The sequence below is a fragment of the Ruditapes philippinarum genome, unplaced genomic scaffold (genome assembly GCF_026571515.1).
Source record: "Ruditapes philippinarum isolate M1 unplaced genomic scaffold, ASM2657151v2 ctg10414_1_1_1_1, whole genome shotgun sequence".
Taxonomy (NCBI): Eukaryota; Metazoa; Mollusca; class Bivalvia; order Venerida; family Veneridae; genus Ruditapes; species Ruditapes philippinarum.
Window position 1 is genome coordinate 1 of NW_026864403.1, and position 65,088 is coordinate 65,088.

At 33.8% G+C, this 65,088-nt stretch overlaps 3 protein-coding genes across 3 annotated transcripts; 1 reads left to right on the forward strand and 2 right to left on the reverse strand.

Annotated features, from left to right (window-relative positions):
- Nucleotides 1-1,538: 1,538 nt before the first annotated feature.
- On the reverse strand, nt 1,539-20,052 carry LOC132725459 (mitochondrial intermediate peptidase-like; the record flags this gene model as incomplete). Its single annotated transcript, XM_060710593.1, is given in 6 exon segments — nt 1,539-1,591; nt 3,283-3,361; nt 5,097-5,145; nt 10,426-10,582; nt 12,883-12,945; nt 19,979-20,052. Coding segments are annotated over 4 exon segments (272 nt in total), but the record flags the coding sequence as incomplete, so codon positions are not given.
- Nucleotides 20,053-35,025: 14,973 nt separating this feature from the next.
- On the forward strand, nt 35,026-49,901 carry LOC132725460 (F-box/SPRY domain-containing protein 1-like). The gene is made up of 3 exons (XM_060710594.1): nt 35,026-35,608; nt 36,987-37,062; nt 39,905-49,901. The coding sequence occupies exons 1-3, from the start codon at nt 35,036-35,038 to the stop codon at nt 40,015-40,017; spliced, it is 762 nt and encodes a 253-aa protein (XP_060566577.1). The 5' UTR covers nt 35,026-35,035; the 3' UTR covers nt 40,018-49,901.
- Nucleotides 49,902-63,630: 13,729 nt separating this feature from the next.
- Nucleotides 63,631-64,974, reverse strand: LOC132725458 (putative per-hexamer repeat protein 5). Its single transcript, XM_060710591.1, has 4 exons — nt 64,516-64,974; nt 64,277-64,482; nt 63,913-64,151; nt 63,631-63,863 (listed from the first exon to the last, which is right to left on the reverse strand). The coding sequence occupies exons 1-4, from the start codon at nt 64,972-64,974 to the stop codon at nt 63,631-63,633; spliced, it is 1,137 nt and encodes a 378-aa protein (XP_060566574.1).
- Nucleotides 64,975-65,088: the final 114 nt, after the last annotated feature.

Sequence of the window (65,088 nt, forward strand, 5' to 3'; positions counted from 1 at the left end):
ATCATATCTGAAACAACATAACATATTCACACTGTACTGTCTTGTTTATAATTTTAATTAGTGTTCCGCTTTTGTTTAAAGGAACTTCACTAAAGTCAAAATCCAAAAAAATAATATAATTTTGAAATTCTAACAAAGATTAACTAAGTCACTTGCAATAATATAATGCAATAGATAATAGAGCAATAAGTGAATTTGAAAATCCATTTTTAGCTCTAATCTTACCCGAAAGATTTGAGTTATAAGTGACTGTTAACTGTTATTCTGGAAAAACAGAGTGAGCCAATGATTGAAATTTTGCACACAAATTATTGGTATAGACCAATTAATTGTTATTTCTTTTGTTATTTCTTTTGTTATTTTCTTTTGTTTAATATAGTGCCATTGGCCCCATCTTCTATTGTTATAAAATTAACACTTTTGTTATATTTACTAGGGCCGGGAATTATATTCGAATATTCGAAACACTACCGAATATTCGAACATTGAAAAACGAATACGAATATTCAAAAAAAAAAGAGTGTTTTTTGTAATACTTTCAAATTTCAATTAAGATAGCAATCAAACCATTGACCTTTACGTGACCAGTTGTTCACACGTTTGTATGACACGTGTCAACGATTATCGCCAATTAACTGTGAAAACTTTGGGGTCTATAGTTGATCAAAAGGGCACCCGTTTTACAGTTTGCAATTTATCTGTTGAACAGAATATAATGTAAATTTCCGATTTGAATTATCTTATTTATTGTTTTCTGTGCAATATCTGTCCGATTAATCAGTCATTGTCTTAAATTTTGTGAAGACGAAAAAATCGACACGTATTAATGGGTGCTTTATGTAAGCATGGTCAGTGTCTATATTCCGTCAAAATATATTTATTCCGTAGAAACTAAGACTCCGTGCGATATTTACTGCGTTAAAGCTAAATGTATCTGAAGAATATTTTAAACCTTATCTGAAATTATAAATAAATAATATATTTAATTCAAGTTAGGTTTCAATGTAAATTATGTGTTTTGGGGGCTATGAAGCAACAGTGATTCATATTACTGTCAATCAAGTCACGTGATTAACCTATCGTTAATAAGACCATGAAGACAAATGATCAGCAGTCGGATTAACTGAACAAAAGGCAATCAAATTATGAATTTATTTCAAAAGTAAACATTTATGTCGATTTACAATATATACAATAAAAAACTTTAACGTAGCTATATAGGTATTTTTAATCGTCGATTATTTCAAACATATTAAAATTGTACAGTATTCGACGCAATCAATTTCGGATACGTATATGTCAAAGAGAAATATTGGAACAAACGTTGTAAAAACGAATATTCGAATATATTCGAATATGGAAAACGAATATTCGAACATCAAATTCCTTATTCGTTCCCAGCCCTACTATTTACAGTAACTGTAACTGTTCGATGACCCCTATTCTAATTAGGTTATGCAGACAGACTGACAATGGAGAAGTGATCCCTATATGTTACTGCTTTTCTGTAGTTGGCGGCACAAAAAAATGATACTTACAGTTTTTTGCGACAATAATTTGCAAAATATGGTGGGTCCCATGGCATTATTTCCTGAAAAAGTAATTTACAAAAACAAACATTATTATTCAAGCCTGATAGCTATTAGGGTGCATCAATAAATTCGTAAACTAATTCAATAGTGTCAAAACTACTGGTCCATTTAAAATGAAACTTTAAATGCTGTGAAAACAGAAAATTTCAAATTGAATCATACTACAAACACAACTTTTTAGACGTCATCACTTATGATGTCATAAACCATAACTGATGTCACATTTCGGCCGGCAGTTTGAAAATGGCGTCACACAGCATCAACAATCAGCACATCGTTACACAAAATTCGGAAAGTCTTTTTCCGACATTTGTGAAGATTTGCAAAAAGTTACAGAGAAGCTGCTCTGTCAAAAGGTGCTATTTCAAAGTGGATAAAGCGGTTTAAAGACGGCAGAGAGGCAACTGAAAGGGAAAGTCGCGCAGGTAGACCAGTGACTGTAACAGATGAAGAAACAGTGGCTGCCATTCAGGAGTACATACTCCGAGAGAAATGAGTAAGTGTGGAGCATGTAGCAGATGAGTTTGCTATTTCATATGGTACAGCTCAGGGCATTATGACTGACAGATAAGGAATGTGCCGCATTTCAGCAAGATGGGTGCCTTGTTTCCTTGACGTCAATGCAGATGGGGGTAAGGATGACAGGAGGTATCATGAAGAAGGCTATTACTTTCTAAATCAAGTGATAACATGTGATGAAATGTGGATTCACTTTTTGAACCGGAAAGCAAATGTCTGGAAGCATCCTTCCTCGCCTTCCCCTACAAAAGCGATAATTTCCAAGTCAGCCGGAACAGTTATGGGCATTATATTCTGTGATACATATGGTGTAGTGTAAAACCACTTTGCTCCTCTGAAAACGACAGTCGCTGGGAATTATTATGCAACATTACTAAGAACGGAACTCATGGTGGCAATAAGGAGAAAGGGCCCACAACTACTTAGGTCCGCATATAACATGATGGCGCCGAGCCATTCCATCCACTTTGTCATGGATACGCTTGAAAAACTCCTTGTCAAACCCTTCCAACAGCCCAGACCTAGCAATTTGTGACTTCTGGCTGTTTCCAACTTTGAAAACAGTCTTCGTGGTACAAAATTTGAGTCAAGAGAGGAACTGAGGTGTGCCGTGGACAGACAGCAGCGGGAGATGTCATGTGACATGCTACAACACATGTTCGAGTCATGGGTCGAGAGACAGTACAAGTGCAAATCATGCATGGGACGTAACTTTGAGAAAGACTAATCATTTCAAGTACTTGAATTAAATCATTTCCGCTCTATTGAATAAGTTTACGAATTTATTGATGCACCCCCTATGTACAGCATCTTCAATTTTCATTGGAGAATTATTATGTTTTAATCATTTATATACACAGTTGCTTGAATTAAAGATAAACTATAAATAATCATCTTTTGTAAAATAAATTTTCTTAGTGCAGAATTTTCTTTTAATTAGGAAAGTCATAGTTAAAATGTCTAAGTTGAATAAGAGAATGCATAAACTATGTTTAATAAGCTGCATTCTCTATTTCTGGTCTAGTTAATTTGGTCCGTTCTAAATTAAAGAAAAGATGCCATTTTTTTAAGGATACCAGGTCCTTATTGAGCAGTTGAAATTACTATGTGTACATTTATAATATCAAATTGAACCAATCAACATGGATAATGCATTCATGAAAATACCTACGTCATGTCTAACACTTATGCTATCAGTCTCTTTCTTTTCCATTTTAATGCTGCGCATAATTTCATACTCCTTCCGAGCTCTAAAAATAGCAACAAAATATGAGCATATTTAAGTTATTTGTATCAGAATATCTAAAGACAACATTCATAAAATATTGTGTTGCCAAATAAAATCAAAATCATATATAAACTAGAAATGTTTTCACAGTACACAGGAGCCCAAAATTTCCACTGTTTTATCACAAAGTCCTGAAAAATTACTGGTGCATCTAAACAAATATCATACTTTAAAATTTACATATGACACAAGTCTAAAAGTGCTATTACTTACTCTTTGCAAGATTAGGTGTCAACTTTAATGATCTTCAAAAAATGTGAGTAAATTTACACAGATGCATATGTTTACATGCTAACAACTATTCTTAGAACGTTCCATGGCTCAAGCAATGATATTTTTTTGATTTAATACAATACAAGTCTAAAAATGTTATTTTTTGCTTCATCATAGGGCATACCTATATCAATGATAAAAATATGAATAAAATTCATGACTCTATTATTTTGCCAAATATTCTTTTTTAAGTGAACAGTGACCTAAGTCGTACAGCCAAGAGCCACAGCCACAGCCAAGCGAATGCAAAACTTTTTTTTTCTACCGTCAAACACATTGAAGGAAGAATATTGTAGTACAGAATGCAATACATACTCATAGAAAACATATTTTTTCTAAACAAAGTATATTTTAAAATTAAAATTTGACTTTGACAGGTAAAGTCATTCAAAGGCCAACATCGCAACTGAAGTATCACCATCATGTCATTTAATTAAAGTGATTTTTTTGGCCAAGAATGAATGAAATCCATAAATAAATAACAAAATCATGACAATTTAAGCAAATTTCAACAATTTGACCTTCAGGGTGCAGGTCAATTAAAGGTCAAGGTCAAGTTAGTTAAATCTTCTTTAATGTCTTATCCCAAGGATTGTTGTACCCAAGTATGAAGACAATTACTTGAAACTTGAAACTAGCCAATTACTGCACACAAAAAATTGAATTTGATCTTCTTAAAAACATTGTCCTTCAGGTAGTTGTGTTCAAGTTTGAAAGTATGAAAATTTTTGTTTGTTTTGGGATTTAACATCATATCGACACAGTATAGGTCATATCGTGACGTTCCAGCTTTAATGGTGGAGGAAGACCTCAGGTGCCCTTCCATGCATTATTTCAGGCACGAACGGGCACCTGAGTAGAACCACAGACGTTCCATAAGCTAGCTGGATAGCTTCCACACATGAAAGAATCCAAAGTCCCTGTCGGGATTCGAACCCACAGCGGTGAGGGGCAAGTGGTTTGAAGTCAACAACCTTAACATCTCGGCCACGGACGCCCCCCAAGTATGAAAATAATCAATTCATAAAAAACAAAGTTATTATGGCCAATTATAACAAAAATCAAGCAAAATTCAAACATGTGACCTCGGAGGTCAATGCCATTTATGAGTGATGTTCAAGTTCAGTCTAGTCAACTTAAAGGTCTTGTGCCAAGGGTTGTTGGTGGGTAGTATAAAGACAAAACACCAAAAACTTAAAAAGTTGTGATCAATGTTAAAGTTTGAAGAAGGCAACAGCAACACTGCCATGACTGTAACAATACCTCTTTTTTTTTCTTTGAAGAAAAGTCTAGCAAGAAATTGTGACCAATGTGTTTTCAGATGGCAAAGGCAACAGAAACAGCAATGCCAATAACAATAGCTACTTTTTTCATCTTGAGAGCCAAGCTAAAAATTTTGTATTTATTCAGGAACACAAGCTTACCCATCTCTGATTTTTTCTGCTATGTTCTCCAAAAAATTCCAAACATTTTCTGAAATTAAAATAAAAAAAAACACATTTTTTCACAATTTTTTTTTAATTAAAAAAGAGTACCAAAATATTTGTTTCTTCACACTGATTTGTAAAGGTATGCATTTATTTGTTTAGAGTGTAATCATCTCCTCTAATGGATCATTCGGACCCTGAAACTCAAAAATCACCCACCTATGCTAACTAAATTTAAATCCCATCACAGATATTAAACTATTTCGTTATATAAAGTAAGTTAGCTGGATTGCGGTCTGATGTTCTGCCAAGGTACAGACCATGCAAGAAATAATGCAAGGCACAGACATAGTTGTCTTCTTCCACATGTAGAAGCTTGGAAGTCATTGAAAGTCTTATTTGACCCACTCTCAAGTTTGGTAACAAGTTTCCTTACCAAAGTAGGACACAAAGCAACAAACCTTTGTTTGAGAGAAAATATCCATTTTTTGAATGCCATGTTTGTTTTGGGTTTAATGGTGATGGAATAAGTTGATTATTAAAAAGAGTCAAGTGAATTAAGCAATTTTTAGAATACAAGTCTACTTTCGAGCCACTGTGAAGTCCCTGCTGATCAGTCGGTTATTTCTGTCATTGAAGCTAAAATTATGTAATACTAGAAATGTGTCATCATGCCACGGATGCCCCCGCATGCAGCCAAAATTTCAGATGGTGCATTAATTTTTTTTTTTCATTTTAAGTTCAAAGCCCTTAAAACTTTTCAATGTTAACACAAACCATTTCCATACAACGTTCAAGGCACTGAAATTATTCAGTCTTAACCTTTAGAAAAAGCATATTGCATATTTGTAGCCAAAATAATGGCTAAAAGAATGAGTGCTGAAACTGAAAGTTCAAAATTTTTCCAACATTCAGGAAAGATAAGTTTGTCTAAAATCATTGAACCATGACCAAATTCAAACTTAAACTGCTTATTCTTAAGATGTATCTATATTATTTTCAAAGTGAAAGAGACATTACTCTGCCAAAAAATCATCAAACCATGACCAAATTCCAACTTGACCTGCCCATTCCTTTGACATGTCCATATGTCAAATTTGAGTTGAATATGTAACACTGTTGGTTAGATAATGAACAGAAACTGTAAATTTCATATTATTTTCAAAGTGAAAGGGGCATTACTCTGCCAAAAAATCATCAAACCATGACCAAACTCGAACTTGGCCTGGGCATTCCAGAAACATATCCATATGTCAAATTTGAGTTGAATGTGTTGTACCATTGGGGAGATAATAAACGGAAACTGAAAATTTCATATTACTTTCAAAGTGAAAGGGGCATAACTCTGCCAAAAATCATTGAACCATGACCAAATTTGAACTTGACCTGCGCATTCCATTGACGCATCCATATGTCACGTTTGAGTTGAATGTGTTGTACCTTGAGGGAGATAATGAACGGAAACTGAAAATTTCATATTATTTTCAAAGTAAAAGGGGCATAACTCTGCCAAAAATCATCGAACCACGACCAAATTTGAACTTGACCTGCGCATTCCTTTGACGCATCAATATGTCAAGTTTGAGTTGATTGTGTTGTAACCGTTGGGGAGATAATGAACGGAAAACTGAAAATTTCATATTATTTTCAAAGTAAAAGGGGCATAACTCTGCCAAAAATCATCGAACCATAACAAATTCGAACTTGACCTGTATTTTCTCATAACATATCCATATGTCAAGTTTGAGTTGAATGTGTCCAACCGTTCTTGAGATAATGAACGGAAACTGAAATTTCAGATTATTTTCAAAGTAAAAGGGGCATAACTCTGCCAAAAATCATCGAACCATGACCAAATTCGAACTTGACCTGTATTTTCTCATGACATATCCATATGTCAAATTTGAGTTGAATGTGCCCAACCGTTCTTAAGATAATGAACGGAAACTGATGATGACGGAATGACAGAATGATGGAATGACGGAAGGATGGAAGGACGGAAGGACGGAATGACGGAACAGGGTAACACTATATGCCCCGGCCATTACATGGCGGGGGCATAAAAAACCTAACTAACCTAATTCAACCATCATTATCATTAAAATGCCTTTAGGTTTTCTTGATATATTGGTGTGATTTTAAAGAAAACAATTTTTATCACAAAACTTTCAACTTTATAAATTATTTTTATACGTGAGACAGGTATGATCTCATATTGATATACATTGTAATATCGAAAACTATACATGTAGTATATGTACTAGGCAGATTTGTTAAGCGATCTGAAAAATGACTTATCACACAAAGTGGGGACGAAGATCTACTAGTACATAAATGCTATCTCATAATCTGATCATGATCTTCACTGTTCACCTTCAGTCAGTACATATTTTAAATTTTCTCAAAAATTAAATGGATGGTTTTGTCGAGTTGGACAAATGAACAAGTCCATTTAAAACATTTAGGATGTTAAGAGTTAGATTTTTTGTATGCTGGTACTATCATTAAAGCAGCATGTCTCCAGATTCATGCTTATTTTCATAAAATTTTTGAAAATGTATAAAAAAAAGAAAAAAAGAACGTGTTTGTTAAACACAAATGCCCCCGGCTCAGATTCTTGTCAGTAGCAATATTTCAAAAAATGTTAACCCATTCACTCAGTTATGGACAGAAAAATTACCAAAAAATTGTAAACACAAGTTTTGACTTTGTAATTGTGAAAAATATAAGTTGCCAAGTCATTGCTCTGACTTGTGATGCTCTGACTTGTGAAGTTGAAAAATATTCAACTTCATGCAAGTTATCTTCCTACCAAATATGAAATACATCTGTCAATAATTAAAAGCTGTATGGGTAAAAGTGTAAAAATCTATTTTTAGCACAAGTGACCTTGACCCACTGATCCCTACCCTTACCAAAAGGATGGATACCATGCAAGTTATCTTCCTACCAAATATAAAACATATCTGTCACTTAATAGAGGCTGTATGAGCAAATGTGTAAAAATCTATTTTTAGCACTGGTGAGCTTGACCCAACTGACCACTGACTCTGTCAAAGTTTATGTTTCTATCAATTATAAATAACATCTGTCTATAGAATAAGGTCAATATACCTGATACCTGTAAAAATGTAAAAATCTATTTTTAACATTGGTGACTTTGACATTGACGTTGGAAACATTGACCTTGACCCAAATGACCCCTTACTACACCCAAAGAAGGAGGACCTCCCTTGGCATATTTGTATTAAACTAAGACATCAACTAAAAAATAAAGGCTGTATGAGCAAAAATGTTTTTATTTATTTTTCAAAACATTGACCTTGACCCTAGAGACGGCTTACTCCACAAAAAATTAGAGGACCATCAAAGGTATCCACATACTAAATATGAAAGATATCAATGAAGAAATTAAGCAATCAGGAGAAATTTAAGATAATCCAACTTGCCAAAATAAGTTAACCAGACAAGGCCCTATTTTCAAAGTGAACTATAACTGCCACTGTCATGGTGCTAATAACCCCCACATACCACTTTGTCAGAATCAACAATTAAGAGCTCAAGGACAACCTCCCTGCCAAATCTGAGGTTACTAAGCCAGTGCATTGCTTAGTTATGTATTCTCCATGGTCAAAGGAATCTCAAATTATTGGGTGGACAAGCTTTTTTCAATCAAAGCCCCTGTGACCTTGATCTTTGACCTGGTGACCTCAAAATCACCAGGGGTCATCTGCTAATCATGACTAACCTCCTCCATGGCAAATATGAAGACCTAGGGTCAAAGGAATCTCAAGTTATTGGGCGGACAAGTTTTTTCCAATCAAGGCCCCTGTGACCTTGACTTTTGACCTGGTGACCTCAAAATCAATAAGGGTTATCTACTAATCATGACTAACCTCCATGCCAAATACCAAGACTGTGGGTCAAAGGAATCTCATGTTATTGGGCGGACAATCTATTTTCAATCAAGGCCCCTGTGACCTTGACCTTTGACCCAGTGACATCAAAATCAATAGGGGTCATTTGCTCATCAGGACTAACCCCCATGTCAAATATGAAGACTGTGGGTCAAAGGAATCTCAAGTTATTTACAAGGAAAAACCGACAGACGCCCAGACATCCGGACGAACAAGCTGATTCCAGTATACCCCCCTTACAACTTTGTTGTGCTGGGGTATAAAAAAGGGAAATAATTGGGAAATATGGATGTCTTAGTTATATAACTTGGCAATATCATGTACTTTGTATTAATAAGTAAGTGTGGAAATTTTAAAGCCATTAGTATAGAATAGAACTTTTAAGATATTTTAAATTTTTCCCAACTTGCCCCGTTTTAGGTTTTAACCATTATTTGATTTTCTAAGTGGCGAAAGGGCAATAACTTGGTAAATATGAAAGCCAGAGTTATGTTACCCTTGCCCAGATTCATGTAAATTTTGTAATTTAATTAGTAAGTGGTTTGTAAACTTGAAGCCATTGGGAAACAGGGTTTGAAACTTAAGAAAAATAGCCAACTTTGCCCGTTCTAGTTAAACCTCGTTATGGACGTTCAACATTTGGCTTTAGGGGCTATAAAGGCTAACTATATGTTTATATAGCCCCCAAAAAATCAAAATGTTTTGCTCACACAGACCCGGACATCCGTTCTTACTTTGTATTCTTGTATTCTATTTACTGTGTAAAAAAAAGTATCCAAAAATCAAAGAAAATACCCAACAATAATGCAGAGTGAGTAGGATTTGGGATTTGGTTTTGGGGAATTTTTGTAACCAAAATATTTCCCTTTGGGGCCTCGGGGCAGAAAGGACCGAAAGGGTTTAAATTTTATATTGGCCCCGGGCATAAAAAACCTTTTCAAATGAACAAAAAGTAAATAACCCAATGCAAAATAGCATAAATTAAAACCACAGACGCTGAACACAGAAAGAAAATACAATATAAACATTTTTAAAAATTTTAAATTTTTGATAGTGTGTGTAGTCACGGGTTTTCCAAACCCTTTTTGTTACGGGGCAGGGGAAAATATGGTATAAAATAAAATAAAAAATCACCCCATACATTGCATAAAACATAAAAATAAATTTCAAAATTTTGGGAAAACTATCTTTTCTTAAACTATGCATTTTTTCAAAGTTGATTTTTTTGAATTTTTTTTTATTCATCTGGAGGCATGTAGCTAAGTTATAGGAATAATTCACAGTTAATAAGTAATCAAATTTGAGCATAGGCATATCTTTAACAACCGTCTGTTTCTGATTCAAAGACGAGAAAGTTAATAGCTCCAAATCATTGAGTTTTGATTTTTCTATACAAATTATCAAAGTACCGGGAGTCTCAGCAAGTGTTCCTTTAAGAGCTCTCTCTGCAAATGTTTTAAACCCGGTCATACTGGCAATGATCTGTCGACCTTCTAACATGTTACTTAGCAACAACTCTGTTCTTTCATTTGGGTACAAGTAAATCCTATATGACAATTCTCTAATCTGAAATTAAACAATTATGTCTATTTGTATAAAAATATTTATGTCTTTGCATATAACTGTTTATGTCTATTTATTTATGTCTTTGCATATGACTGTTTATGTCTATTTTTATAAAAATGTTTATTTCTATTGGCATTTAAATGTTCATGTTTATGGGTTTACAAATATCTTTGTCTATTTGTATGCAAATGTTAAGTCTATTTGTATAAAAAATGTTTATGTCTAACTGCATTAAAATGTTAATGTTTATGTGTATACAAATATCTATGTCTATTTGTATTCAAATGTTAATGTCTATTTGTATTCAAATGAAAATGCATATTTGTATAAAATGATGTTTATTTATAAACAAATATTTATATCTATTTGTATTCAAAATGTAGTTTATTTGTATTCAAATATTTTGTCTATTTGTATATAAATATTTTGTCAGTTTGTATGCAAATGACAATATGTTATGTCTGTTTGTATTTAAATTGCTGTTTGTATTTAAATTGTTATGTCTCTTTATAATCAAATATTATGTCTATTTGCATTCAAATGTGTAAGTCTCTTTGTATTCAAATGTCTTTTTCTATTTGCATACAAATTTCTTTTCAACCTGCCACCAAAAATTATTGCACTCAACGTTCATGTTCCCTTACAAAAATTTCCCTAAACATAATGAATGTACCTTTAGACAATGTACCTATATTTTAAGTTTTTTGTTGTTGTTATTTTCAAAGTTATTTCAATAACATGTTTGCACATCAACACAAAAAAAAGTTATTTACAGATCAATGCGTTAAAGATGAAAACGTCACAAGTTATGTAACATATATTGACGTAAACAGAGTTTTTTTTATTTCAAAGAAACACTTTTTTCAATAAATAATGAATTTGCAAACATCAAAGGTCTCTAGCCAAGAATAGGCATGGTTTTTCTGTTTTTAATTAGATATTTATATATAGATTAAATAATTAAAATGAAAAACAAGAACCCGTTGAACCAGGAGATACTCACGCAAGAATAAAGTTTTTTTCGAACACAGAAAAAGTATAGCTCGTTGTAGTTTCTAAGTTATGTCTGGAGAAGTTCAAAGTGCAATAATTTCTGAACTTAGGAAAAGACAGAGTTACTGTTCTTTGCACTGCTCATCTACCCAATGATATCTATCTACCTACAAAGTGTCTTGTTCATATCTATTATACTTTCAGAATTATGTCCCTGGACAAATGTTTAAAGTGTAAAAATAGACAAAGGGCATAATAACTCTCCAAAAATTAACGCAAGATAGAGTTATGGTTCTTTTGCAATGCACTTCTTACCCTATGAGATCTATCTATCTACCTATTTTTTAAAAGTTATATGTTAATATCTCTTCTAGTTTCATAGTTGTGTCCCGGACAAAGTGTTAAAATGAACAAATGGGTAATAACTCCAAAATTAAGCAAGGCAGAGTTGTATTTATTTACAAAATTAATGAATGTACTTGAATATACAATGTTTATGTTAATTTATAAACAGTCAATCATAAAACTTGGCCATGAACATGTAAAATGTTTATGCCAATAAACTATTTGACTTGCAATACCAGACCATTAAATGATAAATTTAAAGATGGTCTTTCTCACTGCAAAATAATACAATTATCTAATGGTTATTTAAGGGTATTAAACTAAATTAATCCCTGTGAACAAAAGGATATAACCTGATGCATAATGGTGTTAGTAATTTATGACCTGTGATGATTATGTTTTTCATAAGTCCAAGTGGTGTCCACATACTTTAGGCGGCCACTTAGACCTGCCATTCATTTATTTTGCAATCAATCAATTTATTAAACAAAAGGTAATTCCTTTATTCACCAGTAATTAGAAAATTAAATCTGCATTAACCAGCCCATCCAACTTTATTGCATAATGATTCTGATACAGTCAATGAAATTATAGGTAATCATATTATTTTCACATCTTTTCTCATGTTTATTCAATAATGTACCAACATTCTGTTTTGTACACGAGCATGAAATTCATACACACAAACTATTCAAATGTTTGGCCTATGAACCAATGCATGAAACAACATTGGTATTTTGTAAGTGAAAAATACAGACTGTCGACATATTCCTGCAGGCAAACAATGATATACTCATACAAGGTGACTGTGAAAATGATACATTCATAACAAGCTGGCAATTCAAATATATTCATACAAGCTGGCAATTCAATATATTCATACAAGCAACTGAACATATTTTCATACAATCAGATAACATTATATATTTATAAAAAGCAGAAAAAGCAATGGGAAGACTTACTGGCTCACCGAAATGCTCTGATTGCAAACTGTTCACAAATGTAGTATACCTTCCACATGAAGCCTGTAATAAAAGATTGTACATAAATCATATTCAACTACAAGACAAGCATATATTGTCATGAATGTAACTATGGTATCTATTTGCCTGCAAAATGAGTATACCACTTATTGAAGAAATATTAAATACATTGTAATTTATATGGTATCTGATCTATCTTTTATTGACATGTGATTTTTGTAAAATAATTATTTTCGAGTCAGATTAAAAAACAAGAGGGTCATGATGGCCCTGAAGTCGCTCACCTGTAAATGCCCCCCCGCGCCCCCCCCCGCCCACCTTCCCCCCCACCCCCGAGCAGGGCCAGTTTAAACCCCAGGGCTTTTTAATTTGAACAAACTTGGTAGAACCCATTAGAAGATGTTTTATGCTAAACATCTAAGGTCTAACTCGTTGGGTTTTTAAAAGAAGATTTTTTTTAAGTTTTTTCTTTACACATATATTAAAAAACAATGACATCCCTGGGGCAGGGCCAGTTTTGACCCCAGGGCTTTTATTTGAACAATCTTTGTAGACACTTACTAGAAGATGTTTCATGCTTAATAACTAAACTCTAGCTATTCAGGTTTTTTCTAAGGATTTTTAAGTTTTTGCTTTACACATATAAGGAAAATCAATGTCCTCAGGGGCGGGGCCAATTTTGACCCCAGGGCTCTTATCTAACAAACTTGGTAGACATCCACTAGAACATGTTTCATGCTAAATATCTTAGCTCTAGCTGTTTGGGTTCTTAAAAAGAAGATTTTTAAGTTTTTACTATATTCATATAGGGAAAATCAATGACCCCCTGGGGCGGGGCCAATTTTGACTCCAAGGCTCTTATTTGAACAAACTTGGTAGACATCCACTAGAACATGTTTCATGCTAAATATCTTAGCTCTAGCTCTTTGGGTTCTTTAAAAGAAGATTTTTTAAGTTTTTACTATACACATATAGTTAAAATCAATGTCCCCCGGGGCGGGGCCAATTTTGACCCCAGGGCTTTTATTTGAACAAACTTGGTAGCCACTCACTAGAAGATGTTTCATGCCAAATATCTAAGCTCTAGCTCTTTGGGTTTTTTAGTAGAAGGTATATTAAGTTTTTTCTTTTGGTTGCCATGGCAACCAGAGATCTGCGTGGAATTAAATTCTTTGAACAATTTTCAAGGGTGACCACCAAAGGTACATTCCTGTGAAGTTTGGATGAAATTGGCTTAGTGGTTTATAAGATGTCATTTAAAATAAAAGTTTACGGACGACGGACGAAAAGCGATCACAAAAGCTCACCCTGTCACAAAGTGACAGATGGGCTAAAAACAATGATTTTATCATATCTTCATTCTTGACTCATTTTCACTCATGAAAGTACATGTATAGCTTAAATATTTTCTAAGCTGAAGAGTTTTAAATCTAGTTTCCCATACAAGTAAATGTAACAAATGTTACTCAAGTCAGAGCAATTTTTGACCCAAGAGCCATGGTTTATCAAACTAATGATGATATCCATCAGGCAATGCTATATGTCAAATATCTAAGCTTTGAGAATCGTATTACACTTGATAATTGTGGATTACACTTGAAGGTATCTATAAGTACTTTGTGCTCAGATGAGCGATAAAGTGTACGGTTATATTAATTAAGTTTAAAATAAATTAAACATCAAGATCTATTAAGATAGGCAGAAGTAGCATTCATAAGATTTCACATGAAAGGACAGGACTGGCCAACCAACGAACTGACAAGCTGTCCCTAATTCCCTTTGTTTGCAGGAGCATAATAATGTATAAATATTGATTCCCCAGATGCAAATTTAACACAGCTATGAAATGGTTTGAGAGACTTTGAGGAAATGTAAAACTAGAATTTATCACCTGTAAACTTTTTCACATGAAAGAACTAAATCTCTCTGGAAGGATTCAAACCCTCAGTAGTGGGGAAAGTAGCTCAAAGTAACTTTATCAACCAGTCTGTAAACAGTGATATCCCAAAGTGTTCAGACCATAAATTTTATACCAAGGGAGGCAACACCTAAATTGTATACATGAATTCTTCCTCACATTGCACTCCCTTGATGTGTTAATAATTCTTGACAAGCATGATAACTTTAGATTAATTTACTAACCCGACCAAAATTATAAGGATCTTACATTGGCTGTCAATACAGACTGGAACATCTAGCCCAAGGATAACTGTTTAGAGCGGAAACAAGGCTATGCCGAGTTTCCACTTAACAGTTACCCTAGAGATAGATATTCAAACGAGAACTGTCGGAGGACAGTAACGCTCGACTATTCGAAAATTTGTCTCAAGGGTGTTTCATTGAGTATAATAATGCTTACCTATATGAATACATAAAATTGTACGAAAAGGTACAAACCCTTCAAGTTTCAATACAATCACAGAGAACAAGTGTGTGAAGTTTCAATCCATTCCCTTCAGTAGTTATGGAGATACCAGCTTACACACAAAAACTTAACCAAGAATTTATGAATCAAAAAAGGGGAATAATTATGCAAAAAAGCAAATCAGAGTTATGGGACTTGTGCCAATCATCTTAGATAATCACAGAGACCAAGTGTGTGAAGTTTCAATCCATTCCCTTCAGTAGTTATGGAGATATCAGCTTACACGCAAAAACTTAACCAAGAATTTCTAAGTCGAACAAGGGGCATAATTATGTAAAAAAATAAATAGGAGTTATGGGACTTGTGCCAATCATCTTAGATAATCACAGAGAACAAGTGTGTGAAGTTTCAATCCATTCCCTTCAGTAGTTATGGAGATACCAGCTTACATACAAAAAAAAGGTATTAACTTTATGCACTTAAATATCCATTATCTTTATCCAAAAATAGATGAAGTAAAACACCTGGTAGACAAATATCAAGATATAGACATTCTGGGACTACAAGAAACTTTTCTTAGTGATGTTTTTTCTGATTCAGAGATATGTTTAAAAAATTATCAACTGTTTAGACGCGATAGGATATCAAATGGTGGTGGAGTTGTGTTATATGTTAAGTCTACAATACCATGTGAATTAAGATCTGACTTAGAATCAGAGGATATTGAGTCAATATGGCTTGAAATAAAACTTGACAAACAGAAACCATTTCTGGGTGGGTTACATCTATAGGCCACCTTCATCACTGGCATCATGGAATGATAAAATTGAAGAAATCCTTGATAAAATATTTATTGAAAACAAAGAATTAATTCTTTTTGGAGATTTCAACTATAATTTTGTTACAAATTGCTCAAATAATACAAGGTGGAATAATATTATTAACACATTTAACCTTTCTCAACTTATAACACATCCTACAAGAGTCACACCATTGACTTCAACCACTATTGACCACATTTACAGTAACCAGCCACATAATGTATCCCACACTGCAGTCCCTATACTCTCTATAAGCGACCATTATCCTATATTTTTCACACGACGAACAATTAAAACTGTTATCAAGGTCCAATGCATGCCACTATAAAAATATAGGTACTTAAAGAACTTTAATGCAGAAAATTTCGTACATGAATTGTCAGAGCAGCCATGGTCTCTCATTGACATGTTTAGTGATCCAGATGATGCTTTAGATACATTTAACAAATTATTTTTTACAAACTTTAGATAAGCATGCTCCATACAAGCAGAAACGAGTAAAACATAGAAACCAAGCTGATTGGTTTAATGATGATATAGCTGATGCAATACAAAAAAGGAACTATGCAAAAAGAAAAATAATATTCATGACTTCAAATACTGGAAATCACAAGTAAAAACATTAACACATAAAGCAAAAACAGATTTCTTTGAACAAGAGATAAACTCAAACAAGAAAAACCCTAGAAAATTATGGAAAAACTTAAAAAATTCAATCTGGCAAAACAGAAAATCATCAAACAAACTACATAAATGATGAGAATGGTTCACCAATAACTGACCCAAAATCAACAGCAGAAACTTTTAACAACTTTTTTGCAAATATATTTAAAAAGGCTGAAAACATTAATGAATTATCAGATTCTATGAAAACCGCTTTAAATGATTCTCTGAAATCTGACACTCCAAATCATTCTTATAAATTCAAAATACCCTTTGTTGAAATAAGTTATGTCAAACAAAAGTTGGACAGTCTTGATATTACAAAAGCAACTGGTTTAGATGGCATAAGTGCAAAATTCCTAAAAACAGCTTCAGACGTCATTTGTAAACCTCTCTGTTCTGTAATAAATCTAAGTATAGAACATGGAAAATTCCCAACACAGCTTAAACAATCAAAGGTAATACCCGTCTACAAAAAAGGGTCAAAATCAGACAAAAATAACTATAGACCAATATCAATACTTCCACTTATTTCTAAAATATTTGAAAAGCATGTATCAGACCATTTGAAATGCTTTCTAGAAAATAATAATTTACTTTTCACTACACAGTCCGGTTTCAGAACAAGCCACTCCTGTGAAACAGCACTTACAAATATAGTTGATAACTGGATCAATACACTAAACAATGGCAAACTTGTTGGTACACTTTTTCTGGACCTATCAAAGGCATTTGACTTAGTAAACCATAACCTACTACTTGAAAAACTACCTTTTTATCATCTCTCTTCACAAGCTATAAATTGGATTAAATCTTATCTGTCAGACAGGTATCAAAAAGTAAATATTTCTGGTGTATTATCTGAACCAGCTGAAGTTGTCTCAGGTGTACCCCAAGGCTCAGTCCTTGGGCCCCTTCTATTCATTATATTCATCAATGATCTACCATTTCATATCAAACAATCATTTACTGACATGTTTGCAGATGACACTTCTCTTACAACTACTGGCAATACTTTACAAGAAGTAAACAGCAACCTTCAAAAAAGATCTTGATAATGTTAACACATGGTGCATGCAAAAATGCAATGGTTCTGAATGCTCAGAAATCTAAAGCTATGCATTTATCAATAAAAAGCACAAAAACAGATAATATGCAACCCCCTACTTTGTTTCTTAATAATCAAGAAATAGAATATACAAACACTGAAAAACTACTTGGAATGTATGTAGACAACAATCTTAAATGGAAAACACAGGTCCAGTCAACTATAAAAAAATGCAACTCACAGCTGTATTTACTTCTTAGACTTAAACAGTATCTTAATCTTCATTCAAGAAACTTTTCTTTAATGCATACATACTGCCTCACTTGGACTACTGTTGTAGTATTTGGGAAACTGCAATAACGAATTACTATCTGATGTCATTAAATTTCAAAAAGGGCAGCAAGAATACTCCTTGACAAAAATTTTGATACACCATCAAGTGAATTATTCAAAGAATTAAACTGGATGTCTTTTGACCAAAGAATCATATACAAAAAGTCAATTCTTATGTATAAATCAATTAATGAACCTGACTTTCCAACATATATGAAAAATAAATTCCAGACAGTAAATGAAAAGCACAACTTAAATCTCAGATCAGCACAAAATGCAAAGCTAATTATACCAAAACCTAAAACAGAATTCTTCAGAAAATCATTTGCATACTCTGGACCAAAAATATGGAATGACATACAGTACATATAAGAAATTCGACACTCTTCGGAAAATTTCAATCAGCTTATATCAAATGGCAGTTTTCACCTTAAACTAGCTGTTGATTTATTCCTGTTGTATAAATTACTTATATGTATTTTTATTATTACTATATTACTATTGTTATGGTTTCTTTTACTTTTGTCCCATATTTTCCAATAGGAAAGTTTATGATTCAATGATGCCAAATGATGATTTCCTACTCCAATTGAACTTAAATTTATGTATATATATAGATATATTATTTAGTAACATTTTAAAATAACTCATGATCGAGCCAATGTGTATTAGATAATAATATCACTTACATTATCATTGAATTTCCATGGTGTATTTTTAAGTATAAATATTGTTTTAAAAAGGAACTGAATATTGTTTTAAACAGGTACTATGTTAGTTTTACCTATCTGTACATATTGCTCTTTTTCTCTGTATTGTTGTACAATCATACCATTTTTTGCTTTATCAATCTTTACTTCAATTTAATTGATCTATTTTAATAATATTTGTGTATATATGTTGTGTATATGTTGTGTACATGTAAACTAATTGTAATTATGTTATGCTGAGGCCCACATGGAAGATCGGGAAACCGAATGTGTAAGCCTCGTTAAATAAAGTCGTTACTTACTTACTTACTTACTTACTTACTATACAAAAACTTAACCAAGAATTTCTAAGTCAAAAAAGGGGCATTTTTATGTAAAAAAGCAAATCAGAGTTATGGGACTTGTGCCAATCATCTAAGATAATCGCAGACAACAAATTTTTGAAGTTTCAATCCATTCCCTTCAGTAGTTATGGAGATATCAGCTTACACGCAAAAACTTAACCAAGAATTTCTAAGTCGAAAAAGGGGCATAATTATGTAAAAAAGCAAATCAGAGTTATGGGACTTGTGCAAATCATCTAAGATAATCACAGAGAACAAGTGTGTGAAGTTTCAATCCATTCCCTTCAGTAGTTATGGAGATACCAGCTTACATACAAAAACTTAACCAAGAATTTCTAAGTCAAACAAGGGGCATAATTATGTAAAAAAGCAAATCAAAGTTATGGGACTTGTGCCAATCATCTAAGATAATCACAGATAACAAGTGTGTGAAGTTTCAATCCATTCCCTTCAGTAGTTATGGAGATACCAGCTTACATACAAAAACTTAACCAAGAATTTCTAAGTCGAAAAAGGGGCATAATTATGTAAAAAAGCAAATCAGAGTTATGGGACTTGTGCCAATCATCTTAGATAGAGTTATGGGACTTGTGCCAATCATCTTAGATAATCACAGAGAACAAGTGTGTGAAGTTTCAATCCATTCCCTTCAGTAGTTATGGAGATACCAGCTTACATACAAAAACTTAACCACAGGGACGCCGACAAATGGGTGACTGCATTAGCTCGATTATTCTACGAATAGTCGAGCTAAAAATGCTTTAAAAATCATATCAGTCAAATGTACAAACCCTTTTAAGAGCTCAGGCTCTAGGTTGAAGTCCATCTTTGGGGTAGGTTGTTGGACTACATGCATAAAGTTATTACATATCCTCAGTAATAAATTATTCACTTGAACAAATTTCTTGCGCTGAAAAAAAAGAAGTATTTCATGAAATACATACTAAAAGAGAACAAGTTATAAATTAAAATAATATTGAAAAAATATGCCTGCTCTATCCCACAAATCATAATACTAAGCATGGTTGAGTGGTAAACATGTCAGACTAGATGTCAAATCGTTGCTCACTGGGGGTTTCCAGATCCCATCAGGGGCAAGCCGCCATTGCCATGAGCAAGAAATTTCACACCTATTGCTCATAATATACTACTCAACTTTTGCTAAGCACCATAACTTAATTTTCATATTATCCCAAGTATAAAACAGAATTCTTTCCAATTTTTGAAACTTCTGATTCAGCAATGTTTTGAAATAGTCCTTTGACATAAATCCATTTGACTTATCCTTAACAACATGTCTAGGTAGCATAGAAAGCATGCACCCCAAAATTTTCATGTTTTGATGGATGGTACATCACAATGTCTTTTGTTATACGGCGAAATTACTGGCATGTTGTAATTCAGTGACTTACATTTCTTACATCTGTCACTTCAATATGGCAAATGCTAACATTAGGCGGCATTTGAGAGAAGCAAAGTTATGTAGGACTGTAGGGATGGTGCAGCAGGGGGCAACCTTTCGCCAGGTTTGTGCGGCGCTTAGTGTACACCATATTGTCATCACCAGAGCCTGGGCGAGATACAGGCTGCATTTATTGCTGAGTATGAGTCTGGGAGAGATACTGGCTACATGGTACACCGCCAGGAGGCATGCTGGAGGTCGACAAAGAGTCACAACACCAGCTCAGGATCCATTTTTGGCCATTCAGGCATGTCGTGATAGGTTTTCGACAGCAACTTCTCTTTGAAATGACCTTGCTAATGCTGCTGGGGTCTGTGTTTCCACACAGAGGTACTTACAAGGCTGCACGAAGGTAATTTGCAGTGGAGAAGACCTTGCATACGTATCCCCTTGTAGCGTCAACATCGCCAGGCCCATTTGGAATAGACCATGGGGCATACACCATAGACCATGCAACACTGGAGACTTGTTCTGTTCACTGATGAGTCAAGGTTCTGCCTAGACTTCACAGATAGGTGTGCTACAGTCTGGGAGAAGACAAGAAGAATGGTTTCAGGCTGCATTTATTGCCGAGTATGACCGAAACGGAGGTGGGTCATTTATGGCGTGGGAAGCCATTAGCTTGAATGGACGAACTGACCTTGTTTTGCAAACTAGAGGCACATGGACAGGTAAGCCATACATAGACATTTTAGACAACCAGGTAAGGTTGTATGCTGGAGCAGTCGGTGATCAGTTCATTCTAATGAACGATAAAGCTTGCCCCTATAGGGCCAGGGTGGTCCAGAACTACCTGGAGAGGGGGTCTATTGAGCGCAGGGACTGACTGGCCAGCTCGCTCAACTGACATAAATCCAATAGAATACTTGTGGAATGAACTGCATGTTAGAATTTCAGCTCGTCAGCTGCAACCAAGAACCATCCAGGAGCTTGGAGTCATGTTGGTCCAAGAATGGGCAGACATTACCATAAGAATGATTAGAAATCTAACAGGGATTATGAGTAGGTGCTGCCAAGCTGTCATTGATAGACAAGGGTCACACATACAGTACTTAATCTAAAACTGAGAACAAACCAAAAAAAATTAACAAAATTGAAAAACACGCTGCATATTCTGATATCTTCAAAGAGGAAGGTGATCTTCTTCTGTAGCCCAAAATCAGTGTAAAACTCTTTTATAGGGTAAAATTCAACCTTCAGCTAAATTGATAAAACAGTAAATCAACACTTTAAATCTTTCTCACAGTGTCAATAAAATTATCCCAAAAAATATTCACATTCATACATATGGTGCTTAACAAAAGTTGAGTAGTATATATTATAATTATTTCTAAAGTATATATCATAAATAATTCTTTAGGCTTATAGCTTCCAACACTATAAAACAAATTCTGTATAAACTTAAACATAACTTAAAGATTTATGCTAAATATTTTAAAGCAATAAGTAATGAAATATTTTTATAAATCAATAAATAGTTAAATGTTTCCATAATCTTATGGTGAACTCTCAAATGTCTCCAGATTTAAGGATATATTAAATACCTTGCAGGTATTTTCGCATTATTATTTTGTCAAATTAAAACAATTTTTTTTTTATAAATACAGACAGCACATTTATAGCTTGATCCAGTAATTTTCATGTATTTTTCATGTAACTTAATACCTGGCCTTCCTCTAAATGTATACCACTTTGTTCAAAATCAAACAGGAACAATTTGGATACTCTCTTGTCAACCTCAGTCAATTCCTGAACATCTCCATGTTCTACCACAGACTTTAATGTTCTATACATAGAGATATTTGTGTTGAGTCTAAAAATAAACATAAAAACAACACTGTAACCATATAACTGATGTTATATCATTTTTTCAATCTAAAAAGAAACTTAATATTAACACTGTAACCATATAAACGATGTTATATCATTTTTTTCAGTCTAAAAAGAAACATTATATGTTATTTTGGTTTTGGAGTGATCTATGTGGATATATTACCTGTTAAGATTTTATATCACCCGAGCCGTTAGGTGTGGGTGATATTTTATCTTGGCAGGTAATATATGGATCCACATATATCACTCCAAAACCAAAATAATAATTTTATTACCCTTCCCCTGCCAAGTTTAGACAATTTTAAAAAAATCATTGCTGTTTCAAATTAAAAGTCGAAATAAGATTCCCTTTAGGGTACCTCTTCGTCACAACATGATGTCACATAAATACATGACGTATTTTTCCCATACCTAACGAATGAAAACAAGAGAAAAGAAGTACTCTATTGAACGCACTTTTTTGTAATTAATATCAAGATTTCACAAGGTCATACTTGTTTTCAATACTGATGGTAATATGCATCATTACTCTATTTTGGTAAATATTTATCATTTGACAGTTCAAAAGTGCTTGTAAATAGGAATTTACACTGTGCAAAATCGAACCGTGCATCACCTCAGCGCGTTGGGTACCCAAAGGGGAAATTTATTGTGTATATTACCCGTCTGGCTCAGTTATATCAATTTCTTTCAGGTGATCAATATCCAATCACAAGAGCAATCAGTAATCACATGTGTCGCCTCATGATGGCCAATTTCATGTTTGGACAAATTTTGAGACAGACAGACAGACAAACGGACAGTGCACAACTAGACTTGGTACTGATCATTCCTGTAAAGTTTGGATGAAATTGCACCAGTAGTTTATGAGGAGTAGTCCGGACAAGCTTTTGTGTATCTGGCAACACACAGAAAAAGAAACCTTTACATGTATATCAAAGGGCCATAACTCGGCCAAAAATCATTCAACCGGAAAACCCGTGCATTATGCTTAAGGACTTGAGCTACAGATCAATCCTGTAAAGTTTCATTGAAATTGCATTAGTGGTATAAGAGAAGTAGTCCGGACAAACTTTAAAATTAAAAATTATTAAATGGCCATAACTCTGACAAAAATCATTGAACCAGAAAATGCTGACAATATGCACAACTAGACTTGGTACTGATCATTCCTGTAAAGTTTGGATGAAATTGCACCAGTAGTTTATGAGGAGTAGTCCGGACAAGTTTTGTGACTGACGGACGGACATTCAGAGAGACAGACAGACGGACAGACAGACGACGGAGAAGTGATCCCTATATTTCGCCACTACTCCGTAGAGGCGACACAAAAAAGGCGGAAACAATCTGGAAGGGTAATAATATATTATATTAACACTGTAGCCATATAACAATGTTCAAACCTGTGAACAAAGGCCACCCAAAGGAGAGACAAATAATTGTCGTTATAGATAAGTGGTCTTTATTTGGAGGTTACTTTATGCCATTTTATCAAAAAAGTGGCTTTTATTTTCAGGGTTATATATACAGAATTTATTGTCATCTTGTGTTATGAAAATTATCATATTTCACTTGTGGCTACCACCACTAATGGCATACTTATTTTCATACCACTCAATGTAAATGAATCCTGTATAATATAGAACAAAACAAGAATATCCTCTATGTATCATTGTATGAATTAAAATAAAAAACATTTTTTAAATAGACAATTGATCTTAGTAACTTCAATAACACCCTGAGAAAGAAAAGACTTACTGTTCCACTAGGTCAGACATTTTTAGGAATGTCTTTTCAGCAGCATTTCTGTATTCCTCTGAAGGATGTGAAATTCTTAAAAACTCCATCTGTATAAAAAATATCAGCTTCAAAATTTAAATCTAAATATCAGCTAAAATACTCTGTTCATATAAAATATCTACTTAATAAAATTTCTACTTAAAGCTCCATCTCTAAGTACATATAATCATATCAACTAAAATAAAGGATAAATGGGCTGCGTCACGACAAAACCAACATAGTGCTTTTGCAACCAGAAGAATCCAGTTCAGCCTGCGCATCTGCGCAGTCTGATCAGATTCCAAGCTGTTCGCTATCAGTTTCTCTACTTGTGATAGAGTTGGTAAGAGAACAACATGGATCCTGGTCTGGATCCATGCTGGTCACAAACACACTATGTAGGTTTTGTCATGACGCGGTTCAAATGTAATTATATACATGTAATCTTACAGATGTATTGATGGCTTAATTTTGAAGTCAACGGCTTTAGTTAACCATCATCCTGCTGTTTTTGTTTAAACAAGTTTCCAGTTTTCCAGCTTTGTATTTGAAACAATCTGTTTACAGCAGTATCCTAGATTCAGTGTAACAAGAGCTGTTGGTAAGACAGCACCCAAAAATTTAACCAAAGTGTCAAGGAGACACCTGAGTACAATATTTCTCCCTATTCTTCAAATAGTCTACCTAAAAATACTGAAACAGTCTGTTTATAGTACATCTAGTATCTAGGATTCAATTTAACAGGAGCTGTCACTATTCTCAGTGCTTAAATGTGAGCTGATACCAATAAAAAATAAAAACGAAATTAAAGTAAAACAAGAGCCTGGATAAGTTATACAAGGGCAATAATTCTGTCAAAATCCATGTAAGAGTTGTGGGCCTTGGGAAGTAACTTCCTATTGTGCTCTCAAATACACATTAGTGAGTGAAGTTTCAACTCATTCCCTTCAGTAGTTTTAGAGATACCAACCAGCAAGAAATAACTTAAACAAAGTTTGACGCCGATGTCTTGGTGAGTACAATAACTCTCTCACCATTCTCCAGCTAGTCGAGCTAAATATACTGAAATAGTAGTACATGTATCTAGGATTCAGTATAAAAATACTGAAAAGTCTGTTACTAGGATTTAGTACAAATAAAAAGTTTAATTGATCTGCCAATAGTATAAAATTTAGTCTTACTTCACAGAAAGATGTGGCGGCTGAACTATGCTCTAGTAAATTCAATGTGGCTTACTGCTGTGATCAAAATATTAAATTACCAACACCACAAACCACCAGAAAGGGCAAGTTGGCCTTACTTTACAGTACAGGTATAGGTCATTTACTATTTTATAATATTTATTATTTAGCCATTCAACCAGGCACAGGGTTCACTGTGTTGTAAAATACCACATAGCTTACCATGTCAGCCACTCTACATATACTGTCGGAGAGCTCATCAAAGATGATCACTATTTTCCTCTTTCTGGCGGGGTCACTCACTTCCTGTACTAGACTGTTTACTTCCTGTATACATTTCTCTTCTAGAATTTGAAATCCTTCTGTACTTGTCAGTTGCGGGATCTTGAAAAGTCCCTTTTAATGAAAAAAAAATCATGAAGAATTCATCTGTACAACAAAATACTACATATATCAATTTGTATAGGCTTTTAAATAAAGTACAGTCGACTCTCATAATCTCGAAGTCATCACTCATCAGGACAATAAAAAATTTCGGAGATAATGAAATGTCAAGATAAATATATTAGGATTTGAACCAGTCAGAAAAAAAAATTCATGAAAAATTTAATTGTACAAAAAAAAACAATATTAGGCTTTTGAATAAAAATAGTATATCTACAACACAGATAAATATAATTATACACTGAATCACCAATTCATAACAATTGACACTGAATTTTATTGTAGTTTAAACTTACAACATTCGCCTGTCTAAATCCTATAAGGTTGAATTTCTTGCTTGGTTTTAAATTGAAGTCAGATGTCAATGTTGAGACAGAGTTGTTTAAACATCTGCAGTTGGCAACTTGCAAATACAACATACGCTTCAATAACATCCGTGAAACTGGCAACTTCATCTTGCAATATTTTGAAGAGCTGAAACTGTTATAAGTCAAAATATTAAATTCCAAGAGCTGTAAGTAAGACAGCAGTCTTGACTATTCTCAGTTCTTGGCAGTAAAACGGGAGCCTGGATAATGTATAATTTTGTAAGTTCCAAAAGGGCTATAATTCTTCCAATGTCTATGTTCCATGAGTTATGGGCCTTGGAAAGTAACCTCCTGTTATGCTCTCAAATAAGTGTGTGAAGTTTCAATCAGTCCCCTTTAGTTGTTTTGGGGATACCAACTTGCATGCAAAAACATAACTGTATTGTGACTAATACAGGGGTGTGTACAATACAATAGCTCTTCCTTTCTTTGAATAGTCAAGCTAGCCTCCCTACCTTTCAGTTTCTCCCCAAACTTCTTCCTCCCCTGATAGTTCCCCCCCACCCAATTTGAAATATGCAGACAACTAGATTGCCAGACAATTTTTTTTTATATTATTTAACTTTTTATTTATTTTTGTGAACAATATGATTATTAAGAAAATTGTCAAATTTTGTGTACTGGGCAGGAACCAGTTTCCAGACAGAATTCGAGTTTTTTTTTAACAGAATGGGCACATAATGATCTCAAAAAAAAAAAAAAAATCCTCGAAGGTGTAAAAAACTTTTAGAGTCGGGGCCATTTTCATGGGTCGGTCGGAGCACTACAAACAAACAATTTTTTATGGATGGCCTTACATGCCCCAAAGGGATATAAGGCTGTTTTTAAAACACAGGTAAGATATCCTCACGAAATTTTAATGATGTATCAACTTGGAAGGAAGTTTATTTTCTCAAACAATCAAACCAAGCATCTTCATGACATATAATACCGATCGTCATCGATAAAGCCAACATTAAGCCGTTATAATACTTGTCCGGAAACTGGTATTGTCCGGAAACTGGTTCCTGCCAAGTAAGGCTCCCACGTTTACAATTTTTTGTAAACGTTTACACGATTGCTAAGAACCGAAACGATACCGTTTAAACGGTGGTACCTCTATGTACTATACACACCATGTATTTGAGTCGCCAAATGATGTCTTTCTTTCTATTTTTTACACATGTACAAATAAAGAATGCACAGTGCTCATCACGATTGAGTCAGCACACATTATTTGCATTGTAACCCAATTTTTTTACCAAAAATGTATTTTGTCACGAGCAATTTTGCACCGTAATGCTGTGTGGAGGGTTGTAAACACCTATTTTCAGTTTGTATACTTTGGAATAAACCACTAGAATTGATAAAATCCATGATTGCAGGCAATGATTAAGAAATTTTGTAAGACAATATGGTCATTTCGATTAAACGGTAAACAATATCCTGAACGTTTATGAATGAAAATCGAAACGAATCCGTTTAAACGTGTAATCGTGGGGGCCTTACTGCCCAGTAGATACAATATACCATCAAATTTCTGTATGTTTGCTATTCACTACCACAAGATATTTTTGTTTTGTTAGACTAGAAAAGTCAAGCTGTAGATCTACTGAATAAGATTAAATTTGTTGTACTGTTTTTAAATGTATAAATCATGGTTTTTGTCTACAAATATCAGTATTGCATTCGGCCGTGACATTCTTTTCAACTTAATTCAATTTATCTTCATCCTATCTTGGATGCTTCTGCCATGTTTGTATTCACTCACGGTAATGACTAAAAGCAGTGGGACTGGGTCATCTAATGATCTCAGGGCTCATCCTGGGGGGAAATTTTAGGGAGAAGTGACTTCCTCGCGAAAATTAGGGAGTACGGAAACAACCCAATGTGTATGCATTAACATGCATGGCTATACATCCTTTAATTATAATATAAACACAATTAACATCACATATAATATTTCTCCAGTTTATTAATTAATAGTAGTATTAATCAATAGCAGTATTAATTAATAGTAGATTAATTAATAGTAGATCTGGCAATGAAATCTAAATGTTTTTGAGCAGCAAATATGAATAAAAAAAATTAATCTATTGATCAGCTATTTATAAGCTTTCTCTAAATATGTGTTTATATACTTTCATGTAGATTTGTTGATAATAATGTGTAAGAAAAGATATGATGATAAGTCAATTTTATATTTTTTACTTTCCTCACTTTTTATAGAAGATGAGGTCACATTGGATATTGATTAATAATATCTCTTCTATTCTGTTCTGGTGACAGAAATTCCTTTTATAAACACCTGAATGTTGTAATGTCACATTTATATGCATATAATTATGCTTATAAAACAATTTTCAAACATCAAAGAATATGTAAAATATGTACTGCAAACATTTGTGCACATTATATTTGATCACTAAAATTACATACATTCATTTCTTATTGAAAAATTTGACTGAGAAATTGTAGAAAATTAATTTCTAATTACCTCCCTTTATTTTCATGAAATGTTAATTTCGGTAATATCTTTATAAATAATTCTTAATCTGAGCGTCATATTTACGACATTAAAACAAATATATATATTGAAACAAAAAGAACACTTCTTTCCTGACAAATTTTGTGGGTATATACGTTACATGATATACGACCGTTATGTAGTTTAGCCGGGATGTCGTGCCACATGCGTAAACTGTGTCAAATTTGGCATTTCTACAAAGAGAACAATGCCAAACACCCCCACTGTCTACAGCATACCAATAGCAAGATTTTTGCGAATTGGCTTTCTTAATTTTCGCGTAGGTGTAACTATCAGAATCAGTAACTTTCTTAAGTTGCTCGGTTTCGGCATTTCGCCTTGTAGCCATGACGTGAGCGACATAGCAATTTTACAGTAAAAATTGATGTTAACAGACTGAAATCATTCAAAACTATGATTAATTTTTTAATCCGGTCGCTGATCATTAATGAAATTGATTATTTTTAATTGACTAACAGTTTTGTGATAGCCGTGAAAAATCCATGCACATCGCCTTTCCTCGGGTTAAAAACCCACCATCGAAGTGCATCGTGTATATCAATTAGGGAAGATTGCACGTGTTTAGATAATCGGGAAAAAACAATCTATAATTATCGCCAAATCCCGTATTAAACTCGCAAAACTATCACACAATTATACCGTTTCGGGCCGATGCTCTCATTATTTACTGTTTAGAGTAGGCGGTCTATCGCTTTGCTTACAGGTAGAAGGGTAGTATAAAGCGACGCTGTGATTGGATAATGATAATTAGCGGTCGTCATATGGGCGGATACAATCTCTGCTCTTTACATCGCTAAGTAATTACTATTTGGGAATTAAGATTTTATCGGCGATGTTGACTTCTCTTTGATCAATCGGGAGAGCGAAATTGGAATATACACGGCGAAGTTATCGCCTGAATCGCCCTTCCGGATGAGCCCTGGATCTTGCATGAGTATTGACGGTTTGATTTGCCTTTTACTAGTATTCGTCAAAATTTAATTATTCTTTTTATTTCCGTTGTTGAGTGGACAATAGCTGTCAAAAATGCCTTAACGTAAAATAAATTATTTCTTTTTGGTACTTCATATTGTTTGATAAATGCATGTCACTCTCATTTTTTTCACCCCCCCCCCTCATTTTTCAGTTGAGTGGGGAACAATCCCCCATGATTTTGAATTTCTAGATGCAATACTGCTTTTATGTGTGTTTGGGATATTGGATACAAATGACGGATAAAAATTGATGTTAAAATTGCGAATGATAAATTTTTTTACAAAAAAAAGAACAAGGTCAAAGGTTTTAAAACTTCTTTCTATTATATTCTACGATATGATATTCAGTCATGAATTAAATTAACTGTAACTTTATTTTTTTTGCTTCAAAACAAACTGACGTTCGGGCATATAAGTATATTTAAAAGAGATAAGAACCTCTTAAATTTATAAACCAAATGTGACCATGGAGGCTGACATCTTGGATCGTTTTCTCGTCCAAGACGTGATTTCAGGAAAATCATAGACTGTGTGCGATATAGATAAATACCAAAAAGATCATCTTTCTACCAGCAAGAACCCAAGTCCACCAAATCCTATAATTACTATATATAAAGGAGGTTGAATGAGTGACAATACTGAATTTATTGAACGAGTTGAATAAACTAAGTGGCGCACTGTGTTCGAGCACTTTTAATACAATGAAACGAAACATCTTAAATACTGCACTTGACTTTCACGCTATTTCATCGCAGCTTTACAGTACAGCACTATAATGTTTCTCAAAATTCAGCACTGGTAAAATAGATGTGACTTTTTGCTGATCCATATACATGTGCACTATAACTCTTGTGAAAGCAAAAGAAAATCAGTTTCAAGGTCAGTCTTCAAAGTTTTAAACATTTTTTTTACATTAAAAGTTATAAACAAGAGGGTCATGATGCCCTGAGGTCGCTCACCTGTATATAGCCCCCCCCCCAACGTTGCAGGGCCAATTTAACCCAAGGGCTTTTATTTGCACAAACTTGGTAGACACCCATAAGAAGATGTTTCGTGCTAAACATCTAAGCTTTAGCTCATTGGGCTTTTTAAAAGAAGATTTTTTTAAGTTTTTACTATACACATACATTTAAAAACAATGACACCTCTGGGGCCGGGTCAGTTTTGACCCAAGGGCTTTTATTTGAACAAACTTTGTAGACACTTACTAGAAGATGTTTCATGCTTAATATCTAAACTCTAGCTATTTGGGTTTTTTCAAAGAAGATTTTTAAGTTTTTGCTATATATACACATATAAAGAAAATCAATGACCCCCGGGGCAGGGCCAATTTTGACCCCAGATCTTTTATTTGAACAAACTTTGTAGACACTCTCTAAAAGATGTTTCATGCTTAATATCTTACCTTTAGCTATTTGGGTTTTTTCAAAGAAGATTTTTTAAGTTTTTGCTATACACATATAAGGAAAATCAATGAACCCCGGGGCGGTGCCAATTTTGACCCCAGGGCTTTTATTTGAACAAACTTGGTAGACACCTATTAGAACATGTTTGATGCTAAATATCTTAGCCATAGCTCTTTGAGTTCTTTAAAAGAAGATTTTTTAAGTTTTTACTATATGCATATAGGGAAAATCAATGACCCACTGGGGCGGGGCCAATTTTGACCCCAGGGCTTTTATTTGTACAAACTTGGTAGACACTTATTAGAACATGTTTCATGCTAAATATCTTAGCTCTAACTCTTTTGGTTCTTTAAAAGAAGATTTTTTAAGTTTTTACTATATGCATATAGGGAAAATCAATGACCCCCTGGGGCGGGGCCAATTTTGACCCCAGGGCTTTTATTTGAACAAACTTGGTAGACACCTATTAAAACATGTTTGATGCTCAATATCTTAGCCATAGCTCTTTGAGTTCTTTAAAAGAAGATTTTTTAAGTTTTTACTATATGCATATAGGGAAAATCAATGACCCCCCGGGGCGGGGTCAATTTTGACCCCAGGGCTTTTATTTGAACAAACTTGGTAGACACCCATTAGAACATGTTTCATGCTAAATATCTTAGCTCTAGCTCTTTGGATTCTTTAAAAGAAGATTTTTTAAGTTTTTACTATATGCATATAGGGAAAATCAATGACCCCCTGGGACAGGGCCAATTTTGACCCCAGGGCTTTTATTTGAACAAACTTGGTAGACACTCACTAGAAGATGTTTCATGCCAAATATCTAAGCTCTAGCTCTTATGGTTTTTTAAAAGAAGATATTTAAAGTTTTTTCTTTCAGTTGCCATGGCAACCAGAGTTCTGCATGGAATTAAATTCTTTGAACAATTTTTAAAGGTGACCACCAAAGGAACATTCCTGTGAAGTTTGGATGAAATTGGCTTAGTGGTTTATGAGGAGATGTCATTTAAAGTAAAAGTTTAAGGACGGACGGACGGACGACGGACGGACGGACGCCGGACGAAAAGCGATCACAAAAGCTCACCCTGTCACTTTGTGACAGGTGAGCTAAAAATGTAGATTCTAATTTAAAGATTTTGGAAAATGTTATTCTGGCATTCTACCCTACTAACTTTCCTTCATATTGACCCAGTTTTTATGGAAAATTTATGCAGTCTATGTAGAGATATTTGTAGTCTTTTTTCCATCATGGGTTCTGGACTTCTGTCGTGCCCAAAATTTGCAATGCGTATGAAGAAAATGTCACAAAATGGACCTATAACATGTTTTTTGCGAATCTCACCACAGAACGATGCTTAACACTCAAGCAGAACATTATACATACATTTAATGACATTTGGCGCCAAATGAAGGAATTATCGCCAACATTTCATTTGAGATTCATATGTGGTGAAGAGATCCATAGGTGACACGAAAACATTTACAAAGCGACGGATCACATCCATAAAAAAATTAAATGCTAGTCTAATTTAAAGCAATAACTAAGGTATCGTAGATTTGGTTGGAAGTCTGTCGGTATAGAAATGATATGTTTAACAATTAAAGCTCACTTTATCAATAGGTATATAGTATATTGTCTGATGCAAGCACTAACAATGCTAAAAATATTGAATATACATCAAATGGTGGCGCTATATACTAAAATGCATGTAAATAGTTTACCCTGATGATACTAACATTGACAAGACAACTGTAATCTATTTATTGACGCATGTAAGTGACTAAATTCGTATAATGTTATTATTTCATACAAGTGTATTTCATATATTTTCATTCCGTACAAAACTAGTATTTCAATATAAAATGTCATACATGTGAAATGCAAGGAAGCCTCTTAATTAAAACGGTCCGCACAATAAATGTTCTACTTAATCATTCGTTTTTGAGTAAACAACACAAAGTCAAATGAATATTTGCATGAAAACAAATGTGAATTATTTATTTTTGTAAGAAATACAAATGTAGTCTCTTTTTTTGCCATTTAAAAAATCTTAAGATTCTTTTGATATGAGTGCATTCATGATCTAATTACCGCTAGCACTTCAGAAACCAATGTTCAGTGTTATTTTAAATTGCATAATCCGGACAAAATAATAATAATAATAATAATAATAATAATAATAATAATAATAAATAAATAAATAATAATAATAATAACTGGGGCATTCTTGAGTTTTGGATTGAGTGATGAACTGATCATTTAAAACACATGGAAACTTTATAGGTGGAAACGAAAATAGGATTGAAGACAGTTTCCTCTTTTCACGACACATGCGGCATTTCAATTAGCACAATTATGACAATGTTATGTCTTTGTTGGTTTTTTTTTTTTTTTTTTTTTCGTTTAGAACCATTTTTCCCGATCAGATATGTTGGGTCATCCACCAACACAGGTATAGTATATGGCCTTTATAGAACATTAAATTTTGACACAACCATATTACAAAATTGTTGTATGTATACAAAATGCATGTAGTTTGGGTCGGAGGTAACACAAATAAAGTTATTTATTTCTTTCATGTTTAAAAAAAGATGATTATTTATTGAAAATTCGTTTAAAAATTGTTTTGTGACAAATTACAAATAAAGCATTTAGGTTTGAAAAAAAAAACTCTCCAAATGATGCTATTCTATGTGAAAGCGTAAGATATCCTTTGTACATATATTATAGTTGTTTTGCTTTTTCCATACAATTAAACAGTTACTCTTCTTATCGGCATAGATGCATATAAATGTAAATATTATTATGCAGACAACAAAAAATACTTTATAGGCTTTTAAATACCAAGCCAATTTCATTGATATATCCTGCAATTCAAGAAAGCTAAAACCTTTACACATTAACAATAAAAAAGCTGGGTTACAAACTTACAAGTATGATATTTATTTGTCTTTGACAAATTAAAATTATTCAAGCATCAGCATCACACCAAGAATTTATCGAATTTTTTTTTTATGTGCTGTGAATTTAGATCCAAATGGTTATTTATTAGATAAATGCTACAAAGAAGGAAGTGGTAAATAGTCAACTTATTCAATTAAAAAAAAACTTATTTGAATTTTATTAGTGATCAAAGCATTATATCGTCTCTCACTAAATTTAGAATAAGTGCTCATAAATTAGAAATAGAAATCGGATGATATCGAATTTATATACTTGCTAAATTAATGATAAAATTTGCATGCTGTCTATTGATTGAAAAGAATCAGGCCGGTGCTGGGGGCGTGGGGTGTTGCATTTATTCATTGTCCCTCGTTCGCAGACTTAAGCCGAGTCTGCAGTTTTCACCTAATTTTGTTGTGATTAATGCTTCTGAGGGATCACTTTGTTTCCAGATTTTTTAGGAACTTTTTTGAGATATCATTTATATCATTCTGAAAGATGTGAGGTGAGATTACGGGTAAAATTGATATGATAAAGTGTACAAGGCATTGTTAATAAAAACACTCCTGTTTTTTTTGTCTCTTTTCGTTTGACTTGTACCGTACATATCAATGCTGGATTTTGTTGGAGGTTGCGTTCTAATTAATTAATTAATGCCATTGTTTTCATATATCGTTAGATACTGCCTATCTGACTGTCCAAACAAAGCTCAGGGATCTTTGGCCCTTAGCTTGTATAATCGTGTAAACGTTTACAAAAAATTGTAAACGTTGGAGCCTTAGTTACTTGTAACCACGGCGATATTAAAATACACGTGTTATTTGTTCACATTGTTTTTATTTTCATTAAAAAAAATCGTCTGCAATTTTTGTGATTCGGGCGAATCTTGCAAAAAGCATCGTAGACCAGTCTAAAGGTGAAATTATCAAAATGGCCGCCGAAAGCCTTCCGTGTTATGTCTTAGAAAATTTATTTTCTTATTTAGACATTAATGACCTACGAAATTGTTCTTTAGTCTGTAAATCATGGTACAAGTTTCTAAATGACGAAAATAATGACGTTTGGAGACTTCATTGTGTACGAAAACTAGCAGAAGAGGCGTTGAAATCTGATATTTTGTCAAATTGTCCGACTTATAAAGCGAAACTGCGTGCATTTTATCATGCATGGAATCCGAATGATTGCTCTAGAAACATATATATTAAACCAAATGGATTTACACTTCATCGGAACCCAGTTGCTCAAAGCACTGATGGGTGCCGAGGAAAATTAGGCTTTAAACAGGGTCGACATTGCTGGGAGGTTGTGTGGGAGGGGCCACTTGGTACTATAGCAGTTATTGGACTAGCAACTAAAACTGCGAACATGCAGATTCATGGATATTCAGCATTGCTTGGAACAGATGATCAGTCATGGGGATGGAATTTAGTTGATAATCATTTATTACACAATGGAGATTCACAAGGAAATTTTCCATTGTTGAACAATGCTCCCAAGTATCAGGTACCTACAAGTGAATTGTGTGAATACTTTTATACTTTATTTTTCCAATGAACAACGTGTGAATTATAATACATTTAAGTTATGGAGCTGACAAACTATGTAATTATTTGATGAACTTTTAATTTCATTATATGTACATGTTTGTTGTATTAAGTAGTAGAATGAGGAACGGTAACCCAGATCCAAGCTTTTTTTAAAGCTGTCCTGCAATTTTCTTCTACCTGAACTGACCCTCTTGGTTTTGTTTTAGCTTTCATTTTATTATATAAATGATTCTAACATAAAATGTACAATCACCATGGTAATGATATCTGATTAAGGACTAAGAAAAATAATTCACCTCTTTCAATAGGTAGAGTAGTTGGACCAATGCTCGGTGCATACCAATGCTCGACGTAAAAGATATTTCTTTAGAATATCTGAAAATGTTTCAAGTTATCTCCAATTTAGGTCACTGGTGCTTTTATTAACGTCTTTCACCATTTTATCCTGGTGCGGTTCATTGCTGGTGAAGTGGTGTGACAATGCTAATAGCAGACAAACAACCATATATGTAATCCTCAACATGTAATTATTAAAAAAATTTAACATAAAAGCTGTAAAATTTAAACTAAAAGTTTGGTACTTGTAAATGTATGAACCTAATTTGGTTGTTACAATTTATGCAGTATATGTTTCTTCATAAGATAAAAAAATTGATTTTATTCGAAAAACAAACCTGCATCATGTAGAACTGTACGCCAAGCTATGGTACAATTTCACCCAAACTGCACTTGTTTATCCAGACTATCTATAGTTCCCGCCATGTACATCATTATGTGATTAGCAAATTTTACACAATGGCTATTTAAAACAATATCATCGGTTCTGAAAATGAACATAAAACATTTAGGTTTGTTGATGTTGAATTTGTCATATCAAATATTATATAGTATTTTTACGCCGAGCATTGGTCCACCCACTCTTATGATATCTGCACATTTCACTTCCTGGACATTCCAGCTTTGGTCTTTTCACCTCCTAAACGTTTCAGCCCTGGTCTTTTTGTTGTTATATTGTATACTGTACAGTAGGGATATATCAATATACATGTTTGACATGACCTATGTTGTTACAGCTTGATTGGTCAATTGTCTTTATTTTATATCTTTATCAAATTTACAAAAGATGCCGAAAAGACCAGGATTTTGAGGCCAAACATCCAGGAGGCGAAAATCAATTGAAATCTTTTGACAGTTTGTTTTTTTAAGACTATAATAAGAGCAATATCATGTAATCAAATAATACCAATTTCACAAATATATGTAGTATAATGTATAATGTACTACATGTATATTAGCAAGCTCAGTTATATAACAATGTGATTAATTTCTTACAGGTTGGTGAAAGAATACGTGTGATATTAGACTGTGATGACAATACGTTAGCATTTGAGAAAAATTATGAATTTCTAGGTAAAGTTTCAATGTATATTATACTATATTATTATGTAAGTTTAACTATGCAAAAGTTGACTGATTGCAGTTGAAATTTCAAAAGCTAATTAAAGAGTAAATAGTAATATTTTAATAGCTAATTGATTTTATGATTTATCATGAAATAAACTAAACATCATTTTTTTTAGATAAAACATGGACTTCATCAAAACAGGGGAGCATATCAGATAATAGCATCTTCATCAACTCTAAAGATTGAATAATGTCCTTATAAAAGGCCACAATAGATGTTGTAGAATGTGCTAACTTCCTAGGTCTTAAATGATGGCCTACATTATATCAAAGTTTATTATGTAGCTAATGCATGATTGAGATCTGCTCTAATTGTACTATGAAAATCAAATCAAGTAAAACCCTTAGCTAGTATCAAAGTAAAGACATTCTTTTCAGTTTTAATTATTATTTATTAATAAGTTACAAGATGAGAAAAATGTGAAGTCGGGGCCAAAACACCATTTTTGGGGAAGGGGCCTCAGCCTTTTTCTTTGGGAAAATATGCGTGATTATGCCTTACTTTGGGAAAAGGGGTCTCAAATTTAACACAAACTTTTAACAAGTTCTTCAAAAATTACAAAATAGAAAAGCTAAAAGCACCGGGAAATACTAATAAGACAGTAAAAGACCTTTATTCAACACCATCTAAATTCTATGGGAAATTTCAAAAGACTGGAGAATTTTGAGGACCAAACTAGGGAAAAAAAAGAGGCTGGTTGGGGAAGCAGCCTATATTCGGCCTCTACAAAGGAGGGTTTTTTGACCCTGGAAGTCTAACTGGTATGTGGACCCTCTGAATCATTCTGCAGTTGTACTGACTGAGCTGCTGGGCTGCTTACATATTCTCTTCTGTTAGTGAGCAGTTCTATATCATGGCATAGCCATAGTACTTGTCAGCTATGTTGGAATTTGGGTACATCATGCTTGTACATGGAAAAGTGAAATTGACTCAAAACTGTATAATTATTTATGAAAAATGTGCATCTTAACCAGGACTTGATCCAGGGACTTTGAAAATCAAACCGTTGGTCTGCTTGTTAAGCTACATGGTCAGTTAAACAATCTCTCCCTAATAACAGTCCTATACTGTGATAAATAACATTATTTAGGGCTATCTATGTACAATATAGGTCATGCTTTTTTTTATGCCACCGCAGCATCTGCGATGCGGTGGCATATAGCGATTCACCTGTGTGTGTGTTTGTTTGTGTGTGTGTGTGTTATATAGATTATATAGTGAACTTAAAAAATCTTCTTGTGAAAAACCACTTGTCCAATTTCAACAAAACTTGGCAGGATTGATCCTTGGGTGAAGGGCTTCCAAAGTTGTTCAAAGAATTAAATTCCATGCAGAAATCTGGTTGCCATGGTAACCAAAAGGAATTATAAGAATAAATTTAAAAAATCTTCTTGTAAAGACCCAAAAGGCCTAGAGCTTAGATATTTTGCATAAGGCATTGTCTGGTAGACCTCTACCAAGATTGTTCAAATTATAACCCTGGGGTCAAAATCGGCCCCGCCCCGGGGGTCATTGATTTTCACTATATGTACATATAGTAAAAACTTAAAATAACTTCTTGTAAAGACCCAAAAGGCCTAAACCTTAGATATTTTGCATAAGGCATTGTCTGATAGACCATTACCAAGATTGTTCAAATTATAGCCCTGGGGTCAAAATCGGCCCCGCCCCGGGGGTCATTGATTTTCACTATATGTACATATAGTAAAAACTTAAAATACCTTCTTGTAAAGACCCAAAAGGCCTAGAGCTTAGATATTTTGCATAAGACATTGTCTGGTAGACCTCTATTCAGATTGTTCAAATTATAGCCCTGGGGTCAAAATCGGCCCTGCCCCGGGGGTCATTGGTTTTCCTTATATGTATATAGTAAAATCTTTATAGTAATAAATTTCTTCTAGCAATTGACAAATGCTAGAGGTTAGATATTTTGCATGAAACATTGTGAAGTGAACTTCAGCCCTGGGGTCAAAATTGCCCCTGCCCCGGGGGTCATTGATTTTCAATATATACATACATGTATAGTAAAAAATCAAAAAATCTTATTGTCTGAAGGTACAAGGCTTAGAGCTTGAATATTTGTTATCCCCCGCCGATGGAATCGGGAGGGGGATATAGTTTTGGTGTTGTCCGTCCGTCCATCCGTCCGTCCGAATTTCGTTTCCGGAGTAGTTCTCTGCAACTACTGGCTGGAATTCAACGAAACTTTATGGGAATCATCAATATCAAGAGGAGATGCGCATATCGTCGGCTTGTTCCTACTTTCCTACTTTCTTGTCCTTTTATGTACAGCTATAAAATTTGAACCATGTGTACAGATTAAGATTTTAAGTGAGCTTTGATTTCAGCTGACCTAGATTTTGACAAAGTGTCTTACTGTGTTGTCCTTTGATGTAGTCATGAAATTTAGGCTGTGTAAATATGACCATCAAATTCACTAGACTCAAGTGCATTGATATATTCCTACTCTGATCTTTTATTGAGTTAACAACAGATTTAACCACTAATCTGATAATAAGAATTAGATAGGTCAGGGATCTATGCATTATGACAATCTTCAAAATTGTATAGAAACAAAAAAAAATCTGTTTTTACACTACTATTTAGTGTTGTATTAATGCGGTGGCATAGCATTTTTCTCAAATGCAATCTTGTTTTAAAGATTAGGTTACTAGATGAAATCAAAAGAATTTCTTGAATGCCTGTCAGGTAAATTCTTCATACAGTTATCATTAAAATAAGAATTGTAAAATAAATAAATAAATAAAAACCTATTTTATGTTGTAGGTGTGGCTTTTCGAGGACTGCCCAATGATACTCAACTTTATCCATCAGTTTCTGCAGTGTACGGCAATACAGAAGTCACTATGGTTTATCTAGGTCAACCGCTAGATGGATGATGTTTGCTTAGCATAGAAAACAAATTACATTTTTTATACTTGGTTTCATTCATTACAATGTTGTGTAGCACTGAAAAGTTTTACATGTAATACTGTCTTTGTACAGAAGGTATGTAGGAGAAAAAAGAACATGCACAGAGGCTTATTAAAAAGACAGTGTATGAGGTAAGTTGAGAAGTTGAACGAAATAACTGACAGCTGATTGGTAAAAGAACTACAGCTGAGAAAAAGATTAGAAGATATTGGGTAAAGAAACTACATGTAGCCTTACTAGAAATAGTGTGCGTAAGTGAAGTGAACATAGCCAACATAAAAGAAAGTCTCTATCATTAAGATCATGTACACTTTCAAAGGCGAGAAAAAAAAATAGCAAGGGGAAATAACTTGTGCATGGAAATATAGTGATTTCAGGGCAAGGTTGAACAAATTAATGCTGATTGCAGTGAAGAGTTGCAGGGACAGAGTTTAAATATATGTGTGCATTGTATTGTTTACTAGTAGAGATAGATGCTGAAAATCTCTTGTGTCTTACATGTAGATGTATAACTTGCATGTAATTTGAGCCGCGTCACGACAAAACCAACATAATGCGTTTGCGACCATTCGCGCAGACTGATCAGGATCCATGCTGTTGCTATCAGTATCTCTACTTGTAATAGGGTTTGTAAGCGAACAGCATGGATCCTGATCAGACTGGTCGCAAACCCACTATGTTGGTTTTGTCGTGACGCGGCTCAATTTTCTTTTTGTATATTTTTGTGAATCTGCTGACTGACTGATGAATTGATAGTTTTTGATGTATTTAGAGTAAAGTGAAATGATGATGTTACTGTAGATTGTATACTTACAAAGTTCTACATGGTTAATAAGTTATGAAAAAAAATATTTGTGTCAAGAGAAAATGAAGAAGTCAAGTCGTCCTATTTACTCATAAATCAGTCTTCAAAATTAGCAGCTGTGAAAACTTATTAACGACTAGTCCGTAGGGTAAAATGTCTCAAAAGGATGTTAAAACAATACAAAAAACAACAAGAAATAGATACATAGTAAATTATATAAGCCAAAAGTTGTGACACGTTCACAACTGAAAAAAAAAAGTTTCAAAAAGACTGAGAGGTCTTTGTCATTAACTTAGAATAATACACTAAACAGAAGTTCTAAGGACTACAATGTACCTAGTTGTGTGTCCATGCCAGCTAAATTATGGTCTGTTTCTTTAACTATTAGTTTATACTAATTTATTTTAGTTTGATTTTGTTGGAAGCTATAAGCTTATTTAAACACTCTAAGATTTGTTCCTTATACCAACCAGTACTAAGCAATGAGTGTAAAGTTTCTTGTTCTCAGAAACAAGGGCTTGCCCCTGATGGGGTTTGAACCCCAGCAATCCTTAGATTACTAGTCAGACGCGTCGACCACACTGCCACATTAGTGCCTACTGTAATCCAGCATTGTTATGTAAGGTCAGATACTCTACCTTGTATGCCAGTACTATTGATGTAAGAAACACTAGGATTACCGAGCATCTGTAAAAATTTATATATATTCCATTTGATCTAAATAATGGCTGTAAGGCTGTAAACCAAGCTAAGACAAATATCTGTCATTTGAAAAAATAAAGGGAAATAGGTTAATAAGTAAATGAGGTTGGGGCTGTCATAATTCTGTTGTAGATTTCAAACATTTTGTTGTGACATACTTTTTCATTATTTCTTAATGATGTAGAACTTAATAGAATTGATTCTTTACTGTCATGATAGACTGTAAGATTTATATACTAGTGTAATATCAGAGTTGTGGAACATTGTATTATTGTTGAGTATATCTGTTACTGTATGTGAGAATTTTGTAAATCATTAAAAGCAAACTTATCAGGGTTTTATTGAAAGAGTTTTATACCTACATTGTATTCATAATATGATTTTTGTTTTAGAAATAATTATTATGAGTAAATAAAAAATTTACACATTTTAGTGTTGGATGTAGTACATGTTTATGATATGCATAAGGGCACATATGTAAATTAATTGACACTCCTAGTCATGTTGTAGTGTTTTTTTTTATCTTTCTGACAAATTTTTCTACCTTTTTGACAAATCAAATAATAAATTTTGGGAGAAAAATGAAGAAAATAGTATCATATTATGAGTTGATATTCACAAGATAAAAACAGGGGATTATAAAGAGATCATGTGATCTGCTAAAACAATGTATTAAAGGAACTCCACTGAGGTATAAAGAGTCTAGATTCTAAGAAATGAAAATTGAATTTCTTACAAATGTCATCATGAACACTTTAGAACAGAAGGATGTGCAAAAAATAACAAAGAAATATACTCGAAAAAACAAGTCGAAAGTCACATATTTTTGTGCTATTTTTATCCCAATTTGTGTGAAAATCATTGCATCATTTTTCAGTTTTGGGTCATTTTCCACATTTAGAATAATCAGTCTTGAAAAGCAAAGTGAGCAAATGATCTGAAAGTTTGTACATAAGTAACTGTTATTGGGCTAAACTTACATCAAATGGAACATCAAGAAATTAAATTCAACACTTTTTGGTTTTGCTGAATTTTATAAAACCAGTATGAAAATGAAATTTAGGAAAACTGCTTACACCTCTTTCCTGTTATAATAACATTTCAGATATGGCTTTTAAATTTTACACATAATTCATGCAAGATCAACCAACTGTTTTTGTAACTTTTTTATATGTTTTGTATAAACTTATAGAAAAAAATCACACACACATGCAAAACATAAAAACTAACTTAAAACTGTACATGTATTTTTGGATAATTACATTGAATGTACATGTACAAGAATACATCAAGAAAGAATTATATAGGAGAAAAGTTATAAAAAACATGTTATATAGACTCAGATAGAACATGCATTTCAGGAGTTTCCGTCTTATTTTTCTGTATAACAGCATTGTAAGATTTTTTCTTAAAATAGAATATGTGTTAATTTATGTTTGTCTAAAAAGTGCTAAAACTCTATTTAAAGGAGTTGCCGATAATAATCATCAATACCCACTATAATAGGGGGATGGTTGTAGATATGTGGTTAAAATCCTGTTTTTGTTTACTGGTAATTCTTCGAAGAATGAAATATTTTTTGTTTAAAGGCCCATTATGCCTCAGAAATGTTGTAATTTTTATTTCTCAAAAGTTTTTATTTATATGCGATGTACTTTTATAGTTTCAAAAAAGTTGCTCATTGGCCAATTACATGAATAATCTGTTTCTTTTGTTGCTTTTTGTCAATTAGTATAGTTATAGTGATTTTCAGTATTTTGCATGGAAGGGAAAATAATACTTGTTTACGATACATTTTTCTACTTTTATGCCAAATAATATCATAATTCAGAGCTACTCTGTGGTAACTAGCATCGAAAATGCTTTAAAACCATTATTTAAATGTTATAATACTCATGTTGGCCGTTTCTAAAGTAATAAAAATTAAATTGTTTATGAGGCATAATGTGCCTTTAAGATGATTGTGATTTTGTTTATTGCAATAAAATGTATTTTGATGGTGAAATTACTTTTCGACAAAATGAGTCTACCAGAAATGTGCAATGTTAGAATGAAGAAATAAGAGTGTAGAAAAAGAACAAGTTTTTCTAAGATTGTTTGTAACTTTTATTTACAAAGTCTTTGAATATTAGCGAATTAAGGTGCATCTTTACTGTCAGGACCTTTTCCAGCATTTTTTGGAAAAGGCCCCAAGCTTAAATTGGGAAAATTATTTTACATTTTGAGAAATTTACGGAAATTTTTAAAAGTTGGAAAAAAACTAACTTAACCATGCCTGTAAATTTTTATATATTTGTATGGTTATAAAACCTATCATTTCTGTTGAGTAACAATTCAGAAAAGTTCAATTTTTCCCAAAAATTAAAAAAAAACAGTTTGATTGTTTTTGTCTGCTGTTGGAAGTTTTTGTTTTAAAATTTGAGGGAAAAAAAGAGACTGTTTTGGATTGAGAATGGAGTCCTATACATTTTCAGCCTCTGTTGATAGGATGAAAATACCCTAACTGTTGTCTTCTCATTCAGGCATCTGTACAATTTGTGAATAGACTCAAACTGTTGCCTTGGCATTCCAAGCTTTAATAATTATATAGAAATACCTTAAAATTATGGTGGGATGTGTGTAAATGTTCAGTAATATTCTTGAATTTTTAGATTCTTAAATGAAAAGCAAAGTTTAGGGTTTTTAACATTTTAAAATTGTTTGTGCAGTGGTCAATACCAAAATTATAAATAGGGCACACATATTATATAACTTTAGTGATGTAAGTATAAACTTGTGTAGAGAAACACCCTTTGGTCAACAAAGATTTTGGCTGCTGCTGAGAGTTTTTTGCTCTACAGAGGTTAGATTTATTTTGAAGTCCTTTCTTTTGGAAAAAAATGATACTGTTAATACCAAGAGGGTGACTCGCCTTTTTTTTATTGAAATTTGATTGTTCTTACTCAACCAATACAGCCTTGGATACACTTATTTTCTTTATTGTTAAAAAAAGCCAAGAATTTTTTTTTAAACAAGCTTGCCAGATTAGCTAATCACTAGTAAGCAAAATGCTGGGCCTGTGATCCTGAGATTTGTCATTTTCTTACCTAATTAAGTAACATATATACATGTTTAATCCTTTTTAGCTCACCAGAACCGAAGGTTCAGGGTGAGCTTTTTATTATCAAAAGGGGATACTCCGGGGTCCGTTGTCATGCGTCAACAATCATCTTCTCTGAAACTGCAGGGCAGATTTACCTCAAATTTGGTCTGGAGCATCCTTGTGACAGTCACACTTAAATTTGCTCATGTCATTTCAATTGTCCCCTTTTAGGGGTCAACAGAGCTGAAAATAGAAAAACCTTTAAACATCTTCTACTACAGAACTAATTGATGGATGATCACCAAACTTTGTCTGTGGCATTTTTAGGTAGTCTTTTATCAAGTTTGCTCATATTGATTTGAGTGCCTCCATTAGGGGCTGCTAGAGCTTAAATGCCCCAGGCCATGGCTTTTTTTTAAATTATGGTTGTAAGATATTCTATGCTCAACTTTAATATTAGAAAATATTGACAATAGATACACAGTCTCTTTATAAATATAAAATAAACATGTTTTGACTTCACAAAGTAGATATATTATGTTTTAAACTCTTCACACTACAGGTGGTCACAGTATGAATAGGCCTATATAGTGTCATAAAAAAACTGGCTGTTTTTTTCCCCTTACTTTTGGGGGGGGGGATTTACGCTTGTCCATCCATCCATCTGTCCTTCTGTCCGTCCTCATTTTGTGTCGCACATAGCTCAAAAATATGTTGACCTAGAGTCATGAAACTTTACAGGAATGTTGATCAGCATGTGTAGTTGTGCACCTGGGTATTTTCGTGTGGATATATTTATTAATCCCCTTTTTCATAGCGGAAAGGGGATTATAGGAATGGCTTTCGTCTGTCCGTTCTTGTCCGTCCGTAACACTTTCCTGTCAGCTCCATAACTTTTAAACTATTGAAAAAAATTTAAAATAACTTGGCACAATATTCACCGTAATGGGATGATGTGCAGAGCACAAAAATTGGGTTACTACCCCCCAAGGTCAAGGTCACACTTAAGGTCAAATGTTAAAAAGTCTTCATTTCATAATTAAAAGTCTACATTTTGTGTTCACTTCATAACTTTTAAACTCCTGAAATTTTTTTGAAATAACTCGGCACAAGTGACCACCATAATAAGACAATGTGCAGAGTGTTATAATTAGGTTAATACCTACAAGTTCAAGGTCAGACTTAAAGGTCAAATGTTAAAAAGTCTTCATTTCATAATAAAAAGTCTACATTTTCTGTCCCCTCCATAACTGTTTAACTGCTTAAATTTTTTCTTAAATAACTTGGCACAAGTGATCACCATAATGAGACAATGTGCAGAGCGCAATAATTGGGTTAATACTCACAAGGTCATGGTCACACTTAAAGGTCAAATATTAAAAAGTCTTCATTTCATAATAAAAAGTCTGCATTTCGTGTCTGCTCCATAACTTTTAAACTGCTAAAAATTGCAGTTTGGTATTTTTGTGTGGATATATTTAGTATTTTTAGAGTTATTGCCCTTGACTTAGTAAAAATTTGCAATTTTCAACTTGTGTAACTCAAAAAGTATTTGACCTACAGTCATGAAACCTCACAGGAATGCTGCTCACCATGTGCAATTGTACACCTGGGATTGCTTGTGGATTTACTTGTTTTGTCAGAGTTATTGCCCTTGACTTAATAAAAATTTGCAATTTTCAACTTGTTTTGCATGTAGCTAAAAAAAGTCCATGGCCTAGGGTCATGAAACTTTACAGGAATGTTGATCAGCATGTGTAGTTGTGCATCTGGGTATTTTCGTTTACATGTATTTAGTATTTATACAGTAATTGCCCTTGACTTATTAAAAATTTGCAATTTTTAAATTGTGTCGCAAGTAACTCAAAAAGTATTTGACATAGGGTCATGAAACTTTACAGGAATGTTGATCAGCATGTGAAGTTTTGCATCTGGTTTTGCTTGTGAATTAATATGTTTTGTCAGAGTTATTTCCCCTGACTAAGTGATAATTTGCAATATTCAATTTGTGTCATGCGTAGCTCAAAATGTATTTAACCTAGAGTCATGAAATTTAAGAGGAATGCTGGTCAGCATATGTAGTTTTGCACCTTAGATTTTGTTTGTGGATTTATCAAGTATTTGTAGAGTTATTGCCCTTGACTTGGTATAAATTTGCAATTTTCAACTTGTTCATGCACAGCTCAAAAAGTACAGTATTTGAACTGTACGCCTAAAAGTTTACAAGAATGTTGGTCAGCATGTGTACTTTATGCACCATGGGGTTGGCTTGTGAATTTATTCAGTACTTGTAAAGTTCTTGCCCTTTACTTAATAAAAAGATTTTTAGTTTTTAACTTGTGGCACATGTAACCCAAAAAATATTTGGCACAGAGTCATAAGATTGACAAAACAGTGGAGTGTGGGGGCACAAGTGCCCTATGGACACATTTCTAGTTTTTATAGAAAAGACCAACTTTACTTGGCCTATAATAGGGAATGCAGCTCTCCATACATAGTTAATTATTCTTTTATCTAAATTAGACTTACTCAGTAAGAATTTCATAGATTTCAATAAATTTCTTTGATAGAAATATTTTACTCAAGGATCTTTCATAATGAAACAAGTCATCTTGGAATGTCTTCCATACATGTGTATATTATGTTATGCAATTTATCCAAAAAATGTTGCTTTAGAAATGATTTGAGGTCATGTGTTTTGTATCTGAACAGTAAACATATCTGCACATTGTCTTTCATTTGTATAGAAAAATATCTATTTCTGGTACTATTAAGTGTTTACAAGTTAAGCTAGGTAACAATGCAATAATGTGTAAATATCTTTCAGCTCTAGAATTCGGACAGCATATTGCATCATTGTAGGGTCAGTTGTAGGTCAGAATAGAGAATTTTCCCCAGGAAATAAAATTAGACCTATTGAAAGATTACATTTATTTCCTTTACCTTACTAAAAAAGATGAGTTTGTATTTTTATTATTGAATTTTGTTAAAAAATGTTGAACTTTTGAATTGGATTCAAACTTTGAGAAAGCACATTTCAATTAAATTTTAGGACATACTGTTGAACCTGAAGTTTCATGTGAATTTTGGTATCAGTTGAGCTGTTAATGATATTTTTGAAACCATTTCACCTACTTTCTGGTTTTTTGATGTACAGACTTGAAATTTAAACCAGAAATGTAATTTCTGTTGCGAATTGAAATTTTGACATGGGGTTTAATTTCTGATCCTGAATAGAATTATGATATGAACTGGCCTTCTTTGATTTTGCTTGACCTCCTTATTTTGTCTTTTACAGACTTAAAATTTGGATCAGGGGTGTAATTTGTGTAATTTTTGATAATGAATTGAATTTTGATATCAGCTGACCTACTTTTGATATTAATGTCTTTTTTTAGGCACAGTTAAGTTACCATATAGAAATTAAATTTTCTGAATGTGTAAAAAAATTGTTTTCCCAAACTGTTCAAACATCTATACCTTATGTATTTTGCATGTGACATTTTGTGAATTCATTCACAAAAGTTTTATAAAAAATTGTCCCATCAAAATTAAACCTGCTCTAGTAGTAATTTATTCTGCCTTTATTGTACATATTATCATAGGTACACACTTGCAACACAGATATTTTTAACAAAGCCTTTCCAATATATTAGGGCAAAATATTTCAATTTATATTTTGAATAATGAAATGATGGGTTAGATGAGTGATCTAAGGCCATCTTAGTGGCCCTTTTGTATATTTTGAAGAAAAGAAACCAAAACAGTCAGTGTTGTGAAAGTATATTACAAATGGGGCAAGTTCAAGTTGAGCTGAACTTGCCAAAAGAGCTGGACTTGCCTTTAAGCATGTTTATTTGAAAAATAATTTCCAACACTGAAAAGCAGTTGTTTCTGGTGAACGACTCAGGGCCATTATGGCCCTCTTTGTTTTAGAATGTTCTTTTTAGAATGTCAAGATTGAATCTCAGAAATGGGCATAACCCATCAAAATGGTTTCAACTATACTGGTTTGTTGTTTATACCTGCAGTATACAGCCAGGCCAGGTTGTATACTGTTGACTGCTGTGTTTATCAATACATGACTTTTCGTATCAAGGGTTGACCACAAAACTGTTGCAAGTCTTTTTTTTACTTCATTTATGTTAGTTACTGCAGTTTTGTTGTCAACCCTCGGTATATCATTTGGATTTAGAAATCCCTTAAACTTGCAATGATCTGTTTCATATTCAAAGGAGATCAGTGGACAAGTGGTTAAGGTGTCTGCCTCTTATTACAGGGATCGTGGGTTCAAACCCTACTGGCAACACAACCTTGTTGTCTCATATATAACACCCATACTTGTAAGTTTTCAGGAATTGGACTTGAAAGTGGTTCAGATATCCGGAAAGCGTTCTTCTTCAGAATAGAGCTTAGATAGATAACATAATGTTAAATCCAAATTTAAATATATAGTAACTAATATGATAGGAACATACAACATTTCTGAAAACATTTAGAATTTTATTAAAACATTACTATTTTCGGGTTTGCACCACCTATTTTCATGATGAATTCAAAGGCAAACAAACCATCTTACATATTCTGCAGGTATGGTTTGAAAATTATATATTTATTATAGAACCTGCAGTAGCATAGATTTTATTAGTCCCCTACCGGTTTACCGGAGGGGACTTTAGGTTTACCCTCCGTCCATCTGTCCGTCCGTCTGTCCGTCCGTCTGTCTGTCAGTCCGTCAGTCCGTCCGTCCACAAAACTGGATCCCGCGATAACTTGAAAAGTACTGAAAATATTTTTATGAAACTTGGTATATGGATAGATGCCAGTATGGAGATTATGCACGTCTTTTTCTTTTCTTCCTATGTTGAAAATTCTGGTTGCTATGGCAACAAATAGGCTAAAAATATGGCAAATTTTACACATAAACTGGAATTCCAGTGATAACGCAAAAAGTACTGGAAATATTTTTATGAAACTTGACATATGGGTAGATGGCAGTCTTGGAATTATGCACGTCTTTTTCTTTTCTTCCTATGTTGAAAATTCTGGTTGCTATGGCAACAAATAGGCTGAAAATATGGCAAATTTTACACATAAACTGGATCCAGTGATAAAGCAAAAAGTACTGGAAATATTTTTATGAAACTTGACATATGGGTAGATGGCAGTCTTGGAATTATGCACGTCTTTTTCTTTTCTTCCTATGTTGAAAATTCTGGTCCCCTACCGGTTTACCGGAGGGGACTTTAGGTTTACCCTCCGTCCGTCTGTCCGTCCGTCTGTCTGTCAGTCCGTCAGTCCACAAAACTGGATCCCGCGATAACTTGAAAAGTACTGGAAATATTTTTATGAAACTTGGTATATGGATAGATGCCAGTATGGAGATTATGCACGTCTTTTTCTTTTCTTCCTATGTTGAAAATTCTGGTTGCTATGGCAACAAATAGGCTAAAAATATGGCAAATTTTACACATAAACTGGATCCAGTGATAACGCAAAAAGTACTGGAAATATTTTTATGAAACTTGACATATGGGTAGATGGCAGTCTTGGAATTATGCACGTCTTTTTCTTTTCTTCCTATGTTGAAAATTCTGGTTGCTATGGCAACAAATAGGCTGAAAATATGGCAAATTTTACACATAAACTGGATCCAGTGATAAAGCAAAAAGTACTGGAAATATTTTTATGAAACTAGACATATGGGTAGATGGCAGTCTTGGAATTATGCACGTCTTTTTCTTTTCTTCCTATGTTGAAAATTCTGGTTGCTATGACAACAAATAGGCTGAAAATATGGCAATTTTTACACATAAACAAAGTACTGGAAATATTTTTATGAAACTTGATATATGGGTAGATGGCAGTCTTGAGATTATGCACGTCTTTTTTCTTTTCTTCCTATGTTGAAAATTCTGGTTGCTGTGGCAACACATAGACTGAAAATATGGCAAATTTTACACATAAACTGAATCCAGTGATAACTCAAAAAGTACTGGAAATATTTTTATGAAACTTGACATATGGGTAGATAGCAGTGTTGAGATTATGCATGTCTTATCTGTTCTTCCTATTTTGAAAAAATATCAGTTGCCTTGGCAACAAATAGGCTTAAAACATGGCAAATATAACAATATTTGTGATTAGTCAAAAGAGCTGAAAATTTTTATGAAATTGCATCTTTAATTCAAGAGTTATCTCCTCTTTAAGAATTCTGCTTTTAAAATGTTATATTTTGGTAACAGGGATGTTTCAAATATTAACTTTAGAGTGTCCTTCAGTCCGTCTGTCTGTCTGTTCATAAAAACTGTTTCCTGTGATCACTTTTAAAGATTTTTCCAACAAGTTTACTTAAAATAGAGAAAAATTGAAACATAAGTGAATGGCCAATGGCCCTTCAGAATGTTGATGGGGTTCTAACCGGTAGGGGACTTATGGATTGCTTGCAATACTATGATAATTGCTTGTTTATATAGGATTTTACTTTTTAACTTTAAATTTTTCCTATGGAAAATATTAAAATGAGCATGTATGTACTATTTACTTGACAGTTTAATTGCATGTGTTATATATCTATTTGAAATTCTGACTGTAAATGATTTGTCACCTTAGTGCAGTAACAGATTATCTCCTGTTAAATTATATAGAGTCAACCAGTTACTGCACTAAGGTAACGAATTATGTCAACTCCAGTGACATTTTGTATGCAATATGGAATTGTAATATAGACTTGCACAGTGTTGTCCAATAATAAGATCATGCGTCATAAAATTCATTACCATAATATTTGTCTTCTTTATATTTATGCTCCTTGTTTAAACTATCTGTCAACTGAATGGTCAGTGGGGGATATTGTTTTTGCCCATAACTTTATATTGGGCACAACAACTTTAGGGGGCATCTGTGGCCGAGTGGTTAAGGTCATTGACTTCATACCACTTGCCCCTCACCGCTGTGGGTTCGAATCCCGACAGGGACTTTGGATTCTTTCATGTGAGGAAGCTATCCAGCTAGTTTACGGAATGTCTGTAGCTCTACTCAGGTGCCCGTTCGTGCCTGAAATTATGCACGAAAGGGCAACTGAGGTCTTCCTCCACCAGTAAAGCTGGAACGTTGCGATATGACCTTTATTGTGTTGATGTGACGTAAAACCCAAAAACAAACAAACAAACAACAACTTTATTTCAAAAGCAATAACCTTTATGCTAAGACTGAACATTCAGCCTATGGGCTTCAATTCAAATTTGAAGAATGTGACTAGGACCCTTTAAATGGCCATGGGTAAGGGGAGCGGTGGCCTAGTGGTTAAGGTGTCTGCCTCTCAACCCAGAGATCATGGGTTCGAGCCCTACTCGGGTCACGACCATGTTTCTTCATATGACACCAGTACTGGTTGGTTCCAGGAAGCGGACTTAAAAGTAATTAATATAACTTGTTTCGCAATCCAGCTTAAAATAAATATGTTTAAACCAAATATTTGAAAAACCCTGAATTATCTCCACGATTATTGTAATGAGGTAATTTATGTGTCACCTGCTTGAGATTACTTTTGCCCACCCTTCCTACGATCAAGGTCACGGTTTCTAAATGTTTTGGAGTCCATAAACTACAATTAGGAATTGGATATTGTATTACAGCAAGCTTATGTGGAGATCTTGCTGGGGCTTATATTTGATCCCCAAGGGTCAAGGTCAGGGTTTCTAAAAATAGAAAAATGAGCCCATAACTACAATTAAGAATTGGATTTTATAATCAAATTTGGTATAGGAAGCTTATATGGACACCTTTTTGGATTTCTTGTTTGCAGCCTGCAAGGGTCAAAGCCATTTTTACTAAATATAGAGTTTAGGATTGTTTTTTATCCTCTTAGATAATCAGCTAGGTCACTACAAAAAAGAAGAAAACATGGTTTTGAAAAGGTAACTACAATTATGTATGATATACAGTTATCAAACTTAAAAAAAACTGTTACTAAAAGCAAACTTATTTGGACACCTCTTTTTGGATACCTTTTACTTATTACCTTGATGATTTTAGTCAAAGTTTGAAACCAGAACATGCAGAAAGAATCTGATTTTTTTACCAAGCTGGTTAATATATTTTGCTGTAGTATAGTAGTTATTATGTGCAACTTTTTCTAAGTAAAAATAAACCAACTTTTTACAGAAAATGTCTGCATATAAATATAATCACATGTATATTAACATATTGTTTGGAATATTTTTAAATGCACTATGTATATTTCTATTCTAGTTATAGAATTTGTTACTAGCATTGATCCAATATTGTTAAGTTGCTATTTTAGCAGTTAGCTGTCTTCAGGGAGACAGGCAAAATTTTTATTTGTTTGTTGTGATTTTTTTCATTCATTATTCTTTAAATGTCTTCAAAATGAATACACTAGACAGTCTCGGGAACAAAACTTTTCTCCATATAAAGAATAAAATGGTGGTTTCCTAACTTCACCCACCTGGGCCAAGTTTGAGCGTTAAGATTTCACAATAGTTGTCACAGTGAACTCTGGAAACGTTAAGAACATGTTTAATGAATGTTTAAGGTTTTGTTTCAATCATACAATATCCACAATATCTGTTTATGTAACTCCAGGGTGTGTTCAAGTCACATGACTAGTTTTAAAAATACTCGGTGATTCTGTCGGCGTCTACATATAGATATATAAACGCCTAAAAACCCAAAAACATATAAAATTGATACAGAAATTCATGCTTTGATTTAACAAATGTTATTTTAGCTTGATTTGAGTACATAAGATAATTTTGATATTTTTGTTACTTATTTGTCTGAGTATCCCTTTAAGATTATTACTACTAATGGTTAATACAAATTAGCGCCAATATATGAATGTAAAATCGGGTCCCGTCTTATTTAAGTGTTCAGTCTTATTGTCGAGTAAATGTACATGTAAAACTGAATTTATGTCACGTCATTCCCCACGAATGATTTGATTATGTAATGTTGCTTTTTATTTTCCAATAAAAACAATGTTAGTTTCCGGTTTTTCGTTGCGGAACATTTAGCCACACCTTTTCTATTCATTGCTGACAGTATCACAAACATAAGAACGTGTTCTTTTGTGCAAACCAGGTCAACCAGTGACTATATGTATTATCTCAGTGTAGCCATTGGATAACAAGTTAGCCAATTTACATAAAACTGTAAACACCGTAAAGGTCCATAATGTTACGACTTGTATGTCTACAAACCTCTCAAAGGGTTATCTAACCCGAAACCAAGTGCCTATGTTTAATCGCCCAATGACACTAAGTTAAGCGACTGCGCCACGTTAAATGTCCCGTTTAAAGCCTCTTCTAAGATGAAAAAAAAATTAAGTCTGGATATATATATATGCAGCCGACGTCGGAATATTAGAGAAATGGACAGAAGAGACGAGAAATGAGAAGATGAGAAAGCCGATGGTCATGCTTTATTCACTGCGCATGTGGCCAGGATTGGCAGGAACAAAAAAACAACAACAAAAAAAAAACAAAAAAAAAAAAAAAAAAAAAAAAAAAAAAAACATTAATATGATAAATAAAAGAAGGTAAATCACGTTAATATGATAAAGAGAAAGAAGGTAAATCATGACGTTTGAAAACACCTCATTATGATTTCTTTTTTCCTGGACCAAGATTCTGTTGGTAATATCATTAATGTCACAGGATGAGGAAAATGTGCAGCCTGCCAGGGACTCGAACCCGGGACCTTCGGAATACTTTTCCGCTGCTCTACCGACTGAGCTATCCGGCTGCTTACACATCTCCCCCCCCCCCTAAATTGTGAACAGTTCTGAACCGTGACATACTCCCCTGCTATATTAAACTTCATCCTTGAATTTCACAGAGTTATTATAAAGCAATGTAAATTAAACTGAGCTATATCCAGACACGGCCCAACTTTGGACGCCAAGTGTCACAGGGTGAGGAAAATGTACAGTTTTAAACCGTGGCATTAATATGAAATTAGGCAAAGCCTATGTATGTGGAAGTTGGTTAAAAAATCTCTATATTTCCATTTTTATAGCAGCGTGCCACCAAATTCAGGCTTATTTTCATGAAAATATTGAAAATGTATTTAAAAGTGAATTATTGTGAAGTGAAGAAAAATAGTAATTTACACATTGCAAACGGCACTTACAATCCACTTAAATTACCAAAAGGAGGTCAAAATATACATAAATACCTCTTACTGCGTTAGTAACGCAGTAGAATAATAGTGATTGATACTGCAAAATCAGTTATTAATCGCGCCTAACATGTACATAATTAATTAAATATCGAATCTTTTTACTTTCCTTAAGATGATAATACATTTTTCCAATGATTGAATTTCTTGAAATGTTTTGGCTCATCTGGATGCGTGCAGCTTTAAAGGTGTCATTCAGTATTTCAAACATGCATCGCTTCCGTTTTCACTCAGAACACTCGATGATTAATCTGAAAACTTGCGATTGTCAGTTTATCAGAATGTAACCTGGCCTATTATCATTGAGTTACATTGAAAATGGCGGCACCCAACTAAGAACTGACACTGAAAATTTCATTGATAGGTATAGAATTCTATATATTTTTAATTGTTTTTTATTTGATTTCCTTTTAGATATACATGTGTAGTCTAAAGCCAGGCAAGCCAAAGCCCGAGCCTGCTTCGTGGTCCAGGGCTTTGACTTCCTCAAAATATGAAATTATAGTTGCTACCTATGCAGGTAACCTGCTGGTACTGATTCCTGAAGTGCTCCAAATATAATAGGATAAGGAACCAAAATTGTGCCAATGAAGAGCAGGCAAACTTATTACCCATAATTATGTTGTATGCCTACTTCCGGCCTAAGTTTTTAAAGCCATCACTTCTGGAGATACTTGCGTTACTGTAATGCTCGCTCTGCAAGCAGGCCTTCTCTTAGAGCTCCCTATTGTCAGGGTATTTCAAATTTCAAAAAGTAACAATACGAAAGACAATGCACTACTGTCAAACTGTTTAAATTTCAACACTTACCAAAGCGTCTTCTGTTTCACTATCAGAGTTACCTCCAACGTCAGCAATAATGAGTAACATCATGAAACTTTTCGCCGCTTTTTTGTAAAGTCATAAAACATATAGAGGATATTTGTTTGTTTGTGTGTAAGTTGAAATTTTATTTCATCGAGTGGGCTTTAAAAACAGTATTCTCACGAGTGGCGTAGCCACGAGTGAGAATACTGTTTTTTTCAGTTCACGATTTGGGCTGAAAAATAAGTCCGCCAATCAACGTTAAATGACGGTGATATTTATTCATTTTATTAAAAAATATGAATGATCGCTTGTTTAATAATAAAAACAAACAATTCTTGTAGGAGAAAAAGTCCAACCATCCATCCATATTTCTGTTACTTACTGCGAATTTATATTAGACCTGGCTTTGTAAAATGTAAACGGCAGCCATTTTTTAAAGTTGTGTATTTCATGGGAGGAAAATAATTGTGTAAGATTCAGAGAGATATAATTTGGATTTGTTAGTCATACACCTTCTTAAAAGAAAGAAAACTTATTTGAGGATTGTAACAGACAAAAAATAAGTGTTGACAGATGTGAAAACATTCAAAAAAGGAGCCAGGAATATGGAAAACTTGGAAGCTTGCTCAGGAGCGCTGGGTTGTTTTACTTATTTTTCGAGTGATGACTGTCATTGCTTTTCAATTTTGCATAAAGCATACGGCAGTTATTGCTCGTAGGATACTTTAATATGCCCAAATGTCATCAAGAGCAGTTTTGCATGGGGAACTAGAAGGAATGTATTTTTCAGACTGTAAAAATGAAACAAAAAAATTTAGAGACGAAATTTGGTGATAGGAATTTGAATGAAGAGAAGTAACTTTTCTTCTTTTTATTACTTTTGACATTTAAGTTGTTTATCAATTTCAGCTTTGCTTTTTCTTTACACAGCCTGACATTGTCAGAATTGTCAGCAAAAATAAAATTGAGGTATCACGTGGGAAAATCTTAAAAAAGTAGTTTCGTCATTGAAAAGTGTGAAATTATATTTTGATAATTTTCACTGTGAAATTATCAAATATAATTTTCACGGATAAATCAGTAATCCACTGAAAAGCATCAAATAAAAGACAGAAATTATAACACATATCAGTCATACGTCATAATACAAAAGTCCTGAGACAAAATGACACTTCTACTCGCGTGATAAAATTTATACTGTAGTATCATGTTATTCCATATATATCATAAATTGCGAAAGGAGCTTTATTTGTGTTTCTTTATGAGAGTAGTTGTAAATAGAATGATGCCTGCAGCAAAACTACATTATGTTTCACACTTAATTACTTACTACTTCATGAATTTATCTTTATGATCAACTATTATCAACAGATGTTCTGCAGGAACGATGGTTAGGAAGCTACTCGCCAATATGACTGAAATACTGTTAGGAAAAGGCGTGAAATGAAACAAAACAAAAAAAAAAAAAAAAAAAAAAAAAAAAAAACAAGATGTTGCATATCTTTATGATCTATTCATTAAACAGATGTTTCATTGACATTAACTTATCATAAAACAATGGCTTAAGAAATAGGTTAATTAATAAAGGATATTGTGATTTCAAATAAAATTCGTTTATGGAAATTTAAACTGAACTGTAACTTAACAAGAATGAACTTATACACTAGATTTGCATCCTGTTTGTTATTTAATGGAATGTTACTACTTGTGTTCTGGTATAATTTAGATTATGTAAATATTAAACAGCCATGGAATGGATTGCCCGTTACACATATGTTCGACGGGAGATATATATACAATGAGACACATACTGGAATAAATACGAGCATGTCTTATTCATCAAAACTTAAATTAAAAGTTGAAGTAAATAATCAACTATTTGGATCGAACATTATACATCAAATTAACAGCAGTTTGTTAATTTCTCCTGAAGGTGTATGTAAACCTGTTTCACCATATTTACTGATCCTAATTCCATCAGTACCATCGCATGTTAAGCAACGAATGGGCTATACGTGAAACATACGGCTCTTTATCAAGTGACAGAGTATCAGAAATAAACGGCATGATTATACTGCACAAAGTACGTGTTTTGTTCCTGTTTGGCACAACACGTGGAAAAAAAACTTGATGTTGTTGAACAAGAGCATTTGAAATTTGGAGATGTTATACAATACGACTTTGAGGAATCATATGCTAATTTATCACTAAAAATATTGCATGGTTTTAAATGGATTTCAGAATTTTGCAGAAGTTCAATATACGTGATAAAGGTTGATGAAGATACATTTCTTAATGTAGCTATGCTACTCTTCTCTTTAGAAAAATATTCAAATACATCTGAGGACGCCGTATATGGTTCCTTATACCGTCATAGAAGAGTACTACGTTCTGGAAAATGGTTTGTATCGGAAAAAAGTTTTCCTCGTTCATTTTATCCTGATTATTTGTCTGGTACTGCATACACATTGACAACAAAGTTGTTACCAAGAATAGTTGAAATGGCTCGGCATTACCGTTTCCCCTTGGTTCAGGTAGAAGATGCATTTATAACAGGTATCCTAGCAACAGAAACTATTGGAGCAAAACTTGTCCGCTTACCTGGATGTTCCACTTGGGGAGAGCCATATGTTACACCATGTGGTTTCGTTCGTTCGAAAAGAATTTCACATTCGATATCGTTGTCGACGAGATCAGAGAGTTACAAATATGATTTATGGAATGCTTTGAACTCTTTCAAATGTAAATAACTGATTTTATGAATATGTTAGAAGTGACGCATTTACATGACAACACATGGATTCAACACATTGATATGAGAGTGTGTATGTGTGTGTTTAATAAGGGTTTATGGAATAGGGTAATAATATAAATCTTTCATGGTGTAAAAAAAAAACACAAACATTTTAACAAAGTGTCTTGGTAGATTAATATATGAATTACAGACTGTTTTCTTATATTTAATTTGACAGGTTTAATTAAAGGTTTGAGATACGAAGAGGTAGTTGATACATGTATAAGAAAATATTTAAAATAACATATATCTGCCTCAAATCTGTACGGTGGTACAAAGGTGACATGTGTGTATTTCTATTTATCTCGTGGCCATGAGATACTATGTCGTGCCCACGAGTTACTAAGTCGTGGCCACGAGATAGCTAAGTCGTGGCCACGAGATACTATGTCGTGGTCACGAGTTACTGAGTCGTGGCCACGAGATACTATGTCGTTGCCACGAGTTACTAACTCGTGGCCACGAGATAGCTAAGTCGTGGCCACGAGATACTATGTCGTGGCCACGAGATAGCTAAGTCGTGTCCACGAGAAACTATGTCGTTGCCACGAGTTACTTAGTCGTGGGAACGAGATAGCTAAGTCCTGGCCACGAGATAATTAACCATTCAGAATACACTATATATATTAGGATTTTTTTAAACTTAACAAATTTTACTTGCAACATTAATTTTTGAAAATACTGAAGTTACTCACTTTGAAGTTGTCTTTAGGATCATATTAGAAAGTTATCTTCCAAGGCCCATCAAATATCAATTTTGACTTTAGCTCTTTGTTGGGACAATTTTGTGATCGAATTGGTCAGTTTGTACGTACTACGGCCTGTTAACCTTGTTTATACGATAACATGAGAAGGAATAAGTCCTGGTTTATTTTATTTGGAAGGGACATTGCCAGTAGATAGCCTATAAGGTAAAATCCTTGTCTGATGAATAATTAAGAAGGGATAAGCCATGGTTTATATAACCCAGAAAGATCATTGCACCTAATCAGTGCAAATCATTTAAATCATCTAAAAATTTCGAGGTCATTGGGTCAAAAATAAGGGTCACAGTGACGCTAAATGTAAAATTATTGACCAGTCAATAAGTTGTATAAATGGCACTTTTACAGGTTGGTGAAGTATGGGCATCCCTGTATTATTGCACATGTCTAGTTAATTAGGGAAATTCATATAAATGGTGTAACCTGATTGGTTATTTATCTCGTGGCCACGACTTAGCTATCTCGTGGCCACGACTTAGCTATCTCGTGACCACGACTAAGTAACTCGTGGCCACGACTTAGTAACTCGTGGCCACGACATAGTATCCCATGGCAACGACTTAGCTATCTCGTGGCCACGACGTTGTAACTCGTGGCCGCGACATAGTATCTCGTGGCCACGACATAGTTTATCGTGGCCACGATTTAGCTATTTCGTGGCCACGACTTATAGTAACTCGTGGCCACGAGATAAATAAAAACACACACATGTCACCTTTGTGCCACCGTAAATCTGCCCACTCTTTTTATAGATGTTTTAAAAACGTTTCATGTCAATTCCAATGGATATTTACAGAATTTTCGTTGATCCACGTGACTTATTTATTGTTCATGCGAAGTTAATATAAAATTGAAAAGAATTTTGGCAAACAGATAACTTCTTTTTTTTATTTTTACCTGTTCGTTCACCCACAATATACACCTAGATAATGTCACTTTAAAGTAGTGTCACAAAAAAATATTACACGGACCAAGTGGGAAACTCTATGATGGACAGTTCTTTAAGTCCTTTGGGACTGAATTGTCTTAATGTTCGTCTTCTGCCTTGCTTCGTCGGGCCCTTGTACGTTATTTTATTGTAGCTCTGTCTTCCTTTACATTGAGTATTTTTGTTATGGTCATTCGGTTTACTTTGAAATGTTCCTACATGATCATTTCTATGTTTTACTTATTTCACCTTTTGTAACCATAGCAACTGTTAGAATTTCACTTGGCAGGGATTCAATTTATTTACAATGTCTCGTTTAAAAGAAACTTGGTGGAGCTAAGAGAGTGGTTTTGTGCACCATTAACAGGTTTTAACTACCCAACAGTACTCTTGCTGCTGACTGTTCCAAGGCGTTGCCTCTCTATGTTCCTGTCGTGTTTGTTTCAAACTGTTTTTATGACACTTTTGTTGTGTCTCGTGTTGTTTCCTCGTCTACCCTAAGTTTCTTCACTTTGCCCCTATTTTTTTTTAATTATGCCTCTTCCTTCCCCGACTCTCGAGTCCCCTTATCCTGTGCCATTTTACTTTGTGGGCCTATCAATCAATCAATCAATCAATCAATCAATCAATCAATCAATCAATCATTTGTTTTCTTTAATTTCTTTGTCAGTAACTATTATTTCTTTTTAAGTATCATTTAAGTGAGTATCATGTCCGTGTTCTGCATTGTGTCCTGTCCAGAGCTGCATTACTGGTACTGGTACAGCAGTACGTACTGCAGCTATTTTGAAAGTACTGGACTCCTGTCCTGTTTTTGTTTTGGATCCTCCTGGGCTCTTTGTCGCTAGTTCTTGTTGCTGGGTCGTGTGTGGTTGCGTTCATTGAATGCTAACTTTCCTTGTTGAGCTTGTTTATCATTATCTTAGTTAGTATTTTCTTACATAACATTAAATGATTTATTGATGTTATAAAATAAATGGTAGAACCCGTTCGGTTTAGTAAGTAACCTATACATAAAATGTTTTCTATGGAAGGTTCAGTACTTTTTTCCTTAAAATGAAACTACGTGTTTGGATATTCAGAAATTTACGATATTTGACTTTACAGAAAAATGCTGTTTATTTCACTAAAAAAAAACGAAAACATTCCATTGTTTTGCTTTACTAATAATAGTCTGAGTGGGCTGTATACTATATTTATCTTATACAATAAAAGGTAATGGAATAATTTACGAAATGGGCTGTTAGTTGTATTTCCTGCCCTTGGCAGATAACTTATATCACTATATGTGAAATCCTGTATGTTAGTTTATTTCTAAATAACCTAAACTGAATATGCAATAAAAGTTTAATTTCCTATAAACGATTTGAACCCCACGACATGTTGTGGGCATATATGTCTAGATCTGGTCAGTGAAAACAGGCAAGGTTATCAAGAAAAATATAAATAACACATCGCACTGAGCCCTTTACGTAAGTTACTGAATTTTACCTAATCTAACTGACAAATACTAAATATCTTTTTTCGAAAATACGCCCATTACCAGTTTGTGTTTATGTCAACACATGTCCATAACACATACTAATTTATGTATACAATCGTTAATACTATTTATCATAATTTGTGTCTGAGCTGAATTTTAAATGTATTCCCTTCTTTAAACGGTGGTATACGTGGAAAATAATAATCTTATTCAGAAAGTTTTAGTTTTCCAGCAAAATTTTACAGTTACAGTTGTAGAATGTTATAAAACAATAAAAACGGCATTAAATAAATTTCTTTAGACACTTTTGATATTTAAAAGATATATTAAAATAAGAAAGAAACACTTTAAGATTACATTGTTGATTTCATCATTTTTTCGGTTTTTAATGAAGTTCTTAAGACAATTCTTGTTATTTAAAAGATATATAAAAATATACTTGGCCACTTGGAGAGAGTTTTTTTATATTATCATTTTTGTGAAGTTGGCGGTGTAACGTTGTAAAGTGACCCCCATAGACTAATGACCCCGGTCATTATTTTATATAAAATAGTGACCCCCTTCTATAAAATAGTGACCCCCTTTTATATAAAATAATGACCCCCTATTTTATCTTTAAAATATTGACCCCCACCTAAAATAATCTGTAAAGTTAACGTCATATTACAATTGCGTATACGTATTGTTGCTGTTGTTGTTGTTGTGTCTGTTGCAGCTTCCGGTACTGCTGCTGCTACTGCCGCGATAACAGCTGACAAAACAAAGTTAAATTCAGAGGCCCCGCTAAAAATAAGCGAACATCTAATAAAAATTAAGTTTAAAGTATTAAATACTTAATGCGAATTCTCCTGTCTGAAAGAGTATGAACACAGAGAATGAGTTTAAAGCCCAAAGCAAAGCAATCTTTTTTCTTCTTTGTATTTTGCCTTCATTAGGCAATTCAGCTATATATAGGACATCATCTTTTAATCGGTAAATATGTATTTTGACTGAAAGAAATCAGTTCTCTATCATTTAATTTTAAGAACTAAATGTAACAAATGCCGTGCATATTTAGCCTGATTTTTCTACTGCTTAGTGCGTAATGGCGTAGTGATATAGCGTTCGTTTCGTAAATGTTCGGATCCCGGAAAAAGTTGTTTTAATCATATATTTAGTTGTTTTGCTTCATTACATTTCAATTTAATGAATGTTATATTTCATTAACATAAAACTACTTGAGAACACAAAGTTTTACACTGATTTGTATTCAGCATAATTTAAGTCAGCTTACGGAGATAAATGACTGATCATTAGCAATTAAAGAAATACATTATATGCAGATACAAACCAACTACAATTAAATGTGCAAAAATGGTTGATTTGACATTTTGTTATTTGAAATATTCCATCACGACCCCCATTTTTCCCTAATGAACATAGTAGGTAGGATATTATGCAATAAAATCTCTGTTGACGTTCTTTATTTGGACATGTGACATAACCTTTGGGAATGGGGAACGTAAAAACCCAAATGCGCTAAAAATAAAAACGGAAAAAAATTTTATTCTTTCGGGTTACGAAAAACTTTTAAATTTGTTAATGGATGTATGGTTTTCAAAACCGAAAAAAATATACCCAAAATCTGTGATTTTTTTTTGGGTTTGCGTATGGGGGGCTGTTTTTTCCATTCGTTTTTTTCACCCCGCGACCCCGCCAAGTAAAAAGTCGAGAATTAACAAGATAAAATGGTGGAGCGCGATTCAAAAATGCGCTAATTAGTGGAAGCAGGTCGAAGTTCAATAAAAAAAAATAGCCACGCGGGGGCTCGGAGCGAAAACTCGCTTGGATTGTTGTCTTCATACTTTGACACAACAACACTTTTGACATGACCGTCAAGTAGACCTGACTGAAATTGTTATATATTTGATAAAATTGGCTGTAACTACGTTATTTCCAAATTGATACGTGGACAAAACGATCATTTAGGCAATGCCTTCAAGGAAACCAACATGATTATGACCTTCACTTATCAAATCTCACTACAACCTCCTCTGCAAATCACACTGTCACTTACGAGTCCAGTTCCACTCTCACTAACAAATTCAGTACCATTCTCACTAACAAGTTCTGTACCACTCTCACTAACAAGTCCAGTGTAACTCTCACTAACAAGTACAACGCCACTCTCACTAACAAGTCCAGTACCACTCTCACTAACAAGTACAGTGCCACTCTCAATAACAAGTCCATTTGCCACTCTCACTAACAAGTACAGTGCCACTCTTACTAACAAGTACAGTGCCGATCTCACTAACAAGTTCTGTACCACTCTCACTAACAAGTACAGTGCCACTCTCACTAAAAAGTCCAGTACCACTCTCACTAACAAGTTCAGTACCACTCCCAATAACAAGTTCAGTACAACTCCCACTAACAAGTCCAGTACCACTCTCACTTACAAGTCCAGTACCACTGTCACTAGCACGTCCAGTGACACTCTCACTAACAAGTCCAGTACCACTCTCACTAACAAGTTCAGTACCACTCCCACTCAAAAGTTATGTACCACTCTCACTAACAAGTTCAGTGCCACTCTCACTAACAAGTTCTGTACCACTCTCACTATCAAGTTCAGTACCACTCCCACTTACAAGTCCAGTACCACTCCCACTCACTAGTTCAGACCACTCTCACTAACAAGTACAGTACCACTCTCACTAACAAGTCCAGTACCACTCACACAAACAAGTCCAGTGCCACCTTCACTAACAATTTCAGTGCCACTCTCACGTACAAGTCCAGTTCCACTCTCACTAACAAGTCCAGTACCACTCTCACTAACAAGTCCAGTGCCACTGTCACTAACAAGTTCTGTACCACTCTCACTAACAAGTCAAGTGCCACTCTCACTAACAAGTTCAGTGCCACTCTCACTAACAAGTTCAGTACCACTCTCACTTACAAGTTCAGTGTCACTCTCACTAACAAGTCCAGTACCAGTGTCACTAACAAGTTCAGTACCACTCTCACAAACAAGTCCAGTACCACCCTTACTAACCAGTCCAGTGCCACTGTCACTAACAAGTCCAGTACCACTCTCAATTACTAGTTCAGTACCACTCTCACTAACAAGTTTAGTGCCCCTCTCACTAACAAATCCAGTACCACTCTCACTAACAAGATCAGTACCACCCTCACTAACAGGTCTAGTACCACTCTCACTAACCAGTCCAGTACCACTCTCAATTACTAGTTCAGTACCACTCTCAATTACTAGTTCAGTACCACTCTCACTAACAAGTTTAGTGCCACTCTCACTAACAAGTCCAGTACCACTCTCACTAACAAGTTTAGTGCCACTCTCACTAACCATTCCAGTGCCACTGTCACTAACAAGTCCAGAACCACTCTCACTTACAAGTCCAAGTACCACTCTCACTTACAAGTCCATGGCCATTTTCTCACTAATAGTCCAGTACCCTCTCAC

Bases quoted from the DNA above. Each gene is read 5' to 3' on its own strand.
- LOC132725460 (XM_060710594.1), top strand. From the start codon at position 35,036: ATGGCCGCCGAAAGCCTTCCGTGTTATGTCTTAGAAAATTTATTTTCT. The intron at 35,609-36,986 runs GTACCTACAAGT...AATTTCTTACAG, and splicing joins ACAATGCTCCCAAGTATCAG to GTTGGTGAAAGAATACGTGT. The intron at 37,063-39,904 runs GTAAAGTTTCAA...TTTATGTTGTAG, and splicing joins GAAAAATTATGAATTTCTAG to GTGTGGCTTTTCGAGGACTG.
- LOC132725458 (XM_060710591.1), bottom strand. From the start codon at position 64,974: ATGGTTAGTGAGAGTGGCACTAAACTTGTTAGTGAGAGTGGTACTGGA. The intron at 64,483-64,515 runs GTTAGTGAGAGT...CTTGTTAGTGAG, and splicing joins GTGAGAGTGGCACTGAACTT to AGTGGTACAGAACTTGTTAG. The intron at 63,864-63,912 runs GTGAGATCGGCA...TGTACTTGTTAG, and splicing joins GAGTGGTACAGAACTTGTTA to TGAGAGTGGCAAATGGACTT.